At 36.4% G+C, this 72,089-nt stretch overlaps 4 protein-coding genes and 2 pseudogenes across 4 annotated transcripts in view; 3 read left to right on the top strand and 3 right to left on the bottom strand.

Moving 5' to 3' along the window:
• The first annotated feature begins 952 nt into the window (after positions 1–952).
• On the top strand, positions 953–1,429 carry LOC132423987 (keratin-associated protein 13-2-like). Its single transcript, XM_060009826.2, has one exon. The coding sequence runs from the start codon at positions 953–955 to the stop codon at positions 1,427–1,429; it is 477 nt and encodes a 158-aa protein (XP_059865809.1).
• A 5,952-nt stretch (positions 1,430–7,381) lies between these two features.
• On the bottom strand, positions 7,382–15,900 carry LOC132424313 (keratin-associated protein 13-1-like; annotated as a pseudogene).
• A 6,514-nt stretch (positions 15,901–22,414) lies between these two features.
• LOC132423988 (keratin-associated protein 13-1-like) lies at positions 22,415–22,918 on the bottom strand (annotated as a pseudogene).
• A 4,341-nt stretch (positions 22,919–27,259) lies between these two features.
• LOC132424321 (keratin-associated protein 13-1-like) lies at positions 27,260–27,826 on the bottom strand (the record flags this gene model as incomplete). Its single annotated transcript, XM_060010096.1, has 1 exon — positions 27,260–27,826. A coding segment is annotated over one exon (567 nt), but the record flags the coding sequence as incomplete, so codon positions are not given.
• An 18,890-nt stretch (positions 27,827–46,716) lies between these two features.
• LOC132424324 (keratin-associated protein 13-2-like) lies at positions 46,717–54,330 on the top strand. Its single transcript, XM_060010099.1, has 2 exons — positions 46,717–46,836; positions 53,770–54,330. Exons 1-2 carry the CDS (start codon positions 46,717–46,719, stop codon positions 54,328–54,330), a joined length of 681 nt encoding a protein of 226 aa, XP_059866082.1.
• A 17,675-nt stretch (positions 54,331–72,005) lies between these two features.
• The window catches only part of LOC132424328 (keratin-associated protein 13-1-like), a 507-nt gene continuing 423 nt past the window's right edge, over positions 72,006–72,089 (top strand). Inside the window, exon 1 of the mRNA XM_060010100.2 lies at positions 72,006–72,089. This exon is cut by the window's right edge and continues 423 nt beyond it. Coding sequence (XP_059866083.1) covers positions 72,006–72,089 — 84 coding nt within the window.

Below are 72,089 nucleotides of genomic sequence, written 5' to 3' on the forward strand. Positions count from 1 at the left end.
TCCATGCCAATGAAGTGCTAGATTTCAGACCATAGCATGGAGGGGGGGCCCTTGGTCAATCAAGCCTCCTGCAGATGAAGATCTGAGAAGTAAATTCTCAGGGCTGCTACACATACAGATGAGAATCTGTTGAGACTACAGGTCTCATATCAGATACACTGAATCTAAAACTCAATTTTTCCTTCCCTCATCTCAATATTTCTTAGCTCTTTGATTCTCTTCATAAGGGTCCAAACTGGCCTGCATTTGTGACTCTGTCTTGGTTCTGTCCCTCACTGTCACTATGTCTCCAAATAATTGTCCAAGTTTCTCTCTGGTTGTAGCCATCAGTGATATTAAATTTGTCCTGGCTGATATTTTTTCCTCTCCATTGTATCTGAGACACATGTGTAATAGAATGTAATAGATGCGCAATAATTTTGGAGAATGAGAAAACATAGGGACAAGTAAGGTCAGTATTTAATAGATTCCTCATTCAAGCCAAAGTTGCACCTTTGATCCATTGACAAAGAAGAGATATAATTTTATCTTATTTAACCACCATTTGAGAAAAGTGTTTTCTCATCATTGCCAGACATAAAACACACAAGGATTATGACAAGAGGAAAAGGAAAATGATGCTTATCTCACCATTTCCTGACTATGATGGGATAAGCATTAGTGTGAAACAGTCATAGCATTTCTGACATAGTGTAGTTCATTGGCCTGGGCTATAACACCAAAATTATAGCACCCATAAATACAATATGGAGAAAACAATTCCAACTGCAATTACAGAGAAGATTACTGAGTTACACACATGTAAACGAGGGAGCACAAATATGTAAAAAATGACCCTGTAGGTTACCACACCTACTGCTGAGAGTATATATATACACACCTGTCCAGAAGGTTAAATTCAAACTCAGAATCTTCTCCCTGTAACTCAACTGAGCTCATACCTCCTGTCAGCATGTCCTACAACGGCTGCCCTGGAAACTTCCCCTCCTGCTCCCTTGGAGGCTATCTGCGCTGCCCAGGCTCCTTCCAGCCCAGCAACCTGGTCTACAGCACTGACCTCTGCTCTCCTAGCACCTGCCTGCTGGGCTCCTCTCTATTACGAAGCTGTCAGGAGATCTGCTATGAGCCCATCAGGTTCCAGACATCTCGTGTGATGTCCTTTCCCTGCCAGACATCCTGCTACCGCCCCAGGACCTCCAGGCTCTGCAGTTCCTGCTGGACAACTTATGCTGGGTGTCTGGGCTTTAAGTCCAGCAGTTGCCTCTCCCTGAGCTCTGGATACAGAAGCTGCTACTCAATGGGCTTTGGATCCCATGGCTTCAGACCCCTGGGTTATGGAGTCTGTGGCTTCCCTTCTCTGGGCTGTGGATCCAGATTCTGGCACCCAATCACGGAGTTTCCGTTCACCTTGTTACTGGCCAATCTGTAGATCTGGTTTCTACTGATTAATTTGTAGAAGAGTCAAATCCATTAAGAAATTTAGATTCTGTACTGTGATTATCTATTATCTTAATTTCCTCCATTGAAAAGTATTCTAATGTTCCCCGATAACCGGCAACTCTTTACCTCTCCAGCCCTCGAACACTGGGTGATAGATTAACTCTGTCAACCTACAAAATTAATGAGAAATTCAAATTGTATTGTTGATAGAATTTATGGTTTTGTACTTCTCCCAAAGACAGATGGAAAATCAAATAATTTGATTTTAATAAACTCTTTATTCTGCTATCCAAATATGCTGTGTATATTGTTATTTACAAGTAATGTGTCAGCTAGGATTTGTATTGTCATTGCTTCTTTTAATGGGCTTTGGTAAGGTCAGATTTGGGGGACTATGCACTAATTTTGATTAGGCTTAGATATTTTTCTTTTTTTTAAGCAAGAGTTTTCCCCGGATGCCCACAGTTTCTTGGTACAGACTTTCTCTAAAAGAAAATCCAAGTGATTTGAATACCTTTATTCACACAATAAACACGGACCATGCATCTCTAAAGATATTATGTATGAGAATGGTTTTAAGGGTGTAGGAAGAAAATTTAGACTTCTATGATGAGGCATGTGCATAAAGGGTATTAAAATGGAAGACTAGTGTGTGGGTGTACATTTTTAGACTAGGAGCATCTCTGAGCTTTAGATAATCACAGTGGTGGAAATTTTCTCATTTTTTTAATTGACTAAATCCCTGTACCCCAGTTACTATTTTCAGTCTGCTCTAATTATCAACATTTGTATAAGAAGGCAGGCAACAAACTTAGATAGGAAGGAACTAGGCTCAGCAGGTGTGAGGTTGCACCTGGGTTCTTAGCCAACATAGAAACTGAATCTAACTGCAAACAAGAAAGCTTTAATATTATCAAAAATGAATGTTTCAATTGTATATTGAAATAAAATTGGATATTCTTTATTTTATGCCATTCTTCTGACATCCAAGTGTTACACAAAGTAACATACTGACATAATATAATAATAACTGGAAACTTAATATCCATATAAAACAAGTAATGTTCAATTATTTTTCTTATCTTTATTTTATAAGATTCCCAAACATCCCTGAAATTAGAAAATGGGTTGCAGGGTATGAGAGGCTTAGCAAAATCTAGTCTTATAAGTATTTCTCAGTCTTCTCATCACATTCTCTTTACTTCTTCCTTTACGACCAACGTGATAAAATATAAAACATAAAGGAGTTAAATAGAATTTTACAAGATTACACAGCAAGTTATAGTAGAGTGATGAAGTAGAATGACTTTATTCCATCCAACTGTACCATTCTCTCTTTTCTCTTCCCTCATATGCTCCTTCTCTGCCTCACCTTCTTATCCCTCTTCCTTCTCCTCCCCCATGTTTAGGAACTAGTTATGGTGACTGTATAGTTAGAAGGAAAAAAATAAAAGAATAATGAAAAATAATTGGAAAAAAATTCATCAGCCACTGCATTATAAAAATTTAAATGATAAACAGTAAATCCTCTGTAAAGTGTCCTGCTTATGAATCTTAATGATTCAAGGTCATCTCATGTGCATAATCTCCAACCAAAGAAATAATCAAATTTTAAACTTCAAAACATAAGCAACTGCAGAACACTCATGGGGAACAACTGAAGTTGTTGGCCAAGCTGATGCCTCATCTATTAATGTCTCTCAATTTGAGATGCAGGAGTGGAAAGTTTTCTGACTTTAGGAATATACTAATATCTTAGTTTTTAAATTATTGCTATAACAAATTATATCAAATAAGCCATACATATATATATGTATATATACATATACACATAATAGCTTAAACAACAATTTATTATAATTCTGTAGGACAAAATTCAGGCAGTCTCACTGGACTAATATCATGGTGCTGGAAGGACTACATTTCTTTCCAGAGGATCTAGGGGAAAATCTATTTACTTACCTTTTTTTTGTTTTCTAGAGGCCATCCGAATTCCTTAGCCAATATCCCACTTCCTCCATCTTCAAAGCCATCAATGGTGGGTCCAATCCTTCTTACAGTGTATGACTCTGACCTACTCTCTTCCATTTTTAAGGATGCTTATAATCATGTTGGGTCCACCTGGCAATCTCTATTTTAACATCAACTGGTTAGCAACTTTAATTACATCTGCTACTTTCATTACCTTTGTCACATAACATAACATATTCAAAAGGTATATAAATAACTTTAAGGGGCCACTATTCTCCCTACCAAAACTAGTAAACAAGCAAATTTATAAAAACAGCTCAAAGATTTATTAAGTGTAACTAGCAGTATAATGAAGTGATCACAAATAAACACTAAAATTCAATGGTGGAGACAATGAATTTATAATACTACAATTATGTCTGAAATTAAATATAATATCCCACTTCAGGTAGATAGTCAAAATAAGAAAACTGTATTAGTTTTACAACAAGAAACACAACTCCTGAACTGATGTCTTGCCTTTACCACTCAGAAAACTGCATCTTCCTCTGTTCCAAGTCTCTGGCACATTATAAATTTCCCAGAGTAAAGATTTTATTCTTTCTCTATTTCATCAGTTAATTATAGTATAGTGAATAATATAGTGGTCATCCAGATTTCATTAACTTAATCCCACTCTGCACAACTAAGAGGACACCAGCTGGCACTTATCTGGCTTCTAGCTTCCGAATTCCTCCTGGTGCATGCTTCCACAGATGGCTAACACCATGGACTGTGAACCCAGGGGTTTGAGTCCCAAGCTGCTGTCCACACAACTAAATTTCCAGAAGCTGCTGATTATCTGTCTATCAACTTGCTTCCAGTTCTGATTTCCAAGGATAAATATACCCAGTTTCCCAGGAAATTCTCTCATGAATCATTTCTAGGCACTTGATATAACAATTTCTATTTATCAATGTTTATCTCATTAGTAATTACAGAGAACAGCTTTATCCTTCCCAACTCCCTGTACCCATGTTTTTGTTTTTGTTTTCTTAATTAGTCACACCTCAGAACACATTGTCAAACATTTTGCCAGTATTACTATTTTCACAATGTTTTCATTAAACCTCTACCATGAGCCAAAATCTCTGCTATGGGAATATATTGTTGAATATACCTTTTAAAATAAAATTGTTTTGTGTATTACTTCATAATGAAAAATAAAGTAAGAAAATGTGTGCTCTTTGTTCTAACAGGACTGAAAGTCTAACAGAGAAAGCAAATATAAAATAATGAGCTGTGAATGAGTCCTTGATGCTACAATAACATACATCAAGGGCACCTCATCTAGTCTTAGAAGTCAAGAAAAGATTCCCAGAGGAGCTGCATTTGAAACAGGTCTAAGGAATAAGTAGGGCATAGATAGGTGGGGCTTGCAGAAGTGTTTTTAGGACCAAAGTCTTGATATGTGCATTATAAAACTAAAAACCATTTTGTCTGGTCATTGAGGGGAAAGGAAGGAATGACTTGAAATTAGACCAGAAAAATTTTGGGGCCATTTTTCCCCATGTCTTTAGTGCTAATTCAGCATTGCACTTTCTTCTAAAAGCAACAAGAGCTGTTGAATGGTTTTAAGCAGAGGTATAAGATTGTTGCACAACACATTTTTCCCTTTTTTTTTTTTTAGTTCTTTAAATGTATCCAGTGATTTTAATACTATGTGTTGAAAATATATTTTTCTGCATTTGAATAGATTTGGCATTTTTGTAAAAAGAAATCGACAGTATACTTGTGAATCTATTTCAGAATTCTATTCTGTTCCCCCGAATAATCACCTATACTTTTTGCTGTACCATAATTTCTTAATATATCTGTATATTAAGTCCTGAAATGAGATAATAAAAGACTTCCACATTTAATTCTCTTTTTAAATATTATTTTGCCTCTCCCTGCTCTCATATAAATTTTAGAATCAGGTTTTCAATTTCTATTAAAATGCCTGCTGGCATTGTTGTTCAGAATATATTGAATCAAAATGCAAAATGGATGGCTAGTAGGAAGCAGCTGCATACCACAGGGAGATCAGCTCCATGCTTTGTGACCACTTAGAGGGGTGGGATAGGGAGGATGGGAGGGAGATGCAAGAGGGAAGAGTTATGAGGATATATGTATATGTATAGCTGACTCACTTTGTTATAAAGCAGAAACTAACACACCATTGTAAAGCAATTATACTCCAATAAAGATATAAAAAATAATTAATTAATTTTAAAAAAGAATATTGAATCTGTAAATTAGGGATATTGAACAACTTTCAATCTGTGATATATCTCTATTTATTTGAGTCTTATTTAATTTCTTTCTGCAGTATTTTATAAGTATAATATGGGAATCTAGAATCTTGAAATGTATTTTTAGATTGTATGTTTTGTTGTCATTACAACATATTTTAGACTTAATTTTTCATGTACTTTTGGTTTGTATATTGAAGTAAAATAGAGTTTTCTGTAGTAATTTTATACATTCCTAGGATTTTTTATGTAGACAATCATTATACCTGTGAATAAAGACAACTTTCTTATTCACTTGCTGATATTTATGTCTTTTATTTGTTTTTCTTTTACTGCTCTGGCTAAGACCTATAGTACAATGATGACTGGAAATGTTGTGGGAATATGGTAATGTGGCTGATTTTGTGCGTGTTTATATGAGTAAGTAGTGTGCTACCTTCTCTATTCACAATTGATAAATATGTATCTTTTTAGTTTTACAAGCCTGTTGTTTATAGTATCTAAGTATATCTGACCAAGGGAGTGAGTGAAAAATGACTGATATTATTAATCTAGTTCATTTAGAAGGCATTTGCAAAAAAATCCCTGCTCTGTTATCCCCATGAGCCTGGGAGTTCCATTTTCAAACTCTCCTGAGATCAGGAAATGGGGTCTTTACACATAGTAATTGACTAATTAAATGTCTAATTCAAGATTGCCAGACTCGCTCTACCATATTATCCCTATTACCTCACTCTTTAAATTTCACTGTAACTCAGTTCAGTTCCAATATCAGAAGATGGAAAGAAAACTTTTATTCGATGATGTAAGAATTATAAAGGAAATGGCATTTAAAAATGAATCTAAAAGTTGAGACTCTCTTAAATATCGAAAACACAAAAGTTATGAGAATAGATAAGGGAAAATATATGAAGATGAAGTGAAATGACCAAAGCAGAGGGGAAAAATACACACGTGTTCAGGGAAGAATTGAAGTTCAGTTGGTTTATACTAGAAGGAGAAATCTATGTAGAAATGAGAGACAGAGATAGCAATGTAGGATGGGTACATGTGGATATGCTGACTTCATTAATGATAGGTTTTATTATTTCTGTTCAGATTGGTACAATCATCTAATTGGGTACCTTTGCTCCAGCTTCTACCTGGATCAAGCCATTTTTACTCATTCTCCAGACTTAGCTTCTAAAATACTTTCTCTGGGAAGCTTTGTTAACATCTCAGATTGTTATTAAGGTCTCATTGTCAAATGTACTTATATGTTGAAGAACAGCTCTTTTACAGCTTTACTTACTGTTGTAATTAAATTATTATTTGGTTAACCTTGCTAGTTGGTAAGTTCAGAGAAATGGGAATCCCACTTAAAAACCAGTTTTAAATTTTTCTTAATATAGAGAAGTATATGAATGAATGCATTCTCCCTGAAAAAAAAATGTAATAGAACATTTGTTCATCCTGCATTCCCTAAGAACAGAGCTAAATGAGTATTATTTTGAGGACTGGTGCTGACAAGATGTTTGACAAGGTACTACTGAGGCATGACTAATAAAAAATATGGGAGTTAAGACCGGGTTGGGGGGGGGGGGAGAACAAAGCTGTTACCTATAATCACTAATGTGACAAGAATAAATAAATAGAAATTGGTGAAATCAATTGCATGGAAATGACTCATGATGAGTTTCCTGGGAAACTAAATACATTCATCCCCAGAAGTAAGAACCACATGCTGGCTGGTAAAAAGATGACTGGCAATTCCTGGAATTGGCTTTGGCAGCAGGAGGTTGGGAGCTGAACCCCTGAGTTCAAATTTCATAGGGACATTGAGTGTAACAGAGGGACAAGGAATGCAGCAGGAGGAAATCAGAAATCTAGTTGGGGCAGGATCTAAGAAGGAGATAATGGGAATCTGGTAGAAAGTAGGGCTGCTTTTGTAAGGAACTGAAGACCCAGAATCCCTGTTGCTGGAATATAGGGAGAACCTTATCTTGATCCTGATAAATTCAGAGTGGCATGGATATAGATACACTACCAAATGTAAAATCGATAGCTAGTGGGAAGTAGCCGCATAGCACAGGGAGATCAGCTCCATGCTTTGTGACCACCTAGAGGGGTGGGATAAGGAGGGTGGGAGGGAGACGCAAGAGGGAGGGGATATGGGGATATATGTATATGTATAGCTGATTCACTTTGTTATAAAGCAGAAACTAACACACCGTGGTAAAACAATTATACTCCAATAAGGATGTTAAAAAAAAAAAAAAGCTTTGAATCCGGCCTCTGTATCCCAACACCAAATTAAATCTCAGAGACAGAGTTTTGGGTGAAGTAGAAAAGAATAGCTTTATTGCTTTGCCAGGCAAAGGGGGACACAGGAGGCTAGTGCCCTCAAAACTGTGTGTCCCAAGAACTGGGGGGGAAGGGAGTGGCTGTAAGGAGTTTTATAATCAAGGGGCAGGGTTACTAATAGGGACCGTGGTGCATGCAGGGCCCACATTCCCTCAATCCAGAGATCATCTGGTGTCAGGTGATGAGGGTTGAACTGTGACCTTCTCTGGAAGGAAGAATGCTTCATCAAGTAGTTAACATCTTCCATTTGGTGGTGGTTTTAGTTCTGCAGAAGAGCTCAAATATATTGTTATGTGTTTCCCTTGAGGGGGAACCAGGACTCTGCCCCAAGTCTGTACCCGGTGTTTCTTGACTGCTCTTCCCTTATCTCTGCATCCCCTCCCTTTCCTGATTAGCAACGGTTTGAACCTGCCCTTTGGAACTCAGGAAAGGGGACACAGAAAGGCTTTTGTGCCCAGGAACTCCACAGGGCCCTGCTCAGTTTCAGAAGTAGGGGTTGGCTGTTTCTAGATTGTTGTATGGGATTGGGACAGTTTCTTGAGAAATAATGATAAAAGTTTTTATACTTTGATACTTATATATTTAAATGAGACTTTATTATATTTAACTTCAGCACCAGTTGTGATATTACAAATTTATTCTTTCCAACATTATAATTACTAGTTGTGTGTGAGTACTTCACTTTATGGCTGTATAAATATTATTGAAACTATCCCTGATTCTTCTTTAAAAGTAAGTTTGCTTTTTAACTAGAGTACTTCCGGAGGCCAGAGAACCACTTTCACATCTGAAATATGCAGGTAATTTTTAATCACCAGAGGCTGCTCCGACTTAACCAAAGTGGGCATTTGCATAAGGGGATAACTTGGATTATCACATTTTCAAAACTTATGGAAGTTATAAACAAAATATGATTATGTTCATAGGGGAGCAACCCAATATTACTATTTCAATTTCTGTCAGGGATGTCAAATAAAATTTCTATATTTTCTCTCATTATTTTGATCCCTTTAGATTTCCCAGTAATAGTCTAAAAACCATGAATATTTCCCAAGCATTCTAATAGCGATGATGATGGTGATGATGATGTGGAGGAGAAGAAGAGAGAGAAATGACTGAAGGGGAGAGAAGATGAGATCGCGTGGCACAACTGAAATTACATTAAAATGAAATAAGAGGGATTCCCTGGTGGCGCAGTGATTGAGAGTCCACCTGCCGATGCAGGGGACACGGGTTCGTGCTCCGGTCCGGGAGGATCCCACATGCCGCAGAGCGGCTGGGCCCGTTGGCCATGGCCGCTGAGCCTGGGCGTCTGGAGCCTGTGCTCCACAACGGGAGAGGCCACAACAGTGAGAGGCCCATGTACCTCAAAACAAAACAAAACAAAACAAAACAAAATGAATTGATATCGCCCCTTAAAGATTTTGTCAATCTGGACTTCCCTGGTGGGGCAGTGGTTGAGAGTCCGCCTGCCGATGCAGGGGACACGGGTTCGTGCCCCGGTCCGGCAAGATCCCACATGCCGCGGAGGCCACAACAGTGAGAGGCCCGCGTACTGCAAAAGAAAAAAAAAATGAAATAGGAATTAGGAGTTCTGTTGTTAGCCTTACCATTAACTTCCTGAGAGACCAAGAAACGAATGCTTCTAGTTCTCAAGTTCTACATCTGTACAATAAGTAAGTTCAGCTTGGGGATCTATACAGTTACTTGTGTCACTCATATTTAATGTACTTAGGAAGAGAGTGAGACATTTTCATTTCCTTAAAGAAATGCCATCTTTGGCAAGTCTGGTTCTCTTTGAGCCACTCTCTTCTTAAATGCTAAAAGGACCTTAAAATATAATGAGCAAATTCCTCACAGGTCTGCTTGAGGGTATAATGAAATACTAACGCTTAGGAAATTTCTTTAGATTCCTTGGCTCTACACAAAGATAGCATTTTATTTTTATGTTTGGCTCATTTACAGCAAGTTATATTTTTAGCAACTTATTATTTCCTGAAATTATATGTATATTTATAAAAACTTAGAAAATAACCATAAAAAATCAAACAGTAACCAATTTCATGGTGAGAGGCAACCAAAATGGACATATGGGCATTTCTAGAAGCTCATTTTCAGCTGCTTTGAGTTTGAGACTTGGGAAGGCATTGAGATGAAACACATGCCTTCTGAACCTGACCCTTCTAGAACTTCTAGAGCAGCCCATGTATCTGTTTTGGTTTTATCTCACCTAGGTTTAGGCATAACCTCCTTACATACACTTAAGAGAAATGAATCAGACTAGAAACTGGTTGTTGAAATGCAAAATTCAGATACTTTTGCCAACCAAAATGAGGCTAATTCAATGATAGTTAATGAAAGATCATATGCATTTTTTTCTCAAGTTTACAAATGTATACTAGTCCTTCATTTACTTTTTTTTCATATGAACTGGAACATATGAACTAAATTATTTCCTTGTTTTTCCTAATTCTGTCCTTCTCCAGATACAAACACATGGTCAATTGTTCATGAGTGAATTCAGCTCTCCTCTGCTTCGGAGATTTATAGTCAGAGAAAGTTGTGCCTTCAGTGAAATTCCAGGAAATTACCATATTAAGACACTTAAAATTCTGAAGACATTAGTTTAGACCTTGCACAGAGTTAGGATTTCAAAGCCCATTCACAGGGGAATATTGATCTTTTGTTTTAATCCCACAAATGGACAAGAGAACAAAATTAGAAAATAAACAGATAACAAACCACCACATTGTTTTTGAATTAAGGGGTTTATTACATTTAATTCATGTGAATTTCATTTTGAGGAGAAAATCTATTGAAATAAATTCTATCACAAATGGTGACATTAGACGTTAAATTTGGTTTATTTTTCAGTTTACTGCTGGCAATACATTTTTAAAAGGTGAGAAATCAGTAGATATCAGATAAAAATAAACTACAAATTTTAAATAAAAAGAACCTCATATGGCTGTAAATTAACACCATTCATAAAAATTCTAACATCAAAGAAAAAAATGGATGAAAATTTGGAAATATTTTAAAATGCATAATGATGATATAACCCAGTAAAATTTGAGAGGTACAGCTGTTTAGAAGGAAAATTTTAGATTTTAAAATATATATAACAATTCAAGAAAGCTTGAAATCAATTATTTTAGTACTTTATATGAGGAACTTAGAAAAAAAATAGCAATTTAAACCAAAAGTAAATTTAAGATAAAAATAAGAAAGGAAAGAACAGAAATCAATGAAATAGAAGTCAAATATAAAACAGAGAAAAAAAACAAGGTCAAAATTTAGATTTTGAGAAAATCAATTATTTTAATTTTTAAAAGAAACATCATATAAGAAAAGAAGTAACCAACAGCTTCACAAAATTTAAATAATTATTTGGAAAAATATTTATTTTTCTATATTCCAAAGCAGAATTAATTTTTTTTTCATTTTTTCCAGCAGGCAAGGTAAATATCTTAGCCTTCCTCATTCTCCCTCTTTTCCAAACACTTCCTCAAAATAGCCCTGTTGGCAAACCTAAGAGTAACCACAGGATGAGCAGGGAGCAGAACTACTCTTAGACAAAGTGGAAAGTTAATCCATTTGTTTTCAAAGGGTATAGAATCTTAGTTCATAACCTCTGCACCAATCAAAGAGGCTCATGGCCTCATTCTTTACTAGTTTATTTTCATCTTTAATTCTACATTTGTATTAAAGTGAATGATGAGGGTTATCAGTTGAAGGAGACTTCCCAGGAACTCAGAACCTGGTCAACCCAGCTCCAGTCTTGTATTGATTATTCTGTACAGTGTAGGTTTCCAGGGGCAGCTTTTTTTTTTTTAAGAAAAAAACGTAATTATAAAACTGGGCATTTCCAAAATATGTGTGGTCTTTACCGTGGAAATATTGACTTGCAAGTTTTTTTGTTTGTGAGTCTGTATTCCTTAGATATGGATCCAATTATTTCTGATATGAGAAGTGTTATTGATAGATTATAGTACTTTTTCAACTGCACCCACTTCTGGAAATTGTTGATCAAATCAGGCAGGGTCAAATTAATTATTTTACAGAAAATTTTTGAGGATAAAATTTTTCTGAAAATTTTTATTTTTTCTTTATTTTTGAAGGATATTTTGAACTGATATAGGCTGACTTTTTTAAAAAAAACTTAAATCTTTAACTTTCTGTTTGAGAATATCCATTAGGTTGTTGTTGTTGTTTTTAAATGTACATATCTCTTAAAATTCCCTATATATTTATTAGTTATATCCATCTTTTTCTTAAATTATTCACATATCCATCATGAGCATTTTAGCCAACTAATTCTAATAAGTGTGTTAAATGTGAATTTCCTCTTATTGATTGTTATTCTTTTGATGGGGGCAGTAACACTTACATACTTTCTGACATTTTTTTGTAATGTTTTATTGCATTATGACATTGTATATAAAAGAACAGTGTATCTTGTAGTATAAATATTTATATTTTTGTACACATATGATTATATAATTATGTAATTGATACACATATATACACACAAATATATATATGAAAATATTTTGATTTAATGTTTTCAAGAGAATGTAAGTCCTTTTTTCTGCATGTTAGATGGGTCAAGGGCTTATCAGTAATGTTCTTCTAATAACTGAGTTAGGCAGGCACCGTCTCTATTTTTTTTAATTTTTTAATTTAATTTAATTTATTTTTTATACAGCAGGTTCTTATTAGTTATCCATTTTATGCATATTAGTGTATATATGTCATCTGATTTTAATCAGCTTGATTGAACCTCTAGTTTGCCTATACTTTGACCAGGTATTCTGACACTCCCTTATCTGAGCTCATTATTATATTTTATTTCAGCTGGGAGGGATATTGGCCCATAGTTTCAGACTGTTTTAGTTTGCCTTTGAAGTCATTTGAGTTTTGTACATTTTAGTTACTGTATTTTACAGTTTTTGCATTTTTCATTTTCATCTTTATATATTCAAGCACTCTGTCAAAATTCTTAAACTCGTCTTTAATTTCTTAAGAAAAATAACCACAATTATTTTTGTGTATATTTCTAATATGTTCATTATCTGGATCTCCTGTAGACTTGTTTGTACTCTATGTTGTCTCTGTTCTTGTCTTGTTTTTTTTGCAGTATTGATAGTTTTTAATCAATTACTATAGGTAATTAGAGGTCTATTTGCAGAATTTACTCTGGAAGTACCAAGCTGGGGTAAGATTAGTAATATTGTCATATCATCAAGATGGATGTAATTCAAAGGTTGACTTCAGTTCCTGTGAAACATATTCTGTTTGTATACCCTTAAAATTCTAGTGGAGTTTTAAAATCCTATAATGTTTCAAAGTCCTAGAATGTTTACCAATATCCCCAGTTCCTTACAATGCCATGGGAGTCTAATTCTGTTCATTCACACTATGAGCCCATTGACGTTTTTGGATTTAGTGGGCAACTCTAGGAAGAAATCAGCCCAAATACCAACATTTCTTTTGACTTAAAACCTCTCCTAATTTTGATCTAGCAGTTCTTAGCCTGGTAATGCTCCAGTGTTTGTGCACAGATTATTTTATCCAGTTTTACTAGCGTTCTAGTAGTGATTTGAACTACCCACTCTGATGCTGACAAAAGTTATACTTGGTAAATGATATCATGTTACACTTCTATATATAAGGATGGTTGGTAAAAATATTTATTTTACAATATATGCAAAATTATTTAGAATAGACAAGAAATCTGGTGTGAGAATTGTCACTGGAAGTCGGTTCCAGTAAATTTAATAGGTGGAGAGGAAACCTAGGATTAATGTCATTAATGTCATTCAAAATTCAAACTTCAAAATGATGGAATAATGTGCAGCCATTAGAAATGCTATCTAAACCTATTTACCAAATGACTTAATTGCCCATTGTAAATTAATTGCCCATATATTCCCTGAACATACCAGGTAACTTTATATCTCTCTGCTTTGTCCATTCCATTTTATTTTTCCAAACTTTTTCGATTCTATCCTATACTACTTCTGTTTTTGCTTTTAATAGGAGGTTCCATCTTTTAGGAAAATTGTGAACATCAATTTCTCTGTAAGACTGGGATCTTTGGCCGGATCTTGAGTCCCTTTGAACTTCCATTGCCTCATGTTTAAAAAACAAACAAACAAACAAACATGTAGCACACAAAAGTTATGTTCCTCTGAGTGCTATTTAAAGTTCTAAAGAAATAATGACTTGAAAATCTCTTTGAACGTTTATTTAGCTCAACACAAAGATAATGCCCTTTTATTATTAGATTTGTCTCCTTTTCAAAATGTGTCCAACAGCAATGTACCATTTTCTGAAATCTGTGTCCTATAAAAAAGATTAGCACATGACTATAAAAAAGTAAAAGTAAAGGATATCCATTTTTTGCTGACATAAAGGTTGTGGTTCTCAGCCATATATAGCCTGAGCCACTGGAAAGCATAGAGATAAAAACTCACACATCCTGAATCAAAATTCTTCACAACAAGAATAATTGGCTTCCTTCTTACATGCTGTAAAAAAATGACTTTCATGGAAAAGTACTTACTGAGATTCAAAAAGTCGGTCACTTTTACCAACCAACTTTGGATGAACTTAATAGAAGTTATTTAAGCTTTATATTTAGTATTTTCTGAAAATATACAGACACAAGTTAGATTTATATTTAATTTTTGTTTTATGTGCAAACCTAGAACTATACCTAAATTTTATTCTTTCTCTCTGCATTCCATACATATCCATTAACTTTTGTGCTTTTCTTCTCCTGTGAAGAGAGGTATAAGGACACATGATTTAAAGAACAAGGCTTTTATAGCTCTTGAGATGTTTATTTGTACTGTCTAACAATAATAACATATATGGATGCCAGAATAAATGTGTTTATTTACTTAAGATAATTAGATACTGTTAAATTTTGAAGGATATCTAATAATTGGATGATTTCCATCACCAATGCAGGTATATGATTTAAAGTTTAGGTTTGTTACTTAGTTTTACATTCTACAAGACCAAATCTGTAAGTTAGGTTGGGTGGCTGGCTGCAGAGTGAGTGAACAGCCAGTCTTTGGGGACCATGAAGACGGTTGTTTCTTGTGAGAATAAAATAGTTGTCATTTGGGGTTTCCCTGGTGGCGCAGTGGTTGAGAGTCCGCCTGCTGATGCAAGGGACACGAGTTCGTGCCCCGGTCTGGGAAGATCCCACATGCCGTGGAGCGGCTGGGCCCGTGAGCCATGGCCACTGAGCCTGCGTGTCCGGAGCCTGTGCTCCGCAACCGGAGAGGCCGCAACAGTGAGAGGCCCGCGTACCGCAAAAAAAAAAAAAAAAAAAAAAAGTTGTCATTCTGCCAAAAGATCTAGACATCCAATAAATTGGTCTTTAGAAGCCAGATCCACAGATAGGCCGAAAATCAAAATAGGTTGGGTGGCAGAATCTGGATCCATAGCCCAAGGTAGGAGAGCCCTGGACTCTATAACCCAGGTGTCTGAAGCCACTGCATCCACAGCCCAGTGGGTAGCAGCTTCTGGATCCAGAGCTCAGGGAGCAGCCTCTGCTGGACCTAAAGCCCAGAGACCCAGCATATATTGTCTAACAGGGATGGTAGAGAGTGGAGGTCCTCGGACAGTAGCAGGATGTCTGGCAAGGACTGGACACCGCACTGAATGCCTGGCACATTGTGGGCTCATAGCAGGTTTCCTGACAGCTACTGTAGAGAGAGGAGCCCAGCTGGCAGGTGCTGGGAGAGTAGAGGTCAGTGCTATAGACCAGGTTGCTGGAGTAGAAGGAGTCTGGGTAGTGCAGATGACTCCCAAGGGAGCTGGAGGAGAAGTTTCCAGAACAGCAGTTGTAGGACATGTTGACAGGGGATGTGAGTTCAGCTGAATTAGACTGACAGTATTTTGTGGCATTAGACTGAGAATATTCTGTGGTATTTATATACTCTCAGAAATAGGTGTTTACAGCTACAAGGTCACCATTCCTACATGTCTGCTCCCTCATGTGCATAGTATTACCTCAATCATCATTTCTGTAATTGCAGCTGCATAGTTCCCTACACATTGTATTTATGGATGCTATAATAGTTTTGGTTACAACACAAAGCCAATAAGCTAGTCATGTCACAAATGCTATGACCGTTTTATATTAATGATCATCCCATCACAGCCAAGAATGTCCCTCCTTCCTGGTATACGCTGCATGTGTATCTGAGTCTGGCTTTGCTGGGGTATGCATTCCTTCTAAGGGTGGAGATAAAAATGGTACCATCTTCCTTTTTTATTTGGTTAGAGGCATAGCTTTGGCCTTCTAAAAAGCCTTCTAAAGATTGAAACTACTTGTGACTATTCATTTTTTTCTCCAAAATTAATTTCCAAGTATTAAATATTAATGCAGATATATCCAATGGAGAAAGCCCAGCAATGTTACAAATGGAATGGAGGAGAGCTACTAACAGAGGGAACCCTGGATCTAAAGCCATTGGATCCACAACCCAATGAGTAGCAGTTTCCAGATCCAGAGCTCAGGAAGTTGCAGCTGCTGAACCTAAATCCCAGAGACCCAGGGTAAGTTTTCCAGCAGAGTGTGGAGGTCCTTGGGTGGTAGCAGGATGTCTGGCAGTGACTGGACACCACACAGGATGTCTGGCACCTGGTGGGCTCACAGCAGGTCTCCTGACTGTAAAGAGAGGAGTCCAGCTGGCAGGTGTTGGGAGAGTAGAGGTCAGTGCTGTAGACCAGGTTGCTGGGGTAGAAGGAGCCACGGGAGAAGCCTGGCTAGCACTGGTAACCCCCAAGGGAGTGGGAGGAGAAGTTTCCAGAGCAGCAATTGTAGGACATCTTGACGGGAGATATGAGTTCAGCAGAAATACACTGAGAATATTCTGAGGTCTAAGGTCATCTTGTGGACTGGGTAATTATATACTCTTGTCAATGGTTTGGCACAGTACTGGTGCAATCCTCTCACATTTTTCACTCCTCTTCTGCATGTGTGTAATTCATTAATCGTCTCTGTAATTGCAGTTGACTAGTTTCCTACTTATTCTATTTACTGGTGCCATGATTTTTTATAACACAAAGCCAATGACCATTCCTGTACAGAAATTCTAGGACAATTTGTCAGTTATCTTCATCCTATTAAGGACAGGAAAGCCCATTTTTTACTTCCTGGCCATGACTCCATGTATATCTACTCCTGCTTTGCTCTGGGATTTCTTCTGTCACTTTTCTACCATGTCAAGTGATCAGTGGCATAACTTTGTCTTTTATAAGGATGCTTCTAATGATTGATTCTACTTGTCACTACTGATTCACATTCTTCAAATTTATTTTCCGTCTATCACATATTATTATACAGTGCTCCTCATATCCAATGGAGGGAAGAAAAATAACACATAATGAGAAATGGTTAGAAACAGAAAGGAATCAGGCAAACATTTAAAGACAAAGTTACTCCAGAAGACTGAATTAAGATGGAACCACAGGAAGAAACTGATTTGTGGCATGTGAAGAGGGAGTGGGGATAATGATGGTAGTTTGAGAAACTGGGAAAAGGGATGAAGAGACAGGGATTTCAGGTATCTCTTCTACTTGCTTTGAGACTATGGATCTAAATGCCGTTACAAAAAAACACTTCAAAAATGAATATAATTTATACATTTTCATATATTTTTATTTACCTCATAAAAATTTTAAAAGAACCTGGGTTCTGCATCCTAGAACAACTCAGGCTTTTCTCTGCTCATACTGTGAATGATTTTTGTGCATTTTTCAAAGTCAGTTCCTTTTCTGTAATTTCTTTCAAAAATATAAAATATTTTCCCTTTGTCACCCCTGTTCTCCATTTTATTTTTTCTGTTGTATAATATAATAGCTGAGTGCTAATTTCCAGTGGGCTAATTATATCAGATAAACTTGCACTGAAATAAACACAGAAATTCTTTAGAATGAAGGAAAATAATCTTAAAAGGAAACATTAAGTTTCAAGAAAGAATAGAATATTTGCTAGTTGGATTCTCCAGGAAGCAGACACTGAGACAGGAATGGAAGAACAAAAAGTTTGTAAGAGAGTAACACTTGTGAAAGAAAAAAAAGCCATTATACCACCTTGTTCAGTCATTGACAAGGGGCTGCCATGAGAAAAACCTGACCTTGGCTTGAAATCCGAGGCAGATTCCAAGGAAGCCAACAGAGAAAGGCTGTCAACTAACCTCACTTGTCACATCTGGATAGCTATTCCTTTTTTGAAGTGATGTGAAGTGAGTTCCAGTGCAGATCTGTACCTGTCACAGTCCACCATTTTCACCTTGAGGGTCAACTTATCAGGAGAGAGATTCTCCGTAGCTCTGGTTGGCCTCTCTTCCTGAGGGGAAATGTTCAAGAGTGACTGGGTGGGATGAAACACACTCTGTCACTGCATTTGATCTTGGAGCTGAGATGGATACTCATTATTTCCCTCCTTCACAATCCATTAGAAATTTGCTTCACCCTCAGCTACCACTTCTATTGGTCTCAGTGGATTTCTTGGTGGTATTACCTATGCCCTTTCCTAAGAAGTATGAACACTGATAACCATACCCTTTTCTTGCTATAGTTACTGCATATGACAAATCACATCAATTGGGCGGGAATTTTCAAGGGCCATCCAAGTAGATCGACTGAGCTCCACACATACTCCCTCTTACCTTCACTGTGTAACAGTAACCCTACTATTTTATACTAAACAGGATCATCTACCCTTGGATTAGATGGTAACTCTTTTTTTTTTGCTTGCTGGTACCTGAAACAAGGAACTCGAAGTGCTCAGCCAGCAGTCATAATTGTAGTTCAATGAGACCCTTGGTATGTCCGTTAGAAAGTTTATCTTTGGGAACAGGTCTTCTATCCTTGGAAATTCCAGTTGCAGAAATAGGAAGCACAAAGTTCTTAAACGGGTCATTGGGGATGACAGTAAGTGGATATTTGGGACCCAATCTTGAGGACATTTCTTCCATGCTCCAAGCAAACTTCAGCTTTGCCGTCAGTGGGGCTATTTAATGCACTATCAGGCAGACAGCTTCAGGGTCCTGTGGTTTTTGATATAACTTGTGGATCTCATTTCTTGTTGTCTCTACTATGAAGTGGATTTCCTGATTAGATGCTGCCTTGTGATGAATTCCATGCTGGTGGATCAAGTTTTTCATCAGCTCCTGAATAATATTGCTGCTGAGATAAGCACAAAAAGCAGAGGCTTACTCTGAATAGGTAGTTATGTGTTTGAGGATGAACCACTGATCCTTTCAGGGCACAAGGGGGCCATGTTAACTTGCAACCAAGTGACCGGTTGGTTTCCTTGAGGAATAGTGCCATACTGGGAGTTTAGCATTAGCCTCCATTGCTGACAGATTGGACATTTGTAGTGGCATTAATTATATCAGATTTGTAAGTGGGAGCTTATGCTGTTGGACCCATTCATAGCCTCTTTGGTCACTTATTCACATGCTCATCTTGCCAGCATGGTGAGGACTTCTGGCAAAGGCAAGCTAGCTCGACTGACAGTCATTTTGTCAACTTGATTTTTTAGTTCCTCTTCCATGATAGATGCATTCTGGCGGGCATTGAGAAGAAATACAAAGATCTTGACACTTTGGACCAACTTGCATATATCCATCCATATGTCTCTATACCAGATTTTATTGTCTGAATATTATATATTCTCCCTTCCAGGTTTTTAACTAGCTGCTCAGGTCAATTGCAACTGTCCAGGAATCTAGATGTATCATCAACTGGGACCACTTTTCTCTTTTATACAAAGTGGATAACCAGGTGCTAGACATATGATTCTACACATAGAGAAAGCATATTTTTCTCATCATGGTGTTTAAAGGCATCCATGCAATGAGCCAATCCATCTGCAAGCCTTGCTTGGGCTTTTCCCTTCCTCCTTCAGCTGGTCATTTGAGGCACCAAATGTGACCACATATGTGATCTGAGAAAGAGGTGGTGGTGCAGTGCTGGTCGGTGACATGGAGGTCTGGGCTTCTGCTCATGGAGCCTGCTTTCTTGTTCTGCTAGTGTTCATTCCTCTATGAGCTATTTCTGTCTTACAATGGATTGCTACTGAGTCCACCCGACTTCATGACTTGGAAGTTTCAACAGAACGCAGCTCACGATGGAAGCTACAGATGCATGATCACTTGTCCCACAGTCAAGTTTTGTACCTCTACCAGGTCCAAGTAGTTTCCAAGGATCTGATTATCCAAAGATATGTTAATTTTCAACTACAGATTATAAGACCTTGTTCTACAACTTTATTTGCCTGCATTGTGATTTTCCCACTGAGGTGTGCCATAAACTTCACATTGCAGTTTTATTGTATTTTTATTTTTTTCAATACCACAGATGCCACCAACACCCTATGGTCTGCCAGATTGTTTGACCCAACCAGTAGGGTTGCTTGCATCTGAGACTAGACCTACAGAATCTTTTCCTGCTCCTGATCTAAAGGAAGCTTTGTATTAGGCCAGAGAGGTACTTCTACTTGGGGAGTATGTTTGTTCCAGAACCCCAAAAAGCCTACCAGATGCTCTGCTACTTTATTTGTAGTTGGGGATTTAAGAGATTTAACTGTTTGTTATATTTTTTATATTATTTTATATATTTAATATGAATATATATAAAATAAGGAAATATAATGACATACTATTTTACATAATATTTGACAAAAGTTTTATTTTATAAAGTATTTTAAAATGTTTAAATAAGTAGAAAATAAAATGAAAATGAGCAGGCAGAAAGCTATTTTAACAGTATGAATAAGAGAAGATGAATCCTAAGATTAATGTGATCCAAAACTCAAGATATCCAAAACAATGAAGTGAAAGAGACCAATTATACATCTCTAGCTGATTTTCCATTACTAATCCATACAAATTGTAACTTGATTTTCAATAATTTCCTGAACACAAGTACCTTTGTACCTCTCTGCTTTGATCATTTTATTTCACCTTCTCAGAATTCTCTTTATTCTCTCCCATGTTGCTTGCGTCTTCACTTCTTATATTAGTCCTCATCTATCATATAGATAGATGGTTTTATTTGGTTTTATTGTAAGACTGGGACCTATAGTGAACCCTTAATCTGCTTTGAGTCTTCATTTCCTTCTGTGTAAATTAACTAGTTCATAAAATGTGTGTTTCTCATAATTCTTATAGTGATCTGAAAAATGATGAATAGGAAAATTCTTTGAACCTTGTTCTTTATCTCTGTATAAAGATACTGTCTTTTGGCTATTTTCTTTAGACCTTATCAATATGTTATCTATACTAGCACTATGCTGTTTTCTGAAATATGTGACCTATAAAATGTCAGAATTGCAACATAAAACATAAAAACAAGGAGTGTGTAAACGTGTGTTGCAATATGAATGAAATAGTGACTTCTGATGGTTTGAAAGCCTTGTTTTTCCAGCCATGTTTAATTTGGATCTTGGATACAATAGGTGAAAATCTACATCTCATGAACCTAATTAATTCTCACCAAATATAATTGGCTTCCTCTTTACACCTGTGAAGAAATCAATTACATACAAAGATACTCAATGAGATGAAGGGATATGGTTTTTTTGCCACCCAACATTGACTGAATCAAAGAAAGCTCTCTAAACTAATGTACAAAACTTTTCATATAACCTAAAATTTTTCCCCATTCAGTTGTATTTTCCAAATTGCTTGCTTTTCTCCTTCAGTCAGCAAACATCAAGGCCCCATATTCTTTGAAGAAAATGTGCTCTATGCCACTCCTGAGATTATTATTCACGTGAAGTTTATACATGCAATGTAAGGATTTCAGAAAACAGAAGTTTTGAAGAAGAAAATGTTTAAACCCTCAAATAAATTAGTTCAAATCTCTCAATATTAGTTTTTCAAAGTTTGCTTTCAGAGGTATAGTAAACGTTAACTCAAAAACAGCCTCCAAAAAAAGCAAAAGGAAAAAAACCCCACTTAACTAGTTAAAACTAACAATAAAATTAGTAGCATATTTGCAAGCCAAATTGAATGAGTTTATTAGATTATATTCATTTAGATTTTTATCCATTTTGTGAATAAAATCATGAACAATGATCCCATTAATTTATTAACATTAATTCATTGTTTGTTAACATGAATTTCATTAATTGATTTAGTAATATATTTCATTCATTTTACTAATTCCGTTAATTTATTCCATAAAATTAATCATTAAGTTCAGTATATGTGGCAGACAGTTTTTTGGTCAGTATTTTACGAATGGAAAAAAGATGAAGAACAGGTGATATTCCCGAAGATCATGAAGATGATAGAAGCTCTGTATAGAGGTTGGACACATTGCTCACATCTGAATGTTCCACAAGCTGATCAATAGAAGGCAGATCCACAGATTGGTCTGTAACACAGTGATTGGCAACTCCTAGAGGCAAAGTAGGATGGACGGCAGAACCCAGATCTATGGCTCAACTAAGCGAAGGCATAGACTTCATAACCCAGGGGTCTGAAGCCATGGGATCCAAAGCCCAGTGTGTAGCAGCTTCTGGATCCATAGCCCAGGGAGAAGCTTCTGCTGGACCGAGAGCCCAGAGACCCAGGATAAGCTGTCCAGCAAGGACTGTAGAGCATGCAGGTCCTTGGGCGGTAGCAGAATGTCTGGCAGGGACTGGATAGCACACAGGTTGTAAGGCACCTGATGGGCTCATAGCAGCCACTCTGGAGAGAGGAGCCCAGACGGCAGGAGCTGGGAGAGCAGCGGTCAGTGCTGTAGACCAGGTTGCTGGGGTAGGAAGAGCCACAGGAGGAGCCTGAGTAGCACAGGTGGTCCCCAAGGGAGCGGGAGGAGAAGTTTCCTGAGCAGTGATAGTAGGACATGTTGACAGGAGATGTGAGTTCCAATGAGTGACAATGAGAAGATTCTGAGGTTTAATGTCACCTCCTGGACTGGGGTGTTTTTATACTCTTAGCCATGGGTGTGGCATTCTACACAGTCACCTTTCTCATGCTTGTAATCTCTCATCTCTGTATGTGTAATTCAATAATATCTTCTGTAATTGCAGATGAAAAATTCCTTTCATCTCATATTCATGGGTGAATTCACCATGTTGTTAAAGCACTAAGCTAATGACCTGTTCCAAAGTCAGAAATTCTATGACTACATGTCTTTGATGCCATCTCATCATGACCAGAAAATCCCCTACTCTTCTCGCTGGCCAAGATTCTTTGTTCGTTTGACTGTATATTGGCTGGAGGCTTCTTACGTCTAAGGGAAGAGATTAAGATGAAGTAAATTTTTTTTGTCAGTGGAATAAAGGTACCCTATTTGCCACCAATGATTTTCTTTCCCTAACTTTATTTCATTGCCTAAAATTATTTTTATATATTTTATTATAAAATTGCTTCTCAAATTCTTTAGAAAGAGAAAATAGATCAGATAAACTGAATAAGAAATATGGTGGATTACAGAGATAAACCAGAACAAATGTTTAGAGGCAAAAATGACTAAAGAAGTCTACTTTGAAGCAGAAACTCAGGGGATGCCAATATGTGCACATGTGAAATGACTCAGAGTCAAATATTTTAGAGTCAATTGGAGATAAGTAGTGACTTTATGGGGTTTTCTTTCTCTGTAGTTTAAATTAAAAAGTTCAATATGAGTATAGTTTATGGCTTTTCATATATATATTGTCCCTTTTGTCATCTATATTTAAAATTTTCTAGAGGTCTTTCTTCTCTAGAACAACTCCCAAGTACTACCTTCTGAACATTTCTACCTTCAGATTCTTTCATATGATTTTCTTTTTCACTTTAAAACATACTTTTTATCTACTCTATTCCTTTAAGATTATTTTTCCACTGTAAAATATCTAAATATCTTCTTTTTATAGAGCTTTCCATAACAGGTAAACCTGAACTAAAATGAATATTGAAGGATTTTCTCAAATTAAAAAGACAATAATCTCAGGGGGAAATTTGGAATTGCAGGAGGGGAAAAGAAGACTGAAATATGAGTAAATTATGTCTAAATACACATTGTACACAGCACTAATTAAGTGGTTCTTAATATATAAGAAGAAGTAAACAGTAATAAATTAAGAATGATCATTAAAATCTAAGATTTTGCTTAAAAATTAAAAGCCTGGAAAAAATAACAAAAGAGTAAAATTATAGCATTAAACCATTTTATTACTCCTCAAATGCATGAAAGGAGACAAAAAGAAACATAAAAGATGGATTAAATAACAATAAAATAGTAAATATGAAGGTAGAAATCTGACTGTATCAATAATTAAGTTAAATATAATATGACAAATAGTCCATATAAAAGACTTAGAATATCAGACTGGAATGAAAATCAAAACTATTTTCTACATAAAAGAGATTTTCTTAAATATGAGGAAACAGAAAAGGAAACATAAAAGATATATCTGGCAAAAGAAACAAAAATGCTAGTTCTACTTTATTAATTTCAAAGTTTGCTATATGTTAAGAAGTTTATTGTATATTAATCAAGATATTTCTTAACAATCAATCTGTCGGACTACCAGGAGGATACATATTACTTCATTAGTTATTTAAATGTTACACTAAGACCACACCATCCAATAGAGTAGGCACTAGCCACATATATCAAATTCAATTTGCATACATTAAATTAAATTAAATTAAAATTTAGTTCCTCAGTCATATTCATCACATTTCAAGTGCACAACAGATAACGTGTGGCTAATGGATACCAAATATTGGAAATTGCAGATAAAAAATATTTTCAGCATCAAAGAAAGTTCTCTTAGGCAGTGCTGCCTTAGGGATCACAGCCGATTTGTTGATTTGTTAATATAAATTCATATTTTTACTGTTTTCTGTACAATGCAAGAATGTGAGAAATCTTAAGGCCATTTATCCTTACACCAATTCATGTATTATTATGTTAGTATTTTCATTTTATGTATGCTTATGCATATTGATAAATATTGGTCCCCATGTTTTTACAGGCAATATTTGCTTAAATGTACCCAATATATATTTTTTATTTACTCTTTATTCTTTCCTACATTTTTTTGCTATAGGCTAGGATCATTTTGCTTTTGACTATGTATAACTTTTATCTATATATTTTGTGCTGGAAGGCTAGTGACAAGTTCTCGAAGTTTTCAATTGTCTGAAAATATCTGTATTTCTATTTCCTTTTTGAAACAGATACTCACTAGTGATGTATTCTAGTTTTAAATTGTTCTTTCTTCACAAATTTGAGGCTATTTAATTTTTTTCCTACCTTCCCCTTTCTATATGTTTAGAGTTCAGTTGTCAATTTTATTGTTGTTGTTGTTGTTTTTGTGGTACACAGGCCTCTCACTGTTGTGGCCTCTCCCGTTGTGGAGCATAGGCTCCAGACACTCCGTGGCATGTGGGATCTTCCCAGACCGAGGCACGAACCTGTGTGCCCTGCATCGGCAGGCGGTCTCTAAACCACTGCACCACCAGGAAAGCCCTATTGTTGCTTTTTTTTGAAAGTAACTTGATTTTTCCCCCATAGGTTGTTTTACATTTTTTTTCTTTTTCTTGTTCATCAGTTTGACTCCATTGTGCCTAGGTGTGGGCCTTTCTTTATATTTGTCATACATGGGATTTGTAACATTTCTTGAATTTGTGAATTGATTTTCCTCTATTTGGAAAATTCTCTCTGGATCTGTTTCTATTCTATGCTTCGTCTCTTAGATTTGGTGATGTCTTGACTTGTCAATGGCTGTTAATTTTTCATTGAATATGAATGTGTATATATATATTTATATATATGTATATATACATGTGTCTGTGTGTGTGTGTGTGTGTATATATATATATATATATATATATATATGTATACATACACACACAACTTGTTTTAGGACTCCAGTTGAAATTTTTAGACCTTTCCATATTCTCCATGTTCCATATGCTCTGGAATGCTGTTCAATATTTTTATGCTTTCTTAACTTTTTAGTTTGAACATACTCTTCTGAACAATCTCTAATAGTTTCTTCAGCTATGTCTAATTTATTTTTAATCCAATTGTAACCAATTCTACATTTAATTTATTGCATTTTTTAATATTAGAATTTCTACTTGATTCTTTTAATATGTTTCAATGTTCTGCCAAAATTTTCTATCTCTATTTCTTAAGCATATGGATTATAGTTATTATAAGATCTATGTCTTACCTTTCTATTTACTGAATCCCTTGTAAGTCTGTTTATACCACATAACACATATTTTGGTTTTAATAATTTCTTAACTTCTTGAAGTCTGATAAATTTTCCTTGGATATCAAACTATAACTGTATCATCTATATAATCATCTATATTTACATATTCATTTATAGCTATATATTCATTGGTAATTATAGCTATATAAAACTATATCTATAACTGTATCTATGTGGGGATCCACATCCTACAAGGGAATCAATCTAATTTCTGATTCTGAGATATTCTATTCAAACAATACTCTTCCACCAGTTATAGTCTGAGTAAGAAAAATATCTGAGGTCCTCTAAAATTTGTTCAAATCCCCAACTTTGTAGGATTTCAGAACCTATTCCCATGTGCATATTGATCTTTTTCTTTTTTTTGCGGTGCGCGGGCCTCTCACTGTTGTGGCCTCTCCCGTTGTGGAACACAGGCTCTGGACATGCAGTTTCAGCGGCCATGGCTCACGGTCCCAGCCGCTCCGCAGCATGTGGGATCTTCCCAGACCGGGGCACGAACCCGTGTCCCCTGCATCGGCAGGTGGACTCTCAACAACTGCGCCACCAGGGAAGCCCTGATCTTTTCATATTATCTTTTTTATCTATCACAATCAAACCCTAGTCAATAAACACTTTTATCTATTACAATCACATAAACAATAATAATAAACAACTAACAATAATAAACATAGCTGGATATCAGAATCAATTAATTTATTAGATTATAATGACTTTTCACACAATTTTGGAAGAAAATACAATGTCAATTCTATCTGCAATGCAGACTTTAGACTTTATTTTGAGTTAGTACTTTAATAATAAAAATTGTTAGATAAAGTTTGTCAGCCAACGTTCAGGACCAGAGATAAGGTGACAATTTGATAATTAGAAATAAGAGGGTAATTCTTCCTGTAGATGATGAAAACAATAAAGGTTATGAATAGAGTCATTGAAGACATTGGACAAGATTAAAAATTATGTACGATGATCAGTAGGAGCCAGATCCACAGGTTGGTCTGTAACAAGACTGGACGTTCCCAGAAGTGAAGTAGGATGGGTAGCAGAATCTAGATCCATAGTTTAAAGAAGGGAAACCACGGACTCTGTAAGCCACAGGTCTGAAGCTACTGGAACCACAGCCTGGTAAGTAGGAGCTTCCAGATCCATAGCCCAGGGAGCAGCTGTTGCTGGACCCAAAGCCTAGAGACCTAGAATAAGTTGTCTGAGAGGGCCTGCAGAGTGTTGAGGTTCTTGAGTGGTAGCAGGATATCTGGCTAGGTCTAGACAGCACATAGAATGTCTGATACCTAGTGGGTTTACAGCAGGTCTCCTGACAACCACTGTAGAGAGAGGAGCCCAGCTGGCAGGTAGTAGGAGAGCAGGAGTCAGTACCAGTACCAGTAGACCAGGTTGCTGGATAAGAAGAGCCACAGGAGGAGCCTGAATAGCACAGGTGGTCCCCAAGGAAGAGAGAGAGTTTTCCAGAGCAGCGGTTGTAGGACATATTGACAGGAGATGTGAGTTCAGCTGAATTACAGTGAGAAGATTCTGAGTTTGAATGTTACTCCTGGACTGTGGTATTTATATATTCACAGTAATGGGTGTGGCACCTTACAGTAACATCTTTTCCATATTTGAGCCCACTCATTTGCTTACATGTAACTCAGTAATTCTTTTTGTAATAACAGTTAACTAACTCCCTTCATCTTATATTTATAAGTGAACTCATTTTTATAGCTCTATGTCAATGAATTATATCTATGTTACGAATGGTCTGACAGCATGGAATTAATGTCTACTTCATCATGGCCAAGTAAGCTCTTCTTATTTTCTTGGGCAATAACTCCTGTATATCTACTCCTGGTTCGGCTGGGGAAGGTTTTCTTCCTAGAATGGGGACTGCAATGCTGTCATCTCCCTTTTGTGCCAATTGTCAAGAGGCAGAAATCAGGTCTTGATGAGAAACCTTACAAAGATTGCCTTTATAGCAAGCCATTGATTCTCACTCTGCAACATAATTTTCCATCTTACTTACTTACTGTTTCCAATTTGCTTAAACTATTAGCAGTGCTTACTATGTCCAATCTAGAAGAGCCGTATAAAATATGCCAAAGGGATTGAGAGAGATCACTAGGAATGGGGATGATCTTGAATAAATTTTTTAAAATTGTTTAAAAAGTTAATCAATTCTAAAGAAAGAACAGACCACTATGGACATATGTGAAGAAAAACAAAGTGGGAGACACTATGGGGATGAAGTGAGGAAACTAGTGACAGTGGTAGAAAGAGGGACAAATCTGCCAGGATTTTCCTCTAACCCAGTGGACGAACTATGGATACTCTACTTTTAATTCAACTAAATCAAAATTGTTTCAAAATGAGCTCAATTCATGAGTTTTGTAGATACATTTATATTTGTAAAATGTCCTAGGGTTTCTCCTCCCACGATATTTCTGAACCTGATCACAAAATTTTGAATGCCTTCTGAGTATTTCCAAGGCCTTGGTAGAGCCCTAATTAAGTACATGATTCTGTCCCAGGTTTCTTATTAAACGTGGACTCAGGTTTTGAAAACCTTGAAGTTTATAACTTCAGGGTCCTTTTATAGCACAAAGAATACAACACTGTGTATATAATAGTAGATATAAATATGAATACTACTTTAGAATAAAGAATATTAACCAACAAAAACCTACAGGTTGACTAAAGACACAAATATTACAAAATCAAGACATTAATATATCATCTATAAACTTTCCCCAACATTTCTTGGCTACACAGTCCTTGATCGCCTCTACGTAGGATGATCGTTTTATCAACATGATTTTCTTTGGAAAGAATAGAAATATAATTCAGCTTTTCTCTAGAATTGTATATCAAAAAACACTTAAATTATTTTCAATGACGTGGAAAGTTTTCTTTCAACATTGCCATTTGTTATAACTAATGCTGCACCTGTAACATCCTCCGTTACTCCTTCTTGGTCAGAGCTTCAAGCCTGGGGTTATGCTTAGCTCTGCCAGGTGTCCTGGTTCACCTCCCCTCTAAGTCTTCTGGCCCTGGGGTTTGGGGACTTGTGTGAAGATTAGCTGCAAATAGCTGTGGACCCTAGGCTTTAGTGGCCTCCTAGCAGGTAGCAGAGCAGTATATTGGTTCAAATCCTTCTTCTTGAGGTCAAAGCTCCCTGAGGTCCTGAGGTTCATCAGGTTGACTCTGTTGGCTAGAGGTAGTAGAGGCAGCTCTCTGGATTCATCCACAGCCCCAGAACTACCACAAGGACACAGAAGTGACACCCAGTCCATAGCAGCCCAGCTGGAGCAGCAGCTTTGTCCAAGCTTCCCTGGAGGAATACCAAGAGAGTTTTGGAAAAAGTTAAGCAAAAGAATCCTCAGGAGGACCCTCACACTTAAGCTCCATTAGGTTAAATCTGTCTCTGTCTTTACCTTAGATGCCCTGCCCAAAATGTCTGAATATGTGCTATTGATGTTCTCTTTGAAATATCAGGAACCTACGTGGAGTGCCCAAATCTCCCTCCAAGATACCTTCCATGGCAACGTCTCTCTCCTGTGCTCCAACCAAAGCTTTGATCATTACATTGTTATAATTTATTGTTGCTTTTGTTATTTGTCTCTGATCTTCTTTAACTCTAAGTTAAAATACATAGGAACATGTCTGACAGATTTATCATATTCTTTGAGTATATTACTATGTTTCTGACAATTTCAAGAGAAACGCACTGATGTAACACATACCGATGGTCAAATATGTGTTATCAGGAATTCAAGAAGTTAATGTTGTGGCTTATGGCACTGAATTGCAGCTTTATTTAATAAAAATACAATAAAATTATACTATATATGCTTAAATTATCAACTTTTCCTCAGTGTAAAAATATGTTTAATTGCCACTTAAAAAAAGAAAGCACTATCCAGCATTTTTATAAGTCAAAGGAAAGATAAAATAGCTGCACCCACATCAAACAGCTACTTTTTAAAAGCTTATCTTTTAATTTTCTAATTTTTTTCATATGGACTCCTAGCCACTGGGGTAAAAATCCTAGCCCATGCAATGTTGTGAAGACCATGCCTTTCTCAAATCTCTGTCCTTTCTTGAAAATAGTTGCCTTATCACAAGTAAGAATGACTTTTTACTGGCTTAAGGCAGGACCAGTGTTAAGTAAAATAATAAATTCAGCAAAATTTGTCTGTAGTGACACAACCTTCAGGCTGCAACGATGCCCTTCTCTCCTCAGTACACCTCTAACCATCCTTACATCAATGTGGTAATCAATGATGCCAGCTGAAATAATACATCACAAACTCTCAGGTCCTCTATCAAATCCAACCTACATAGGTTTGTTTATTGCACAAGTGCGGGTCTCCATAGGCTTTTATTAAACTCCAAATTAGTTGCCTATATTTAAAAATCAAAAGAATTCACATAAAATGTAGATTTATGACTTCCAAAATTTCTGAAACTCTGGATACACCAGGCTCCCTTGCTTGTCGTTGCCTGGAAGTGCATACAAGCTGCTCCATTCGTATGGGTATGCTTCCTTCTAATTCCCAACAACTCTAACCATGCTGCTAATTTCAGTTACCATTAGCCATTGAGCTGGCACTACTATTTTGTTGTGTTAGTTAATGCCTCTATCATAAATAGGAGAATGAGAGATGAATTAGAAGCTTTGGGTATTAAGACAATTTGTGAAAACCAACTCCCTTGTGCACTTGAGGGATATTCTTCCATGTTTAATAGGAAAATACCACGTATCTGTGTTGATGGGCTGGAATATAAAACATCAATTATGGAACAAATCACAAGCCAATTGGACCACCTCACTTACACTGATGATCCTCTGACTTAAATTCTTCAGATGCCAGAAGAATTTGAGTTGGTTTTTATATACTGGGCAAAGACTTAAATCAGTGGTGTATTACTGCTGAATATGCAACAAACCATCCTGAAAAATATATAAACAATTAAAAATAACCCAGATGATTGAACTCCTTCCCAGACCACTCCACATGTGATTCTGATTGTTAAATCAGAATTTAACCATTGTTAAACTAAAGGTTTAACATCTAGCTGGTAGCCATAGGAGATGCTTGTAGCTGTGTGAAATCATACTACATGCCTGACATGTGTAACCACTTTTGTATAGGAATTGTCTTTCCAAGAATATAAAGCAGAACATTAAAAAGAGAGAAAGGGAAATCTAGTTTCTGTTTATAACATCATAATTCTATTGTAATGGGAGGTTTCTGCTAATAATATGCAGTACCCCTTCTTCTTGTTACTGAAGAAATGTAATAGCTGTTATGAACACTGTTGTTTGGGAACGTTGAAGATGGATTTAATAACATTAATATCCATCCTGCAAGATGCAACATCTTAGGGATTGAACAAAGGCTGCGTGTCACTACCCAGTGGCACAGTGCAGATGGCCTCATGATGACTAGTAATGACTGACTATAAATACAGGAGAGAAGAGCAATTTTGACAGACTATGATAACTACAATTGGGAGGCGGAATAAAAAGGTCTTTTTAGTTAAAAATCAGATGAATGGCATGTTGAATATATGAGTGGAACTGAAACAGTCCATGGCATATAGTAGACACTCCATAAATATATGTTGATTGACTGAAAAGGGAATTTAGATAGCAAATATCTTAAATGAAATAAAACATGTAAGAAGGTTATGCAAATATTAGCTACTTTTTGTTTGTTCTTTCTTTGATAGGGTAGCTGAGTGAAGGTTGACTATACCTATTAACAGATTTGGAAATTTTTCCCCTCACAAGTCATGCTCAGATAAGACTCATAGGCTTGGATTTATCGAGCTGGTATCAAGTCCTGAGCTAGTGGAGAGTAGTGAGATGGGGAAAGAGAAAATGCTAGAAGACGTGTGTGTGAGCACATTTCCTCTCCTGCCACGTTGTGGAGGTTTGACCTCTTCCTGATCTGGGGTTGTCACAATCCCCTGCCTCATTTCTTTTTGCCCAAAGTCTTTGCTGATTGAAGACATGATGAGTGGCATACAGAAGGCAGGCCCATATTTACTCTCTATTTAGTCATCTAACCTCTGGAAGGTAACATAAGATTGGATGAGCTTCCTGTTCATAAACTCTCTTCATCTCCAGATGTAGGGGTAGGCGCATTGGGGGAATATGGGTGGGGAATACCTGGAGGGGAGAGCAGGAAAAAGGATGCTGAAGAGGAAAAGTTTATCCCAAGATGTTTCTGGATTTTCAGAACCTTAAAAGTAGAGGATACTTGAGATTTATTTGTTTCCTAGGCTGTTCACCCCTGTAATTAGGTGGAGCCCTAGACAGGAATGGAGCCCCATTTTCTCTCGAGCAGACTGGTTTTGCAGTGCTAAGTTGGCTGAACACAGCAGTAGTTGGATGATTGGAGATACAGACATAGCAGAGGCCATGGTTTCCCAATGTCTGTTGGAGACAACAGGAGAGAGTTCTGACAACTGAGAAACCTCTAATTTAGGGTCTTTGTTTTGGTTTTCTCACTTAACTTGCAGGGTAAGCTGCTTAACTCTATTTATTTTCACATTGCAGTACTCAAATTCTATGATGCTAAAACTTGGTTCTGGCAACATCACTGTCAGAATTCTGTCCTAGACGAGTACTGTCCTAGACGAAGTAGACTAAGGTTTTGATAAGAGTGGTTAAAGGGCTGTAAAGCATAGTTTAGTCCATTTATTTCTAGGGAAGTGTTATGCACAGGGTTCCTTCTTCCTTTCTTGTTATCTTTTTTTATATTGAATTTTAAGCTTATCCTAAAACCACTAATTGATTTATTTCTAAAAACTTGGAATTTAAATAAAACAAACAAACATATAGGGCACTGTGGAATGAAGTATGTTTGATCACTCAGAATCTTATATTTTTTAATTATGGAACTATAGTTGATTTACAATGTTGTGTTAGTTTCAGGTGTACAGCAAAGTGATTCAGTTGCATATAAATATTCTTTTTCAGATTCTTTTCCATTATAAGGTATTACAAGATATTGAATATAGTTCCCTGTGCTATATAGAAGGACCTTGATGTTTATCTATTTTTTAAAAATTTATAATGTTTTTATTGTGCTTTTCTTATTACAAAAGTATTTCATGCAGAAAATTTGAAAAGTAAGGATAAGCAACAAATAAATATGTAAGAAACACTTGAATCTTATCACCCAAAAACATTCACTGATAACATATTATTCTTCGCTCTTTTCATTTTTTATGTTTTAAATTTTTATTGAAGTATAGTTGATTTATAATGTTTCAGGTATATAGAAAAAATGATTCTGTTATATATATTCTTTTTCAGATTCTTTCCAATTATAGGTTATTACAAGATATTGAATATAGTTCCCTGTACTATACGGTAGGTCTTTGTTGCTTATCTATTTTATATATAGTAGTGTGTATCCGTTAATCCCAAACTCCCAATTTATCCCTCCCCCCATTTCCCTTTTGGTAGCCTTAAGTTTGTTTTCTATGTCTGTGAGTCTATATCTGTTTCGTAAATAAGTTTATTTGTATTATTTCTTAGATTCCACATATAAGTGATATCATCACTTGATATCATCGCTTGATATTTGTCTTTCTTTAACTTACTTCACTTACTGTGATAATTTCTAGGTCCATCCATGTTGCTGCCAATGTCATTATTTCATTCTTTTTTATGGCTGGGTAATATTCCATTGTGTATGTATACCACTCAGGAAGTGAAACTCTGGTGAGATAAAACATAGATCTCAGAATCTCACCAGCACAGTGAGAAGCTCTGGGGAGGGGGCCTCCCATCACAATTGATGGACAATGTAAGGTAGAAGTGAAAGCACAGGCTCTGTCATCAGAATCCCTTTGAGGCAAACCCTGGCACTGCCTTTTCTAGTACTGAGATCTTGTGCCATTGACTTGAGAACTTCATGCTCCACTTTTCCCACCAGTGACATGCAAATAATAGTACCTCCCTCATTGGATTATTATAAGAATTAAAGGACATAATGCACGTAAAATAACCAGAGTACTGCCTGGCAGTTAGTAAGGAATATATGTAAATCTTTGCTCAAATAAACAAAGAAAATATTTCCCAGGAACTGAGTGAACACAGTGACTTCCTATGCCCAGTGTCTACCAAGTATTTTCTGACCACCAGGGAACCTTCCAGCCATCCTGTGACCACATATGAGAGCTCTTCCACATCAGTGTATCTGAAAGATGAGACTGTGTGCTTGGTGCTGTAAACTCTGTGATTTCCAGTCTCTGGGCTATGGATGAGGGACTTCCTCACCTCTAGGGATGGACTGGTGTCCCTGGACAGTCCTATTGTTTCTCCAGGAAAGGTTGGTTGACCTTATTCCCAACCCATGTGTGTTCAGAAGTACACAGGTCATGTGACACAATTCCAAGATCTCAAAGAACTAATTTTTTAAAACTTTATTACTAAGGAAATTTCAGATCTGCTAACTCAGGAGCTGCCTATAAATTTCCAAGAAATTACACTTTTAAAATCCATTTTTAATCACTAACTCAAACTTTTCAATTCACCAATAATTCAAGCTACAACTAGGAATCTGCAAATTATTACTTCTGAAATTCTCTCTCTCATTCTCTTTCTTTCTCACTCCCCACCTCTCTCTCTCCCTTTGTGTTCCTCTCCCTTTGTCAGAACACATTTGTTATTTTAATATCTTTATTGGAGTATAATTGCTTTACATGCTTGTGTTAGTTTCTGCTGTATAAAAAAGTGAATCAGTTATACGTATAAATATATCTCCATAACACCTCTTGCGTCCCCTTCCCATCCTCCCAATCTCACCCCTCTAGGTGGTCACAAAGCACCAAGCTGATCTCGCTGTGCTTTGTAATTGCTTCCCACTAGCTATCTATTTTACAGTTGGTAGTGTATATATGTCAATGCCACTCTCTCACTTCTTCCCAGCTTACCCTTCCCCCTCCCTGTGTCCTCAAGTCCATTCTCTACATCTGTGTCTTTATTCCTACCCTACCCCTAGGTTCTTCAGAACTTTTTTTTTTTTTAGATTCCATATATATGTGTTAGCATACAGTGTTTATTTTTCTCTTTCTGACTTACTTCACTCTATATGACAGGCTCTAAGTCCATCCACCTCACTACAAATAACTCAATTTCATTTCTTTATATGACAGAGTAATATTCCATTGTATATATGTGCCACATCTTCTTTATCCATTCATCTGTCAATGCACACTTGGGTTGCTTCCATGTCCTGGTTATTGTAAATAGTGCTGCAATGAACATTGTGGCACATGACTCTTTTTGAATTATGGTTTTCTCAGAGTATATGCCCAGTAGTGGGATTGCTGGGTCATATGGTAGTTCTATTTTTAGTTTCTTAAGGAACCTCCATATTGTTCTCCATAGTAGCGGTATTGATTTACATTCCCACCAACAGTGTAAGAGGGTTCCCTTTTCTCCACACCCTCTCCAGCATTTATTGTTTGTAGATTTTTTGGTGATAGCCATTCTGACAGGTATGAGGTGATACCTCATTGTAGTTTTGATTTGCATTTCTCTAATGATTAGTGATGTTGAGAGTCCTTTCATGTATTTTTGTGAAATTTGGATATCTTCTTTGGAGAAATGTCTATTTAGGTCTTCTGCCCATATTTGAATTGGGTTGTTTGTTTTTTGATATTTAGCTGCAGGACCTGCTTGTAAATTTTGGAGATTAAACCTTTGTCAGTGGCTTCATTTGCAATTTTTTTCTCCCATCCTGAGGGTTGTCTTTTTGTCTTGTTTATGGTTTCCTTGGCTGTGCAATAGCTTTTAAGTTTCATTAGGTCCCATTTGTTTATTTTTGTTTTTATTTCCTTTTCCCTAGGAGGTGGGTCAAAAAGAATCTTACTGTTATTTACGTCATAGAGTGTTCTGCCTATGTTTTCCTCCAAGAGTTTTATAGTGTCTGCCCTTACATTTAGGTTTTTAACCCATTTTGAGTTTATTTTTGTGTATGGTGTTATGTAGCATTCTAATTTTATTCTTTTACCTGTAGTGGTCCAGTCTTCCCAACACCACTTACTGAAGAGGCTGTCTTTTCTCCATTGCATATTCTTGCCTCCTTTATCAATGATAGGATGACCATATGTGTGTGGGTTTATCTCGGGGCTTTCTATCCTGTTCCATTGATCTATATTTCTGTTTTTGTGCCAGTACCATATTGTCTTGATTACCGTAGCTTTGTAGTATAGTCTGAAATCAGGGAGCCTGTTCCCTCCAACTCTGTTTTTCTTTCTCAAGATTGCTTTGGCTATTTGGGATCTTTTGTGTTTCCATACAAATTGTGAAATTTTTTGTTCTAGTTCTGTGAAAAATTCCAGTGGTAGTTTGATAGTGATTGCCTTGAATCTGTAGATTGCTTTGGGTAGTAGAGTCATTTTCACAATGTTGATTCTTCCAATCCAAGGACATGGTATATCTCTCCATCTGTTTGTATCATCTTTAATTACTTTTATCTGTGTCTTATAATTTTCTGCATACAGGTCTTTTGTCTCCTTAGGTAAGTTTATTCCTAGGTATTTTATTCTTTTTGTTGTAATAGTAAATAGGAGTGTTCCCTTAATTTCTGTTTCAGATTGTTCATCATTAGTGTATAGGAATGCAAGAGATTTCTGTGCATTAATTTTTTATCCTGCTACTTTACCAAATTCATTGATTAGCTCTAGTAGTTTTCTGGTAGCATCTTTAGGATTCTCTATGTATAGTATCATGTCATCAGCAAACAGTGACAGTTTTAATTCTTCTTTTCTGATTTGTATGATTTTTGTTTCTTTTTTGTCTGATTGCTGTGGCTAAAACTTCCAAAACTATGTTGAATAATAGTGGTAAGAGTGGGCAACCTTGTCTTTTTACTGATCTTAGTGGAAATGGTTTCAGTTTTTCACCATTGAGACTGATGTTGGCTGTAGGTTTGTTATATACAGACTTTATTCTGTTGAGATACGTTCCTTCTATGCCTACTTTCTAAGAGTTTTTTTTCATAAATAGATGTTGAATTTTGTCGAAAACTTTTTCTGCATCTATTGAGATTATCATATGGTTTTTCTCCTTCAGTTTAGTAATAGGGTTTACCACATTGACTGATTAGCCTATATTGAAGAATCCTTGCATTCCTGGGATAAATGCCACTTGATCATGGTGTATGATCCTTTTAATGTGCTGTTGGATTCTGTTTGCTAGTATTTTGTTGAGGATTTTTGCATCTATGTTCATCAGTGATATTTGTCTGTAGTTTTCTTCCTTGTGACATCTTTGTCTGGTTTTGGTATCAGGGTGATGGTGGTCTCGTAGAATGAGTTTGGGAGTGCTCCTCCCTTTGCTATAGTTTGGAAGAGTTTGGGAAGGGTTGGTGTTAGCTCTTCTCTAAATGTTTGGTAGAATTCTACTGTGAAGCCATCTGGTCCTGGAATTTTTTTGTTGGAAGTTTTTTAATCACAGTTTCAATTTCAGTACTTGTGATTGGTCCATTTATACTTTCTATTTCTTCCTGGTTCAGTCTCAGAAGGTTGTGCTCTTCTAAGAATTTGTCCATTTCTTCCAGGTTGTCCATTTTATTGGCATAGAGTTGCTTGTAGTAATCTCTCATTCTCCTTTGTATTTCTTCAGTGTCAGTTGTTACTTCTTTTTCCTTTCTAATTCTATTGATTTGAGTCTTCTCCCTTTTTTTCTTGATGAGTCTGGCTAATGTTTTATCAATTTTGTTTATCTTCTCAAAGAACCAGCTTTTAGTTTTATTGATCCTTACTATCGTTTCCTTCATTTCTTTTTCATTTACTTCTGATCTGATCTTTATGATTACTTTCCTTCTGCTAACTTTGCAGGTTTTTTGTTCTTCTTTCTCTAATTACTTTAGGTATAAGGTTAGGTTGTTTATTTGCGATTTGTCTCAGTTCTTGAAGTAGGATTGTATTGTTATAAACTTCCCTCTTAGAATTGCTTTCACTGCATCCCATAGGTTTTGCATGTCATGTTTTCATTGTCATTTGTTTCTAGGTATTTTTTAATTGCCTCTTTGATTTTTTCAGTGATCTCTTGGTTTTTTAGTACCATAATGTTTAGCCTCAATGTGTTTTTATATTTTACAGTTTTTTTTTTTCCTGTAACTGATATCTAGACTCATAGCACTGTGGTCTCAAAAGATACTTGATACTATTTCAATTTCTTAAATTTACCAAGACTTGATTTGTGACCCAAGATGTGATCTATCCTGGAGAATGTTCCATGAGTCCTTGAGAAGAAACTGTATTCTGGTGTTTGTGGATGGAATTTCCTATAAATATCAATTAAGTCCATCATGTTTAATGTGTCATTTAAACTTGTGTTTCCTTATTCATTTTCATTTTGGTTGATCTGTCCATTGGTGAAAGTGGGGTGTTAAAGTATCCTACTATTATTGTGTTTCCCTTTTATGGCTGTTAACGTTTGCCTTATGTATTGAGGTGCTCCTATGTTGGGTGCATAAATTTTTACAATTTTTATATCTTCTTCTTAGGTTGATCCCTTGATCATTATGTAGTGTCCTTCTTTCTGTCTTGTAATAGTCTTTATTTTAAAGTCTATATTGTCCAATATGAGACTTGCTACTCCAGCTTTCTTTTGATTTCCATTTTCATGGAATATCTCATTCCATCCCCTCACTTTCAGTCTGTATGTGTCCTTATGTACTGAAGTGGGTCTCTTATAGACAGCATATATATGGGTATTTTTTTTTTTTTGTCCATTCAGCTAGTCTATGTATTTTGGATGGAACATTTAATCCATTTACATTTAAGGTAATTATCGGTATGTATATTCTCATTACCATTTTATTAATTGTTTTGGATTTGTTATTGTAAGTCTTTTACTTCTCTTGTGTTTCCTGCCTAGAGAAGTTCCTGTAGCATTTGTTGTAAAGCTGGTTTGGTGGTGCTGAATTCTCTTAGCTTTTTCTTGTCTGTAAAGTTTTTAATTTCTCCATCGAATCTGAATGAGATCCTTGCTGGGTAGAGTAATCTTGGTTGTAGGCTTTTTCACTTTCATCACTTTAAATATTTCCTACCACTCTCTTCTGGCTTTCAGAGTTTCTGCTGAAAGATCAGCTGTTAACCTTAGGGATTCCTTTGTATGCTATTTTTTGTTTTCCCCGTGTTTCTTTTAATATATTTTCTTTGTATTTAATTTTTGATAGTTTGATTAATATGTGTCTTGGCACGTTTCTCCTTAAATTTATCCTGTATGGGACTCTCTTTGCTTCCTGGACTTGATTGACTATTTCCTTTCCCATATTAGGGAAGGTTTCAACTATAATCTCTTCAAATAGTTTCTCAGTCCCTTTCTTTTTCTCTTCTTCTTCTGGGACCCATACAATTCAAATGTTGGTGCATTTAACATTGTCCCAGATGTCTCTGAGACTGTCCTCAATTCTTTTCATTCTTTCTTCTTTATTCTGTTCTGTGGTAGTTGTTACCATTATGGTATCTTGCAGCTCACTCATCTGTTCTTCTGCCTCAGTTTTTCTGCTACTGATTCTTTCTAGAGAATTTTTAATTTCATTTATTGTGTTGTTCATTACTGTTTGTTTGCTCTATAGTTCTTCTAGGTCCTTGTTAAATGTTTCTTGTATTTTCTCCATTCTATTTCCAAGATTTTGGGTTATCTTTACTATCATTACTCTGAATTCTTTTTCAGGTAGACTGCCTATTTCCTCTCCATTTGCTTGGTCTGGTGGGTTTTTACTTTGTTCCTTCTTCTGCTGCACATTTCTCTTCTTCTCATTTTGCATAACTTACTCTGTTTGAGGTGTTCTTTTCACAGCCTGCAGGTTCATAGTTCCTGTTGTTTTTGTTTTCTGCCCCCAGTGGGTAAGGTTGATTTAGTGGGCTTTGTAGGTTTCCTGGTGGAGGGATTAATGCCTGTGTTTTGGTGGATGAGGCTGTATCTTGTCTTTCTGGTGGGCAGGACTGAGCCCAGCGGTGTGTTTTGGGGTGTCTGTGAACTTATTATGATTTTAGTCAGCCTCTCTGCTAATGGGTGGTTTTGTGTTCCTATCTTGCTAGTTGTTTGGCATGAGGTGTCCAGCACTGGAGCTTGCTGGTCGTTGAATGGAGCTGGGTCTTAGTGTTGAGACAGAGATCTCTGTGAGAGCTCTCACCGACTGATATTACATGGGGCCAGGAGGGCTCTGGTGATCCAATGTCCTGAACTCAGAACTTGGCTCTCCCACCTCCGAGGATCAGGCCTGACACCCAGCCAGAGCACAAAAACCCTGTCAGCCACATGGCTCAGAAGAAAGGGGAGAAAAATAGAAAGGAATAACAAAATTAAAATTAGTTATTAAAATAAAAATTAATAAAATATATTATTAAAATTTAAAAGTAATTTTAAAAAAAGAAGAGAACTAAAAAACCGATAACCAAATCCACCAATGATAACAAGCACTAAAAACTAAACTAAGAAAAATATATAAATCAGAAACTATTTAGTTGCATACAGCAAACCCCAAGTCTACAGTTGCTCCCAAAGTCCACTGCCTCAATTTTGGGATGATTCATTGTCTATTCAGGTATTTCACAGAGAAAGGGTATATCAAGTTGATTGTGGACATTTGATCCACTGCTCCTAAGGCTGCACAGAGAGATTTCCCTTTCTCTTCTTTGCTTGCACAGCTCCTGAGGTTCAGCTTTGGATTTGGCCTCGCCTCTGCATGTAGGTCGTCCTCTGGCATCTGTTCTTCACCCAGATAGTAGGGCTTTAAAGGAGTGGCTGATTAAGGGGCTCTGGCTTACTCAGGCCAGTGGGAGGAAGGGCTATGGAATGCGGGGAGAGCCTGAGGTGGCAGAGGCCTATGTGACGTTGCAACAGCCTGAGGCGCACCATGTGTTCTCTCTGGGAAGTTGTCCCTGGATCACGGGATCCTGGCAGTAGTGGGCTGCACAGGCTCCCGGGAAGGTGTGGATATTGACCTGTGCTTGTACACAGGATCCTTTGTGGCTTTAGTAGCAGCCTTAGCATCTCATGCCCATCTCTGGTGTCTCACTGGTAGCCGCATCTTGTGCCCATCTCTGGAGCTTGTTTAGGTGGTGCTCTGCATCTCTTCTCCTCGCACATCCTGAAACAATGGTCTCTTGTCTCTTAGGCAGTTCCAGACTTTTTCCCAGACTCCCTCCCAGCTAGCTGTGGTGCACTAGCCCCCTTCAGGCTGTGTTCATGCAGCCAATCTCAGTCCTCTCCCTGGGATCTGACCTCCAAAGCCCAAGCCTCAGCTCCCAGCCCCCACCAAGCTTCTCAGGCTGCTGAGTGCTGGTCGGCACCAATCCCCTGTGTCAGAATCTCTGTACTTTTCCCTCTGCACTCCTGTTGCTGAGCTCTCCTCTGTGGCTCCAAAGCTTCCCCCTTGCCCAACCCCCGTTTCCACCAGTGAAGGGACTTCTTAGTGTGTGGAAACCTTTCCTCCTTCACAGCTCCCTCCCAGAGGTGCAGGTCCCATCCCTATTCTTTGTCTCTGTTTTTTCTTTTTTCTTTTGCCCTACCCCGGTACGTGGGGAGTTTCTTGCCTTTTGGGAAGTCTGAGGTCTTCTGTCAGCGTTCAGTAGGTGTTCTGTAGCAGTTGTTCCACATGTAGATCCATTTTTGATGTATTTGTGGGGCAGAAGGTGATCTCCATGTCTTACTCTTCTGCCTTCTTGAAGGTCCTCTCCTCCAGAACACATTTTATTTTCCCTACTTTCTGGATCATCTCTTTCTAGGATGTCACAAAAGAATAGAAAGATTCCAGCTTATTTTACAATAATTTGCTTAACTTAGGATAAAAAGTCAGGTTTATGTTTCTATTTATGTATTTCAGTGTGTTCTGTGTGCCTTTGGTCAGTTTTCTTTGGCATGAACATACATTGGTACTGCTTCCCTTAAGCAATATCATGTAACTGCAAGGTATAGAGTTTCTGGAGAATATGCAAACCAGGTGCCCCAGATATTGAAGTCATTGTTATAGTTAGATTCTTAATCATCTCTCCTTTTTCTCTATTTTCCTCTCTTGGTATCTATCCAAACTTGGAGCCCCAAGCAAGATATTTTTTTAAAAGTCCAAACAATAATTAACCTCTCCCCATCCCTTGTGATGTAAAGCAATGAGTACAACTTAAGAAATGTGCTGAGGAAAGATCTTTATTTCATGTTACCTGTTCCATTTGAGACCTAAGTGTTATCTCAAAGAAGTAGAATCAAAATTCAGACTAAGTTCAGAATACAGTTCTTGTCATCCAGAAATATATTGCAGGCTCCTAACAAAGTCAGAGTTTGGGAGAATGTGGGAATGGATTTGCTACTAATAATTCAGACTTTCTTCATTTGCTTTATTGTTTGTGTATCTATATATCAACTCATCTGTTCAAAATTAATAAAATACTTATTCTGTGTAAGAAACTCATACTTATGAGAGCAAACTAAATGAATAGAAAGTAAATTAATGAATGAATGAAAATAATGGAATTTGGAGTAAAATAAACCTGAACTTGAATCTTAATTCTATCACTTATAAGAAATGACTTTACATAAGTTGTTAAATTTTGTTTGTCTCTGCTTCTACATCTGGAAAATGTGAGTTATAATAGCATGTATTTCTTAAGGGAATTAAATTAGTTTGTATATGTAAAATTCCTGGTATGTAGTTGCTTTTTTTGTTGTTTATTTGTTTGTTTAATACATATTGAATCTTCTACTTTCTTTCCTTTCCATCTAACCTCTATGCTACTCCATATCCCCCTTTTTTAGTCTCTCTCTACCCAGAAAGACTTTCTGGATTAAATTTTCTCGACTTCTTATTATTTGTGTCTCTGCTTTCTCCTGTATGAGCTTGCTTCTGATTATTAGTAGTCCTGAACTTGTCTTTTTTATGATTTTTCTATGCTTATAATCTATGGCATGTAAATTAGAAACTAAAGTTTTCAGAGTTGACAAAAAAGGGTAACACTGATGAATATATTTGAACCAGGGGATCTTGTCAGAGCAAAGCTAGAAAGTCCTCATGAGTACCATTATTTGAGGCGGATCTAAAGTTCAACTCTTTGAATCAAAAGTTGAATCAAAAGAAGATGAAGATATTCAGGAAAGATTCAAGAATTTGTAATAAGTAGAGAATCAGGATGGAAGATTTTGTTTTTTCTATTAAGGAATATAAAACATTTTTGGTGTCATTGAAGCCTAGGGTGGCATGAAGTTGTAGTATTTAGATCTTAGGTATTGTTTTTTTCTGGTTTGGTTCAGTCATACACAGACTACAGTCTAATTAAAATTTATTTTCAACAGAATTGGGTTAACTGCAACCAAAATAGATCCTAAGCGTTCCTCAACCCTAATTATTCCAATATTTCTCACTTTATTCTTCTAATATTTTCTCATTCTTTAGCCTGCCTCCAATCTTTTACTCTTGATCCTCCCCACCATCCTTATCCATCTTCCTTGTTATTGAGACAGTATGCAGTTAAGAGTGTAGACTCAGATAAATCTATAATGGTATATAGTCTCTGCTCATCTGTGAGAAGATATAAATCATTATAGAACAACTGTGAGTAAAATAGGATTCCTTATTCACCATGTATAATGCTTAGCACAATGTCTGGCCCATACAAAACACTTATTAAATATTATTCACTAATGTTATTTTATTAAGAGAGAAAATTGAGATTAGGCATTGTGTTAAAAAATTAGTCATTAGACCATCCAATCTATTTTACCTGCTTTTCTGTTTTTAAGAACTAAGGATGTTTTCCTGTATGTTTCTAGTTTCAAATATCTCTCCAGGGCTTTGCCACTGCTTACACAAGTTAATGATAATTAATTCAGTAATGTCATAGTTAAAATGTTAATAATCACAAGTATAGTGAGGGAAAATTCACATCCTACAGCAAATGGCAAATATAGTTTACAACTTTAAGTGAATAAATATATCTTAACAAATGTGTCTTCTATATAACAAAGATTTAGAGTCTCATGTTTCAAAGTCAAGAGTTCTTAAAACTATTATAATAAACATTTCAATATTATGGGAAATTAATTTATAATTTTTGGTAAATAAATACACAAGCATCAACTTTATGATGAGGTTTAGAATATATATAGATTTAATTTACATTTAATAGCACTGGTATATGAATATTCTGAAACATTCTTTCTTATATATGTAAGCAAGATGAATTCGTCTTTCCCAGATGGTGCTTTAGTTTTACAAAACACTTGTATCAAGAGCTTCTTCTTATTTTTTTTTAAGTGCTGTTGAGGTTTTAAAGCTTGCAACTTGAAATATAACTTCATCCTGTTGACTCAAAGATATTTAGATTTCCACAAGTTCTATATTATCAATATTATTAAAACAAACAAACAAAAAATACTAAATCAACAAAAGGAGAACATGGTACAGCAACAAATAATTACATTTTTCTTTTGAAAGCATTGTTTGCTAACACTTTAATTCCTGATAATACTTGATTTGCAGGTGTTGTTTAAAGCCTTAATAACCATCTCTAGTGGTTAACTTTAATGTTTCCACTTGCCTAGTATATGGTGTCCAGTTGTTTGCCATACACCAATCTAGATATTGCTGTGATTAACATATAAATCAGTAGGTTCTGAGTAAAGCAGAACCTTTCGTAATGTGGATGAACCTCGACCAATGAATTGAAGGCCTTAAGGGCAAACACTGAGATTTCATTCAGAAGAAATTATCAAGGTTGCAACATTGAAACCCTGCCTGAGCTTCCAGCCTGCTGTATAGAAATCAGACTTGACTTCCTCATCAGTCTGAATTTCTAACTCGGTCTGTTTTGTAGGTTTCATACTCAATCACATGAGCCAATTTTTAAGAATAAATCCCTCCCTCTGTCTCCACATGCACTCACATACATGTACACACTACAGATAAGTGTGTATACTGTATACATATCTTGTATAAAGACACACATTATATATATAGACACATATACTCATAAATATATTATATACATGCATCATACACATGGTTCTGTTTCTCTGGAGAACTCTAATATACTCTTCAAGAAATAGATGATTTCCTTAATGTTTGTTATCCTTATCCTCTCTAATCAAATTGACCATGTGCTTCCCAAATCTTGCTTGAACTTCACTAGGGAGGGAATGTACCCTTTCTTCACAGTCAGAATAGAGAATAAAACCAATATTTCAAAACTTTAAATACAGTATAATTTATAAAAATTTTGAATCTTTATTGTGTTTACCTAAAATAAATATAACATTGTAAATCAACTATACTTCAATTAAAAAAAAAAGGAAAAAAAATAAAGAAAAAAGTGTAGTCATACAAAAACTTGTGTAGATTGAATTATCAGAACATGAATTTTACCTTAGAGTCATAGAATTTTGCCATTGTCAAGACCTTCAGCAGCCATTTAGTCCTGTCTCTAATGTATGTAATAGCCAGTGCTGTAACTCAATGTTGTTCCCATCACAATACACTAAAACTTATCTTTGTCAGTGTAAGAAATTAGACTTTATAATCCATGGTTTCATACACTAGCATTTCCTTGGTAGGTTCAGTAATATCTAATTCTGTGAAATACATTTGTGCTTTGCTCAATTCCTAGTTAGGCACTTTTCTGTTTTGTCCACGACACTGAATTCAAACAAACAAACAAACAAAAAAAAACAAAAAAAAAACTTAGAGTTAAATATGATACTGGACTCCCTTTCTGGTCCCTTAACAATTTTTTTCCAGATTATGCACATCTTTAAAATTTTTCAAGATGGTGATTTGAAAACTAAGTTTTGGAAATAGGAGTTAGATATTTTTCAATCCTCTCAGAAGAGTCAGAAGTGTTTATTAACTGACCAGCAAACTGGAGATTGAGGACTTCCACTAACCTCTGCCAGTTAAATGATCCATCCATCCCCTAGGAAAGGATCTTCACTTCAAACACAAGGTGAAACCTATCACCACCTTCTGCCCCTTAGTAACACACCACTAAATGTGACAGCAAGAGGAAGTGAGGTAGAAAAGTGGCCAGGCATGTCCATAAAAAATGATGGCAATAAGACAACTGGGGCATCTATTCAGCTGGAGTGTGTATTCTATTTTGAAGCAATAAAATTTAATAGGATTTAAAAGATGTTTGGTTTCTTTAAAAAACTTTTAATAAAGATAAGCAATAAAATTTGATTTGAATGAACATCTGAAAGAGGGCAGGTATATTAGTATTATGTTATTTTTTAAAGATGGTTTCCATTTTTTGATGGGTAAATGCAAGTGTAAGATCAGAGAGGTCTGTAAGAAGAACCCTTTAGAAGTCAGCTATCCTGGCCTTTTCACTTCAAATAAAAGTTTTGGATGACGCAGTTCTGCAGATGTAAAATGGGTCAATTTGAAGCAGGAAAAAGCTGCAGTTATGCAAGTGGAGTACCAGTATCAAGAAGAATCTCTAACAATGAAGCAGGATGACCTCTGGAAAAGCAGCAGCCAAGGGCAGACTTCCATGAGTGCCTGCAAGAGAGGCCAGAGCAGAAAGGTCAAGTGGTTTATCTCAAGTCCTTTACCAAGAAATGATCTTTCAACCCATACCTAGCAATAATGCTTAACAGATGGATCTCCTACTGAGTAAGAAAATTTGGAAAGTAAAATGTTAATTAACGGATTTCCCCAGCAGCCCAGTGGTTAAGACTCCACACTTCCACTGCAGGGGGCCCAGGTTCGATCCCTGGTTGGGGAACTAAGATTCCACATGCTGTGTGATCTGGCCCAAAAATAATAAAATATAAAAAAATGAGTAAAAAACTGGAAACAAAGAAATAAAAATAAAATTTATAATTTTTTTTAAAAATCTAATTGAAGAATAGTTGTTATGAAGAAGAGCCTTTGGGGAAGGGGCAATACAAGGGTTTTGTAGGTCTAAACAAGGCAGTTTTGAGGACACAGGAGAAAAGTGAACAGGAAGGGAAAAAGTTCTAGGTTGGAGCATATGGATTTCAACTCTTTCTATTACTGCCTAGTATTTGCCTAATTAGAAAGGTTTCAAAAATCTCTGAAAACTCATTGCAAAGGGGATTGTCATCTTTAAGACTGAGCTACATTAATATTGTGACCTGGAAAAAACATCATTATTCAAGTCATTCAGATCATAAGCTACTTATGACTAGTGGGTACTTCAATATTTGTTCTATCCTACGTAATGTTGGTATTCCTCTATTTCTCAAAAAAAAAAAAGTTTTCCAGTATTGCATTTTTCCTCTGACTTATCCAAAGAGTAATATGTTTTTCTCTTAAACACTTTGCCTGTGTGTACAGAGCACACAGAGTATTTTATTAGTTCCAGGATGTACTTCTGAACTATTATAACAACTTTAGTTTTGTTTTGCTTTTTCTTCCTTTCAGAGCGACACATTTATTAGCATTCATAAGTTATTAATTAGCATTTGTACAAAGTGCACAAAAGACTAATGAAAAGTGTTCACCTATTAGGAATAGGCTGGGGGGAATGTTAATTGGAATTGACTTATTCCTGAATTATTTTAATATTAATTCCCAGACACAGAGTGCTGGTCTGGAAAAGCAAGGACTTCTTCATTTTAGAACATCTTTCTTTTTTTAAGCAGAAGCCAATTATTAATAAGAAGAGATAAATATTATCCATTCTAAAGGAGTTAAAAGCTGGCACTATAAGGAATCCCCTGTGCTGGGGGTGACACATACATCTTTAGTAAATTTAATAGGTATCCATTCATAAAGCATAGCTTATTTTACTTCAGTGAATCAGAATGATGGTTTAAGTATTGCACAAGGGCACTTCATTTGATGCATGCCACACTTTGGATTCTGCATGGGAGAGATAATCATAAAACAAAGTCACTAAGTGCTCTGAAGCAGCGTGCTTTGGAATAAAGCAACTTAATTTTCAGGTAGTTAAGGAGCTGTCTTTCCAATAACAATTGTGAATGCCATTTCACTTAAACCAAATAAAATGTTAGATTTCAAAGAAGACAGGGCTTCCCTGGTGGCGCAGTGGTTGAGAGTCCGCCTGCCGATGCAGGGGACACGGCTTCGTGCCCTGGTCCGGGAAGATCCCACATGCCGCGGAGCGGCTAGGCCCATGAGCCATGGCTGCTGAGCCTGCGTGTCCGGAGCCTGTGCTCCGCAATGGGAGAGGCCACAACAGTGAGAGGCCCGTGTACAGCAAAAAAAAAACTAAAAATAAAGATAAAAGAAGACAGATGGCCACAAAACCAGATTTCGAAAGCCCTTTTTCTTCTTCTTTTTTTCCCCATTAATCTAAGTATGGATTATACAGGATTTTTTCTCTTTCTTGGGTTATAAAGTAAAATATACTTTAAATGTATAAAGACCAGTGATGCATGGAATCATGGAATTCTACTCTGGAACACTATCCAATGCAAATATTCTGAGATGTAAATAAAGCTTTATTAGGCATTTGTATCTTAGTATAAGTAAGCTTAAGATTCACTTCTGAGACAAGTTACATTTGCTTTTTTCTTTGCAGAGTATTTGAATCTTGACTGCATAAGGAAATCATAGTTCAAGCTTCAATTTTGTTTCAATCTTGCTGAACAATTAAAGGAAATTTATTAAAATTCTCTGGGACATTTTTTTTTTATGTGTAAGTTCATCAGAGGATGGTAAAGACCCATGTAGATCTAATATTTCAAGTTAGTTGTTTCAGAAACTGTTAACCATTTCTGAAAATTTTCTTAAGGTAAAAATTAATAATTGCTGCTAAGAATCTGTCTTTCCATCAAAAAACAAAACAAAACAAACCTATGAGTTGATTTAGGGCATAAGCAGAGAATAATCCCTACTACAAGACAGATGTATCAGAAAATACATGAAGATATTCAAGTCTAGCAAACACTTCTATTCAAAATCTCTCTCAAAGAGTTATATTTATTGTTTCTTAAAAGAACATCCTCCAAGGAAACATATTAGGCTTCCATTCTTTTTAAGGCAATCCATTGACCTGAACTCCAGTATGCTATCTGCACCCCTTAATTCTGATCATGAGCTCAGACATGAGAAAGCCAAGTGTATCATAGAAGAAGCAGGATGAGTGCTCTGCCAATGAATCCATAATTTAATTAAGCTAAATTAATGGATATCAATAATTATATGGATTTTATAACCAGGAGATCACTGAAGGAATCAAAGACAGAATCAAAATATACCTAGAAACAAATGACAATGAAAAAATTATGACCCAAAACCTGTGGGATGCAGCAAAAGCAGTTCTAAGAGGGAAGTTTACAGCAATACAATCCTACCTCAAGGAACAAGAAACGTCTCAAATAAACAACCTAACCTTATACCTAAAGCAATTAGAGAAAGAAAAACAAACAAAAAAAAACCCCTGAAAGTTAGCAGAGGAAAGAGATCATAAAGATCAGATCAGAAATAAATGAAAAATAAATGAAGGAAATAATAGCAAAGATCAATAAAACAAAAAGCTGTTTTTTTTGAGAAGATAAACAAAATTGATAAACAGCCAGACTCATCAAGAAAAAAAAGAAGAATTAAATCAACAGAATTAGATATGAAAAAGGAGAAGTAACAACTGACACTGCAGGAATACAAAGGATCATCAGAGATTACTACAAGCAACTATATGTCAATAAAATGGACAACCTGGAAGAAATGGACAAATTCTTAGAATGGCACAACCTTCCAAGACTGACCCAGGAAGAAATAGAAAATAAAAACAGACAAATCACAAGCACTGAAATTGAGACTGTGATTAATAATCTTCCAACAAACAAAAGCCCAAGACCAGATGGCTTCACAGTAGAGTTCTACCAAACATTTAGAGAAGAGCTAACACCTATCCTTCTCAAACTCTTCCAAAGTATAGCAGACAGAGGAGCACTCCCAAACTCATTGTATGAGGCCACCATCACCCCGATACCAAAACCAGACAAAGATATCACAAGGAAGAAAACTACAGACCAATATCACGATGAACATAGATGCAAAAGTCCTCAACAAAATACTAGCAAACAGAATCCAACAGCACATTAAAAGGATCATACACCATGATCAAGTGGGGTTTATCCCAGGAATGCAAGCATTCTTCAATATACACAAATTAATCTATGTGATAAACCATATTAACAAATTGAAGGAGAAAAATCATATGAAAATCTCAATAGATGCAGAAAAAGCTTTTGACAAAATACAACACCCATTTATAAAACAAAACAAAACAAAACAAAAAAACCCTCCAGAAAGTAAGCATAGAGGGAACATACTTCAACAGAATAAAGGCCATATATGACAAACCCACAGCCAACATCATTCTCAATGGTGAAAAACTGAAACAATTTCCACTAAGGTTAGGAAGAAGACAAGGTTGCCCACTCTCACCACTATTACTCAACATAGCTTTGGAAGTTCTAGCCACAGCAATCAGATAAGAAAAAGAAATAAAAGGAATCCAAATCAGAGAAGAAGAAGTAAAACTGTCACTGTATGCAGCTGACACAATACTATACATAGAGAATCCTAAAGATGCTACCAGAAAGCTACTAGAGCTAATCAATGAATTTGGTAAAGTAGCAGGATACAAAATTAATGCACAGAAATCTCTTGTATTCCTACACACTAATGATGAACAATCTGAAACAGAAATTAAGGAAACACTCCCATTTACCATTACAACAAAAAGAATATACCTAGGAATAAACCTACCGAAGGAGACAAAAGACCTGTATGCAAAAAACTAAGACACTGATGAAAGAGATTAAAGATGATACAAACAGCTGGAGAGATATACCATGTCCTTGGATTGGAAGAATCAACATTGTGAAAATGACTCTACTACCCAAAGCAATCTACAGATTCAATGCAATCTCTATCAAACTATCACTGGCATTTATCACAGAACTAGAACAAAAAAAATCACAATTTGTATGGAAACACAAAAGATCCCAAATAGCCAAAGCAATCTTGAGAAAGAGAAATGGAGTTGGAGGGAACAGCCTCCCTGATTTCAGACTATACTACAAAGCTATGGTAATCAAGACAATATGGTACTGGCACAGAAACAGAAATATAGATCAATTGAACAGGATAGAAAGCCCCGAGATAAACCCACGCACATATGGTCATCTTATCATTGATAAAGGAGGCAAGAATATGCAATGGAGAAAAGACAGCCTCTTTAGTAAGTGGTGCTGGGAAAACTGGACAGCTACATGTAAAAGAATGAAATTAGAACACTCTAACACCATACACAAAAATAAACTCAAAATGGATTAAAGACTGTAATGTAAGGGCAGACACTATAAACCACTTAGAGGAAAACATAGGCAGAACACTGTATGACATAAATCACAACAAGATCGTTTTTGACTCACCTCCTAGAGAAAGAAAAGCAAAAATAAACAAATGGAACCTAATGAAACTTAAAAGCTTTGGCACAGAAAAGGAAAACATAAACAAGATGAACAGCCGACCGTCAGAATGGGAGGAAATATTTGCATATGAAACAACTGACAAAGGATTAATCTCCAAAATTTACAAGCAGCTCATGCAAATCAATATCAAAGAAATAAATAACCCAATCAAAAAAATGGCAGAAGACCTAAATAGACATTTCTCCAAGAATATACATAGATTGCCAATAAACACATGAAAGAATGCTCAACATCATTAATCATTAGAGAAATGCAAATCAAAACTACAATGAGGGCTTCCCTGGTGGCACAGTGGTTAAGAGTCCACCTGCCGATGCAGGGGACACGAGTTTGTGCCCCGGTCCGGGAATACCCCACATGTCGCAGAGTGGCTGGGCCAGTGAGCCATGGCCGCTGAGCCTCTGCATCCAGAGCCTGTGCTCCTCAACAGGAGAGGCCACAACAGTGAGAGGTCCGTGTACCACAAAACAAACAAACAAACAAACAAAACAAACCCCAAAAAACTACAATGAGATATCATCTCACACCAGTCAGAATGGCCATCATCAAAAAATCTACAAACAATAAATGCTGGAGAGTGTGTGGTGCAAAGGGAACCCTCTTGCACTGTTGGTGGGGATGTAAATTGATACAATCACTATGGAAAACAGTATGGAGGTTCCTTAAGAAATTAAAAATAGAACTACCATATGACCCAGCAATCCCATTACTGGGCATATACCCTGATAAAACCATAATTCAAAAAGAGTCATGTACCAGAATGTTTTTGCAGCTCTATTTACAATAGCCAGGACATGGAAGCTACCTAAGTATCCATTGACAGATGAATGAATAAAGAAGATGTGGCACATATATACAATGGAAGATTACTCAGACATAGAAAGAAATGAAATTGAGTTATTTATAGTGAGGTGGATGGACCTAGAGTCTGTCATACATAATGAAGTAAGTCAGAAAGAGAAAAACAAATATTGTATGCTAACACATATATATGGAATCTAAAACAACAACAACAACAACAACAACAAAAAACAACACCCCAAAATGTTCTGAAGAAGCTGGGGCAGGACAGGAATAAAGACACAGACGTAGAGAATGGACTAGAGCACACAGGGAGAGGGAAGGGTAAGCTGGGATGAAGTGAAAGAGTGGCATGGACGTATATACACTACCAAATGTAAAATCGATAGCTACTGGGAAGCAGCCACATAGCACAGGGAGATCAGCTTGGTGGTTTGTGACCACCTAGAGAGGTGGGATAAGGAAGATGGGAGGGAGATGCAAGAGGAAGGAGATATGGGCATATATGTATACATATAGCTGATTCCCTTTGTTATACAGCAGAAACTAACACACCATTGTAAAGCAATTATACTCCAATAAAGATGTTAAAAAATTATATGGATATTTTATTGAAGCATAGTTAATTCAGAATGTTCTGTTAGTTTTAAGTGTACAGAAAAGTGATTCAGTTGTACGTATATGTATATATATATATATACAAATGTATATTATTTTTCAGATTCCTCAGGAATTGTATGAATTTATCCAAATAGTAAAAGAGTAAAATGTTCAATTGATAGATTGTTGAGACTACTGAATATAGTTAGTATTTGGAGAAATCCATTATCATACCCTTTTGAAGAAACACTAAACTATTTTGAATAATAACTACTGATGCTCTTAATACCTAATGGAAGTGAAGGAAAATTTATGTAACTCTACCTGGTAATACCAGAACACACTGCACACATGGATAAGAAGGGGAGGATATCTGAAAATGTTATCACCTATAACTCTGAAGATCAAATCACAGCAAATTCCAAGGAAAAGAAACTGAGTAGTTTCTTTCTTAGTTTATCTGAGTGCTTAAAGCTTAATTAAGTATGTGATGATGTGATAAATTAAATTGAAGCAATAACCTAGAGAGGTATGCTCGTCTAAAATGGTGAGCAAGGAGGAGGGAACATCTGTCTGGACAGTGATGCATCCAGGTCTAAGAGTAATATATACTTGAAGTCCAGATCGTGACGTTAAAACTCAGAGAGTCTCCTCAGAGTAACTCAGCTGAACTCAAATTTCTTGTCACCACGTCCTACAACTGCTGCTCTGGAAACTTCTCCCACTCCCTTGGGGACCACCTGAGCTACCCAGGCTCCTCCTGTGGCTCTTCCTACCCCAGCAACCTTGTGTACAGCACTGACTGCTGCTCCCCCAGCACCTGCCAGCCCTCCTGTGTGGTGTTCAGTCCCTGCCTGATGTCCTGCTACAGCCTGAGAACCTCCATGCTCTGCAGACACTTCCAGATAACTTATTATGGGTCTCTGGACTGTGGGTCCATCAGAGGCTGCTCCCTGGGTTATGGATCTAGAAGCTCCTACTCCCTGGATTATGGATCCAGAAGTTCCTCCTCACTGGGCTGTGGATCCAGTGTATTCAGACCCCTGTGTTATGGAGTTCATGGTTTCCCTTCCCTGATCTATGGATCCAGATTTTACTACCCAACATACTTGGCTTCTAGGAGCTTTCAATCTTCTGGTTATAGGGCAACCTATAGATCAGCCTTCTGTAGGTCAACTTTCTGAGTTTCCAGACCCTGTGAGCAAAATGTTTGTCTCTATTTAAAACTGTTATCATAGCCTTTTTCAGAAATGTTAGCTAACTCCTCTCCCCATCAGGCCTTCATCCCTTCTCTAGCATCAAGCACTGGCTGACAGACTAGTTCTTTCAGTGAGATTAATGAATGACCAAAATACTGAGTCCATGTCTGTAATTTTATTGAAACAATTGGTTCAGAATTACATAAATATTTTCTTACAAGATACATGGAAACTCAGTTTTGTTTGACCTAATAAACTTATTCACTCTTGCAACTGATATGTTCTCATTGTTCTTTATTGGTTTTAAGTTTGATTTATAATCTATCTCTGAGTCTACAGGCCTTCAGAGTACTTCTTTCTAGGAATGGGTTTGGATTTCTTCAGGAAATGGTGTCAAGTCTGGTGCATGGGAAATTTTCTGGGCACTCCATTGCCTAAGGGCTAACAAGTGTGTGTGTCTTCCACCAACAAAACTGGTAGGATTTTTATTATTGAGTATGCCCATAATTAAGTCAATATTCTCATTATGTTTTCAAGAAGGACACCTTGTGCCGACAACCATATATTATTTTGATTTTACATTTTCAAAACAGTATTGAGTTAGAGTTTGTGCAGAAGATGTCACTTCTGGTGATGAAATAGTTATAGTATAACAAATATTTGTATAAATTGTATATATTGGTATGAAAAAGACAAAATATGAAGTACCATGGGTTAAAGGGCATTATGGTTGTCTTTAAATATACAGGAAATGGATTATTAAGTGTGTGTGTGTGCGTGTGAGAGAGAGGGAGATCTATTCAGATCTGAGACAGGATACACTCTGGGTTTTTTTTCATTTGAACAAGTTATTTGTCTCAGCAGCTAAATGTGTGGCCAGAATTCAATTAAAACTTTTTCATAGCATACTTAGTAATAACTCTTCATGAGTGGGAAAATAAATATCAAAGATTACCATTTGTGGGCTTCCCTGGTGGCGCAGTGGTTGAGAGTCCGCCTGCCGATGCAGAGGACACAGGTTCGTGCCCCGGTCCAGGAGGATCCCACATGCCGCGGGTGGGCGGCTGGGCCCGTAAGCCATGGCCACTGAGCCTGCGCGTCCGGAGCCTGTGCTCCACAATGGGAGAGACCACAACAGTGAGAGGCCCGCGTACTGCAAAACAAAAACAAAAACACACAAACAAAAAAGATTACCATTTGCTCCAATCATGTGCTATGAATGTTCATTAATTTGCCTTCCTTCGTCCTCAAGCTTTTTCTAAGTGAATTTGAAAAAAGAGGGCCTCTTTTCACTTATACTCAAAGACAATCATGGCTCAGCATAGGGATGTGGGAACCAGGTCCCCTGTGTACAGAAATCTGCTCAAGAGACAGAAAATAAAGAAATAGAGAAGAGGGACACAAAGGTTCCTGCTGATCCAGGAGTCTCTGGTTCCCAGCATCCTTTAAGCCAGTTTTACTAGTCCTTCATGCACTTTGATTATATGGACCAATAAAGTCTTCTTTTGGTTTAAACTAATTAAAATAAAATAAGATTTCTGTTACATACATTTAATGTAATAATTATAATTACATAATTATTATTATAATTAATAGTAACGTGTCATCGTTACTAGGTGCAGAGTTACTAGGTGCATCGTTACTAGGTGCAGAGTTACTCATTGACTTTTGTATAAATAAGCAGTTAAATTTTTTATTAGTAAGATGAAAAGATCCTGTGTGTCTGCATTATTGCCATTAGCATTGAGCAAGAATTCTTCTTGAAGTAATGTGGAATGAGTAACATGTGGACTAAAGAAACCACTGGGAAAATGAATTCAAAGGGGTCATACTAGCATGGCCCATGAGAAAGTCCTGGGAACACATTCAGCAAACCTAATGGAACTAGAAGCTTCTAACTTCAAGTAAAGTAAGGCCCCAGGCCCACCAAGGAGTGATGAGTAGAGAGGAAAGTTTAAAACTGAGAACAACCCAAGATGGAAGGAAGGGATACCCAGTGACATAGAGGATCTAGTTCTGGAATGACTTGGAGAATTTCCCATTCTAAAGGAATCTTTGAGGTGAGAGGTCAAAAATAGAAACAAGGAGCCAAAACTTAGGAGAGGAAATACATACATTAGAATGTCTCAATATTTAAACTTTTCAAAGTATAGTGTGAAGATTGCAGGGATCAGACAAGATGAATACTCTTTGCATCCTTCATTTTCTGCATTGCAATATCTTCTTAGTATCACATCACTGCTAATATCTCTCTATATTTCCCATTTTTCTTGTCTTATCTATCCCTCCCACCCTCCCCATTCCCATCTCTCTCTCTCTCTCCCAGTGATTTTCCATCACCTATGTACACTCTGTTTTTCTCCACATTCCCCCTCTAGGTACCAGCTAACATTAGGTGGGTGACTGACTTGGATGATGGTGACAGAGAGTGTAAGGGAAGACTGGGATCTATCAGACGTTACAAAAATGCTCAGAGTGACATAGGGCACTTGACTCTCCAGCTCACTTTGGTCGTTCACAACTACCCCAAGTCTAATGCCCTTTAACATCAGCTCTTTGTTCTGAACTCAGCTCACTAGATATGTTTTGAACTTTAACCTTACCTAGAGTTCTTCTCTGAAAAATGCACAAGGGAACTTAGAAAAAACCAAGACCTTTGTCTTCCAAGAGTTAGTTCACATCTAGTGAGAGAGACAAATTTACTCCCATTATCTTGGTGGGAAGGGTCTGTGTGAAGGGTGAGTGTGAAGAGACCTTTAGGAAGAGCCAACTACATAAGCTATGGCACAGTTGCTTGAAAGAATATGATGTGGGGTTTAGGGAGGAAAACTGCAAGATCTTTTTCTCATTAAACTGTGAGATGTGGACAATGAGAGGTAAGAAATTACATAATCATTAAAAGTGCGATTGCCTAACCCTACAGGTCCAGGAAAAGAGACAGAAGCAACACTTATGACTGAAAAAACCTGAGCTTTGTGTTTGGGGTGACAAGAAGTCGATGATCAACCTTCAGATCTAATATGCAGGAATGATTTGGGGGCTCATGTTTTTCTCAGGTTGCAAAATCAATGTGATTATTTATGTGAGTGGGGACTCATTCAGTTGCAAATAGCAGTCTAATAAAATGCTAACACACACAGGGCAGAGTTTAGGGATGCAGTCTATAACTTGAGAGACAGTGCACTCCAAGAGAATGTGAGTTACAGTTCAAGTTTAAAATACTTTACCCAGCTACTCAACAGGAAATTATACCTCTCACCACGTCTTACATAGTGCTGCTCTGGGAATTCCCCTAACTGTGCCCTTCGAGATCTTCTGATATCCTAGTGTCCTGCTATGTTTGTTCTCATCCTATCAATTTGGTTTCCAGGAGCATCTCATTCTTATGGGGACACTCACTTCAGGGTTGTGCAAGTGATGGCATCCTTCAGTGTTGCACCTCAGTCTCTCCACTGTCCTCACCCTAGCCCTGGTCCTTGTCTGCATATACCTCTGCTCTCTAATCATGCCCTGTGTTGGCTGTCACATGCATGCCACTTGAGAACTGCTGCATTTTACAGTCCCTGCCAAACTCCTGACATGGAGTCTTTGGTCTAAGGACACAATGGTTGCCAACTGGGGGTTGTGGACTCTGTTTCTGCTGCCCAACCTACTTTCCCTTTATTTATTTATTTATTTAAATTAATTTTTATTGGAGTATAGTTGATTTACAATGTTGTGTTAGTTTCTGCTAACATCAAAGTGAATCAGTTATACATATACATATATCCATCAACAAAGGAATGGATAAAGAAGATGTGATATATACATACATTGGAATATTACTCAGACATAAAAAAAGAACAAAATAATGCCATTCTGTACGAACACACTTTCTTCTATAAATTGTTTGTATATTTTACTAAGTAGTCTGTATATATGGATTACTCATCAAACTGCTGCATGATCAAATTTTTCATGCAAAGGCTACACAAGATTCTAATGATGTTAAACCTTTCCTACACAATCAACTGTTGTCAAATATGAACATTCTCTTACTGGACTGTGGTCTTTCTCCTGGATCAACTGTACTTGTTTTAAGATCCCCCTTATAATAGGACAAGTAGCCATGTACTTAGAGAAAAGTAGCCTTTGTCCTTTAACACTTCCATTTGATTAATCCACTAAAAATTATTAAATCTTAGAATGTTTTATATCAAGGCTTATTTTTGCAATGAATTAGATCCTTACAAGCAAGTAGAAAATGACAGAGAAAAATGAAATTGTGGAGATTTATCTCATTGGCACCAAAACTCTCATTAGTGTGTGTATTCTGGTGTATTCTCTGAATACTCTGGGTTTTAAATAAATATTTATTTTCCTGTGAAATATATGCTAAATTTTCAACTTATAAGAATGTGGTTATTTATAGGATTTCTATAGGTAGATTAGAGTTCTGAAATCTCTTAATTTGCTATCTTTTTTATGATGCCATATAAAGGAAAATAAAGTAAAAAATATGTTTGGAGTTAGGCTCTATTTCTGATTCTTCTGCTAACAAGATTTTGATCTTAGGGATATCCCTGGTGGCCCAGTGGTTAAGAATCTGCTTGCCAATGCTGGTACACGGGTTCGAGCCCTGGTCTGGGAATATCCCACATGCTGTGGAGCAACTAAGCCCATGAACCACAACTACTGAGCCTGTGTGTCATAACTACTGAAGCACATGTGCCTAGAGCCTGTGCTCTGCAATGAGAGAAGCCACCACAATGAGAAGCCTGCACACCGCAATGAAAAGTAGACCCCACTTGAAGAGTAGCCTCAGATCTCTGCAGCTAGAGAAAGCCTGCACAGAGGAACGAAGACCCAGTGCAGCCATAAATAAATAAATAAGTACATAAATAAATAAATAAATAAAAGAAATGGAGACATTATATTTAAAAAAAAAGATTTTGATCATACACACATCACTTAATTTCTTTGGATATCATCTTCCTTATATGTAAAATGAGATGGTCCTTGATTATCTGTGATCCCTAATAGTCCAACATTACTGACATATCCATATTTTATATGATAATAGTAGGTTAATAGTGGCATGTGAGAGGTGAGCTGTTAATGTCCCCCATAATAGTTTAAATTCTTCTATGTTGTCCAGGAAGGGAAAAACAGAAGGAAAATGTTTAAAATGTGATGCAATGTAAAACATAATAGTGTTAAGACAGAACATTTCAAAAAAGTAAAATCAAGATCTTCATGCAAATGAAAAACACACATATTAAATATTTTATTTAACTCATTAATGAATGAGGGGGTCACCATTAAGAAGCCACGACTGGTTCAAAGAGAACTCAAAGAACACACTTATATAGGCTGTCAGAGATGCTGAAATAAATTTACAAAGGCAGATACAAAGTGGTTACTGTACACAGAGGAAAAAATCAATGAAACTCCACTAGACAGAAACCATTTTTATTTTAACAGACAAGAATCATTTGCATTATTATCAATTTTCTACAGTGTATAGAATTATACAAGAGATGAAAAACAATGAAAAGGGGCAATACCCTGAAACATGAACTAGATCGGCCACAGGGTAATTCATTCCAATGTCTCTCATTTCAAAGTCTCAGAGTTTTTTTTCTTTTGTCTGACAACAGAATGTGAAATCAGTAATGCTCACTGTAAAACATAGTAATAGATGTATTGCAACAGTGTAAACATCATTTTTTTCTTCATTATAGAAACTAAGGAGAAAAAAGAAATTACACGATATCATAGAAGGATCTAGTCTATTTTATTAGTGTACTCTTTTCTAGTGGTACTGCACCTGCTTGTAATTTGGAGGAAAAGATGATTACATAGGGGTGCAATATTTTGACTTCTTGCCCTATTCCATCCCTCACGTCACCTCAATCCCTACACTACTACTGTCAGCTTTACTCATCTTTAAAAACCTCGGATTTAATTAACTTAAATAACATACTTAAATATGGAAGAGCAAAATGGAGGTCCATATTTCTGATTCATTACACTTTTTAATTTTCCTAACATTAAAAAGTTAACCATTAAAGAAACAGTTCTTCGTCTGGATTGTGGTCATGGTTACGGGAAATCTAGACATGAAATATAATTATATAGAACTATACACATACACAAATGAGTGTGTGTTTAAACTGGTAAAACTGAATGAGATCTGTAATCTAGCTAACAGTATCTCAGTGATGTCAATTTCCTGGTTTTTGTACTGTAGTACAGTTGGATAAGATGTCACTTTTGGGGGAAGCAGAGTGAAGTTTAAAGGGATTCTATGAACTATTTTTGCAAATTTCTGCAAGCCTATTTATTTTAAAAAAAAATCTAATTATTTAAAAAAATGTTTAATGAAAGTTAACTGCATGTTGAGAACATAAGTAGGCTATTGATTGGCAAAATGTGTTATAAGTTGTATAATGGATGTTTCTGGAACATTCATATAGGCATACTAAAGTCTGTCAGTTAAAGTGACAGGAAGCAGTTATCACTGATGTATGGGAGCTCCTAATCTGCTAAGGGTGAATGTGGGCCTTGGGAATAAAGTGAAAGGATTAGACATTGCCCAGAGTTTTTCTTTTCTTCCATGTTCCATTCATGTCTATTTCAGAATTTGTAAGATTTCCCCATGAATCTCTATTTTGTTTCCTGATGGCATCAGTCAAATCTTTCCACTCCCATCAATCCCAAATAACTGAAGTCCCACTTGCCAATGTTTATTTCTTGGAACACTATTCTTAAGGGATATTAGTAGATGAGATACAGTGTTTGCATTTACACAATGAATATTGGACTAACCAAGTTAATCAGGTTTGCTTTCTTTCCCTTTCAGAGTTTTTAATTATGCTTAAGCATATCGTGAATTTCCAAATGAAGAAGGGAGAATTAGTGTTTCCTTCCCTCACTTCTCCATGGTGAAATTGGCAGAGACACAGCATGAGTTTTCCTAAGTTTTTTGGTCCAGATAATATTGTAATTTTTAGTAAAAATTAATTTTAATCAAAATCCAAACTCCAGGTAATGAGTTATTTCTCTCATTTCAGGGAATTTCTGAAAAGAGATAATAACTAAATTTGTTTTTGAAATACACACTCCTTTTGGTACTTTACCAGAAAAATAATCCCAGTCACGTAATTGAAGAGGAAGCTGTTATCACACTCATAATCATAAAAAGAAGTGAATAGTGGCTGATTCTGTGTTTTTAACAGCTTACTCTTCCTGCTGGGCAAATGACCACAGAGGTTAATGTCTTGACCATAAAATTGATTCCAGGGGGCTACACTTTCTGTGGATGAATATTGGATATTGCAAGGTGAAACGGTGTCATTGATTGTTCATCTTCTCCAGCTTATAAACCAAATTTGAAAAATGCTTTCGCTTCAACAATTTTAGGGTGATTTTTCACGGTCTATTATTGCACGAGGTAAAGCAAGAAAAACAAACAGTCAAACCACATTTAGCACATCCTCTGGAGCTACAAACCTCATTCTGGGATAGTGATGTGGAAACGTTCTCTTAATCGATTGTCGACATGTGGGGAGGAATGCTTTGTGCAGCAAGTCTGTCTTTATTGAAGTCATAAGATGGAATTCTACCCAGCAAGTTTTTCATTTTCAAATTCTAGACAAGAATGTGGTGCGAATTCTAAAATGGCTTGCCTTTACTTTCCTACCCAACACCTTTTGTCATGTGGTTTAACACTTTGCCTAGGGTATTATCCTCTTTTTCTCCATTTTAATCCTATTTTTAAGTGTTCAAGAGCTTAGCAATAAAACTTCGACTCATCTGTGTCATGCATTTGGTCCTCAGCATTTGTTAGCTTTATATTGTGGCTTAACAAACAGAAGGTAGGCTTGGGTAATGAAATATCTGAAGACAGAGATTTGGTCTCATTTTCTGGCTCTATAAAGTTTTTACTAAAATAATTTCTTACACATTACTTAACATATCAATATGCTCTTTTTCCTGAAAAGTGAAAATAATACTACTTAATTCATAGAGCTGTTATGAGGAATATATGTGAGAATTATGTAATGAAGAGTAGGAGTGTTTAGATTTTGAATTTATGGAAGGTATTGTGCCTCAGATGTCTTTGTTCATATGAACCCATTTCCCTTGATATATGATGTGATTATCATATATTTGGCAATTAGTGTTAACATATTAATCTCCTTTTAGCAAGCAGGACGAGCATACAATAGGCTTTGGTCTGCATTACTGAGATTTCAAAATGTATGCAAAGGGCATCTCTATTTCAAGCATGAGCAAAACAACTACTGCTTTTTCAAACATGGAGAAAAATAAATGTGTGTTCCAAAGTTTACTTGTAACTAGTTTAATATATTTTCTTGCCTAAATCTTCACTGATTGCTATGTTGGGTGAGAGCAAAACAGGCAAAAAATATTCAAACCTTCCTTCAAAGGGTCCTTACCAGTTGAGACACTACTTTGGATAAATCTCTATAAATCACTGTAGCATATGATGAGAGACACTGAAGTCAGAAAAACATGACTATGGAAACAAAGCTCCACACATTAGCCCAGCAGATTCTATTTTTGGGGGTAATAGTACCAGTCATGTCTCTATCATGATTCTCTTGGGAATGCCAAACAGAAAATTCCTTACTAATGGTCTTGAAATTCAAAACAAATGAATACCATAAGTTATTATCATTGCTTCTTGAACTTTGAAGTCTTTCCAATATGAGTAGAGAATAAAGGCCCATTGCCTTCAACCTGCTGAAACAATGTAGAATTGATACTGTCCAAAGAATTCTTGCCTGTTGTTATGCACACGGTTCCTGAATAGCAAGCCTCTTTGGTAAGTCATAACGTGTTTATTAGCAGTGACTCCTTCTTCCCAAAATGCAACTGCAACTAGGATAGCTCATCTGATATTAGGTACAGAGTTGCTAGGGATCAAGCCCATTAATAAGACAAAGGAATCAGTGCTGTCCTGTCTATTAACCAACTGACATCCCAACCTGGGCCTGGGCTCCCTTGCCACCCTCCCGATAATGAGATCACTTGATCCTCAGAATGCCTCAGTCTGGGTCCCCACTTTGGTTTCCCCACCTAGAAAATTTCCGAGTTTTCATGCTTCAGAGTGAGTCCTTAGAATATGTAAGCATTTCGATAATAATTTTTTTTTTACTTGGACATCAGTTTGTCTGCTTTGAGAGTGAACTCATTTAAACTGGATTTAAGAAGAAACACTATGTATATTTGAATCCCTTGATTCTAACAGTTATTGGATATTTGTCTTGTACATATTCAATTTCCTTAAATGTAAAATAGAGATGATGATAGTATTTATATCACAAGATTACAATGAGGAGCAAATGATAAGATATGTGAAGCAACTAGAAGAGTTCCTTGAATACAGAAACCACTCTATAAATGTTATCTATTATTAGACTATAAATGTATGTAACTTATGTCCAAAAAAATAAATGTGTATGGCTCCATTGACCTAACTCTCTGATGAGCCATAAACATCATATCTTTCATTTGGCCCAAAACCAACTATTTATGCTCTCAATTCCTAAACATTTTAAATACACAATAAAGTATACAATAGAATACTCCATTCCCTCCCAAAACTCATAAACATGCAAATAAATATGTTTTAATCCATTTTCTTTATATAAGTTTTATATAAAGTTTTTACCTTGGGTGTAAACTAATTTAGCATTTTCTTAATCCTTTATTTATTTATTTATTTATTTATTTAATGTTTCTTTTATACTGTGATTTTCCTGGGCAATCTTATCTCTGTGCCTTTAACTCTTGGTCTTCACTAATGTCTGTCTACCCTCAAGCCACCAAATTCCTATAGTTAGGTTAATCAAGGATCTTTAGGTGTAATGCCCACCCTCATATAATACAGAAATGCGACTATCTGAAACATTGCTTTGAAATTTTTTTATTTGTTCAGCAATTGTCAATGGGCTTGAAGAAAATAATTTGGTATTTGCTTTACTGCTTATAAACATAGCCCCTAAGGGGCCATTCAAAATTTACATGCTATACATTTGATAGTAGATTACTTTTTAAAAGTATTTGGGCTAAAATTTCCATCTTCTTTTCTAATATAATTTAAGTCCACTTATATGAGGCATTCCATATTCATCCAGCTGGTAAAGAGAGCTAAGCAGAATTATTTTTCCATAAAACATTTGATTCTTACAGAGTATCATGATCAGGCAATGATATCATTGTCTTTTATGTACCATTTATATCACACGTATCAGTTGTTACTGAGCATAAGTACATGCTTTATAATATGGGACACCACATTGGGAATGATTGAGCAAAGAATTGCAATAAAATATAATGCTGAAAAGCAGGGAGGAAAGAAAAGACCTGTAACTCAGCATCCTGTAAATGACCCTTTGAGTCACAAGTTAAACCAGCAATGATGACCAATTATTCTGAGAATGCAACAATCATCTCAAGTCCAAGGCAATACTGTAAACTGTCTTTTGGCTATAAAATACAAGTAAGCATATTTATCATGGTGTTAATCTATTTGATTGTAATTAGACAACACACTAAGGAGATGTTCTTATGCAAATTGTAGTATAGAAAGATACTGAGGTTGGCTGTCAAAAACATCTCACTCACAGGTTGAGAGCACATAAGCCCTCTAGGCCAGCAGGGAACACTCAGACCTTCTCTGACACTGTTAACAAATGAAGTAGATGTAGTGATAACATGTCACAGCTGCTAGGTTGGAAACTTCTCTTCCTTTTCTCTTAGAGAATTCCTGGTCTAGCCAGTCTTTTCCTGTGGCCCGTCTTACCTCAGCCACTTTGTCTACTCACTGACCTCTGTTCTCCCAGTCTCCTCCAAGAAAAGTTTCTCTCTAATGACTCTCAAGAGAGCTGCTAAAAGCCCATCAGCAGCCATAAATGATCTGTTTTTCCAGACACTATGAATTCAATGGCTCCCAGTCTTTAAATTGTCAATCCTCTGATTCCCAAAACCTGAATTATCTTCCCAGGTTCTGCCATGCAAACTACTTTCTTACTAGCGATGTCCTGCCAACTTACTATAGACCAGCCTAGAAGCCTGGCTTCTGTAAAGCAGCTTAATGCCTCTTCACGCTTCTACATGAAATTCTGTTTTCTATTTTATTCATTTACCACAATCCCCACTTCAGGATGGACTGACCACCAACTACCTACTACTTCTGTCATCATTACACAATCAGAGTAGTCAATCTTGGGAAACCACCTTAGAGTTTTATATGTTAGATATTAAAAGAAGTTACACATAAAAGAAATCATGAGGTTATTTCATATGTTCTTGTTCTCCTACAATGTGACAGAAATGTTGTTATTGAATAAATTTTCATGGAATTCAAACACATTCATCTTTCCTTGAATTTTTTAAAGAGTTTTTGGCTGACTGGGGTTGCATTTTTTTAACTACTTGGAAAAATTACTACTTGGATAACTTTGGTCATTGATTTTATAAAAAGCAATCTGTAAAACCAGAGCTAAGACAATCCATTTGTATAAGTAGGAAAATATTATAGTTTAAAATGACTTCTAATTAGAGAATTATTATTTCCTATGTAAAACATAAGATTCAAAATAATTCACAACATGTGAAATGCAAAGGGCATAAGATTCTATTTGGCTTTATATAGTAGCTGAGGGATCTTTAAGAAGAACAAAAGTGATTAGGTTTACATGCATGTAACACATTTTAAAGTCACCTATCTTCTCTTAACATACTTCTCATTTTCCAGAATCAAATGAAGGCATATCTCTTTTGGATAGGGCCCTTTCTTGGTCCCCTGCTCATCCTCACCACCCACAACAGTGTTTTGTGCTCTAATGTGTGCTTGCTGAATTCACTTGAAATGACTCTCTATAGCTTTCAAATTCCATGTTAGTATATTGAGAAAGTTGGAAAAGATGGTTTAGTTTAACAAGGGTTTATTTTTTAGCTTCTACAATGTACTGAGCACTATTGAAACTGTGGTCATTTCCATATTAAATTACAAAACAAAGCAAAACAAAATGATAGATATAGATACACATATAGATATATAATATTTGATAGTGACATGCTTAAAATCTAGGAGGACCATCTAACTTGACCTCCCTCCAACATTGAATACTTTTGACTTCTTTGGTTTATTTATAACGCATTTTCACCTTGATTTTGTTACACTCCCAATTTTCTTTAAATTTTACTGGATATTCTTTCTCAGTCTTTTGTAGGCTCCTCTTACTTTGCCAATTCCTTAAATGTAAGGTTTTCTCAGGGTGCCATCTGAGGCCCCCTTCTCATCTCATTTAACACATGTTGTAGAGCTTTAATAACCATCTTTATGGGAGGCAGTCAAACACTGTAGTTAAGAATATAGGCTATTAAATCACATTGCCAGGTCTGAACCCAACCGGGGCCCACTCGTACTCTTATGTGACCCTCCAATCCATTCTTCTCACTGCAGACAGAGTCATCTCTGTAGGAGGCAAATTTGATCTAATTATGTCCATATTTATAACCTATCAGTGGCTTCTCATTGTTACAGATCCCCATTCCCTTGTCCAAGCCAATGCGGACAGATGAGTTTTGGAATCCAGTTTTTTCAGACTTTAGAATGATAATAGAATGCGTAAACTGTATGTAATATAATAACCCAGGTAGTATCTGGGAGAAAAAAACCCTATAATCAAACATATTTGTTTATTTCTGAGGCACAATATATCCACACTAAGAAGAGGAAGAAAAAAGTATATGCACAGTTTCTATTAGTTTGATCATGTCATTCTATCCAGAGAACAGAGAATGCCTTCTTTCACCACCAAATTAGTTCTAAAGGATGTTTTTGATTTTCAAAGTGTTTTGGACTTCTGAAGAATGTCCAGAGCCCCTTGTCATCTGGCTCCTGTCTGTCTCTGGTCCCGCCTGTTATCTTCTCTCTTCCAAGACTCATCACTGATGCTGAGCTTCTTGAAAAAAGATCCTCTTACCTGACTGACTTCTTTGCCTTCAGTCTTAAGCTAAGTGGAAGCAATCTAGTATCATTTGAAGATAAAATTAGGGCATAGAGACACTAGGTATGAACTAATTGGGGGTCAGATCATAAGATGATTTGTATTAAAGACTTAGGAAATTGAATTCGAGTTTGAAAAGACCAACATAGACTTTAGGAAAAAAAAAACAACATTGTGAGAAATGCATAGGAAATAGAGTTGAGATAGGCAAGACCAGGGGCTCTGGAGACCACCTATAATAACAGACAAATAGTTGAGTTATGGCCAGATAGAAAAACAAAGGATTTTACCATTTTTGGAGATTAAAAAAATAGCAAGGTATGCTTATCCAAGATCAGATATGGGAAGTGAGGAAAAGGGAAGTCATGGATATATCCCAAGAACTGCATAGATGGGTTAATGTAACTATAATAGTGTGCAAAATAATTAGAAGTTGTTCTAATTCAGGAGATGGCTTAGGAGAGCAGTTGAGCCTCTGCGGGGTTTAATGTTTTTGTGAAACATCCAAAGGTATATGTGGATCAAGCAAAAGTTTGGAGGGAGAGAGACAGGATAAGATAGAAGATAGGTGATGATAATCCCATCAATTCCCTAATTTATCCGTTAAGTATTTGTTGAGAAACAACTATGTAACTTTGATTATTCTTGAGCTGAGGATTCACTGTTGAACAACAAAGAGTATATTTTTTGTCTCTCCCAAGAGATTACAGTCAGAGATGTGCCACTTAAGAAGAGTCATAGACCAGGTGAATCAATGGTGTTATCAAACCTATGATTTAGTTCAGCTAACATCTTTTAATCATGCAGGAGTTCTTAATGAAGGAAGCAATACACTCATTTACTTGACATACATTATTTGTCTCACAGCAGATGGTAACTGACTCCCATGGACTGGTTTGTTTTGGTTGCTCTGCTGTAGCCTAGAAGACAGTCTAAAAAATAAATATGTTATAAAAATAATGAAATTAATTACAGGGATGATAGCTATCATAACAGGAGAACCTAATTTATTCTAGGATATGGTGGTTAAGAAGTAAGGAAAGGCTTAATTATCTTAATTATCCAGATGAAGAAAGAACATTCAGGGCACAAGAAAGAGCATGTCCTTGTGGTAGGAAAAAGCTTAAGCTATGTTAATTATGGAACAGAGGCAGTGTGTTTGGGAGAGAGGGAAAGGGTATGGTGTGAAGATGAGATTAGAGGCATGATCATGCAACCTTACAAACCATGTAGAGTATTTGTGTTTATCATACGTGTATTAGAAAACAATGGAGAAGTTTTAATCAGGACAGTGACAGGACCTGATTTTTGTTTTAAGAAGATTGATCAGGCAGAGATAGAGAGAAAAGATTGGAGAAGACATTTTTTTGAAAATGAAATAGGCAATGTTGAACATTTTCAGTAGTTCCACCAAGAAAGGAGACTACCTTGAACTAGAACAGTGGTTCTTCACCAGAACTGCTTTAGCCCTCAAGCAATTTTTGAAGACATTGTTAATTGGCATAATTTGTGTGTGTGTGTGTTTGTGTTTGTGTGTGTGTGTGTGTGTGTGTGTGTGTGTTTGTCTGTGATGTGCTACTGGCGTTTAGTGGATAGAGCCAGGGACACTGCCAAATATCTTACAATGAACAGGATACTCCCCACAACAAAGTAATACCCAGTTCAAAATGTCAATGATGACAAAGTTGAGAAACCCTAGACTGGAAGGAAGGCAGTAAGAGGACTGGGGAGATTTATGATAAGTTTAGAAAATAGAATGGGTCATATTTAGAGTGGATTGCATATATTAAGAGGATTCCAAAGTTTCTGAGTTAAACTACTATGTCTTTCAAAATACTGCTTACTCAGATGAGAAAAAAATATTTTTTTTCTCCCTAGGGAAGAATAAAAGTTCAATTTTATACACATACAATTTTGACAGCCTTATAAAATCTCTAAATGGAAATGGCTAGTAATTGGATATCTGGATCTAGAATTTTAATAAAAGGAGGTGTGTACTGGAAATATACATTTGAATGACACAATATGGACAGTATTTCAAGTCATGAATGGGAGCTACCTCCCCTACAGAGAAAATAAGTGGTGAGATCAGCAGTAAGCCTCAAAAAAGAGGAATCCAACTAATGGTAAATTGAATTTGGTGGAAGTTAGATAGAAAATCAGGAGTGTGATGTCACAGAAGTTCATAGATGAACATATTTCAAGATCAGGGACACAGTTAACTGTGATAAATGTGGTTAAACATTTGCATAGGATCATCCCCCAAATGTCCACATTTAGCAGCATAAAGGTCACTGCTGACCATACCAGTGAAATTTCAGAAGAGTGTTAAACCAGAGAAAAACAACATGGTTATTGAAAAGACAATAAGAATTTAGATAGTTGACAAACTGATCACACAAATCTTTAGAGAATTTTGTCTTTAAAAACAAGAAGAGCTATATAATCACGGAGGAAATGACACTAAGATTTTTGGGTTGAAGATGGTTAGCTATGTCTGTAAGTCTGAGAAAACAGAGCCATTAGAATGGATGGGGATGAAGCTGTTGGACAGAGAAAGGAATGATTGATCAAGGCCACAAAGGTAACTTTGCTTGGCCTGGAGGTGAGGGGCAGAGATCTAGGGTAACCTTAAGCACTAAACTGGTTATGATTAATTTGGGGATTGTATTTAATTATGAAAGAGATATTTATACTCAATGTTGTATTAAAAGTAAGTTTTAAAAGACAATTAGTGTGCATGCACTTATTTTAAATGAATGTAAAAATAAAAAGTTAATGATTTGATATATTCCTTCATTTCATAAATAATTTGGAGCACTCACTGTGTGCCAGATGCTTGATCAAAGAAAATTAAACCCTGTTGTTGATCCTGAGGAACTTCTGCGTACTCCACTCTTACAATGTATGTGACTGTCCTGCAAGTTCAAACGACTGAAATGTTACTCAGTCTGCACAATCCATTTCAAAAGACATCTCTTCCAATTCCTCCGTGTGTGTGTGTGTGTGTGTGTGTGTGTGTGTGTGTGTGTTTGTTCACCCAAATGGATAGCTAATATGATACTAAGATACTTATTGCAGAAGAGTTTAAACAGTTGAGATGAACACCTGTCAGACATGAGGAATTTGATTTTGGCTTTGAGGGATGAGAAGGATTTGGGGAAGCGAGCAAGACATCTGGTAGAAATTTGCAAGCAAGACAATGGGCAGACTATTCCATTGTGCCAGATAAGCAAATGCTGTAGAAGATTAGAGAAAAGAATCACCAGGAAGCAAATAGAAAACATCAAATTACATAAATAGGTTTTTGCTTTCCAATTTCTAAAAGATGCTTTAAGGCAGAAGTTGAATATTACAATAAGTGAGAAAAAAGACATTTCTAATTCTAAGACTTTTCTATCATTGATTTTTTTATAGTGATAAGGTTAATTTTAACTACTTAACATGAAAGTACGTTTTTTGCTGCTTTGTCTTTCAAGAACGATGAACAAAAGAGAAGCTCAGTAAGGAGTGAAATGAATCACTCTCTAAGGTGTCTCATTTCTCACTCCCAGCTGAGTTGGCAAAGATTAGCACACTATTAAAATTCAAGTTGTTGCAAATGTATTTCATTGGTAGTCAACTCACTCAAGGTATACTAGTTTTCAGCAATTATTCTCAGTGATAGTCTACGTGTTTGCCAAAGAATCTCTGTGTCACGTGGAAAAGGAATTCAATAACTCCATGCAGGATCAAACATGAGTTGCTTAATGATAAGCTAAATGAGAGGACAAATAGAAGAAGAGCTTGAAATAACCATCTCCATGGTAACTTTGAATGCTAAAAAAAATAACCGAAAGCATTAGGAATCTGGTGGCTGTGTTTGGTTTTCCATAAAAGAGGTAAGAATGTATAGGTAGGCACATCTGACAGAATGCAAATGTTATCACATTGAAATATTTTTCTCACCTCGGTATTCATTGTGCACGTGAGTCTGGGAGCTGAAAGGTTAAGCTTCAGCACAGCATTGCTCTTCCTGCTGGCTTTGGAGGTAGTCACACCTGGGCTGTTAAATGGGTGATAATTCCTATCTCATAAGGTGGTTACAAGGATTAAATGATCCCACAATCTGCAATGTTTTACACATAGTAAAGGCTCCATAAAACATATATAAATATCTGAGAGGGAGGTACTTATGACTGTTAGGAGTCACAATTTACACACTCAGGCACAAAGTCAGTCAATCTCAGTGAGGAAGCAAGGGCACCATCTTTATGCATCAGGACCAACGTCTTTGAAGGCAAACCACACCTAATTTCTGAAAAAAAAAAAGAGAGAAAAAAGAGAGAAAGAAGCAGAGTGGCTTCTATAAAGCAGAATAATTGAACAGCAGTTAAGAAAACACAGGAATGTGTTCAGTGATAATTATAGCCTAGGTTAATTGACTGTTTTCATGACCACACATGCACAAGAACAGGGAGGGTCTGCATCACATCCAGTGTACTGAGGATATATATATATATATATATATATATATATATATATATATATATATATATATATATATATATATATATATAAACACGGCTGGGAGAAGCCAAGGATATCAGAACATCTCACAGTAACTCAGCTGAACTCACATCTCCTGTCAACATGTACTACAACTGCTGCCTAGGAAACTTCTCGTCCCGCTCCCCTGGAGGCTATCTGCGCTACCCAGGCTCCTTCCAGCCCAGC

The sequence above is a fragment of the Delphinus delphis genome, chromosome 4 (genome assembly GCF_949987515.2).
Source record: "Delphinus delphis chromosome 4, mDelDel1.2, whole genome shotgun sequence".
Classification (NCBI taxonomy): Eukaryota; Metazoa; Chordata; class Mammalia; order Artiodactyla; family Delphinidae; genus Delphinus; species Delphinus delphis.

What these genes read in the sequence shown, in the direction of transcription:
- LOC132424324 (XM_060010099.1), top strand. Translation starts at nt 46,717, where the DNA reads ATGCAAGTGGAGTACCAGTATCAAGAAGAATCTCTAACAATGAAGCAG. An exon ending in AGAGAGGCCAGAGCAGAAAG is followed by an intron (nt 46,837 to 53,769) that starts GTCAAGTGGTTT and finishes CTTGAAGTCCAG; the next exon opens with ATCGTGACGTTAAAACTCAG.
- LOC132423987 (XM_060009826.2), top strand. Translation starts at nt 953, where the DNA reads ATGTCCTACAACGGCTGCCCTGGAAACTTCCCCTCCTGCTCCCTTGGA.